Consider the following 72,089-nt stretch of genomic DNA (forward strand, 5'->3'; position numbering starts at 1 on the left):
CATACCAAAGGTGTTTCGCAGGGGGTACCTTTGAGGCGGGAAGCTGAGCCCGCGGCGGCTAGCCAAGAAAGGGCAGTACAGCCCCGCAGGCTAAAAATAAGTGCGGTCCGGATCGAAACGCCGCCACAACGGTATGGCGTGTCACCATATTCCCAGGATTAATACCTAGAAGGCGTACTAATGCTGGTGCTCTTTTTAGGAAAAAGAGTGCTCGCCGGACTGTGTCCGGAGAGGTTACCAATCGAGCCTCCGCCAGCCCGGCTCCAAAGCCGGGTCCAGAGGCGGAGGCGGGCACGAGGCATGCATCGGATGCTCCTCCGACAGAGGATGCCGATAGATTGTCCGCCACCAACTCCGAGGTGGAGAGTGCCATGAATCACAGGCGCCGCCGGACAGTTCTTCGTGACGCACGTTTCTCCCAAGAGGCATTGAATGCCTTCAATTCGGGAGATGCGCACCTTCGTGCCACTCAAGATGGTCTAGCCAGAGCCACGGAGCAGTATGTAAAGGACATACGAGTGAGGAAATTTTGACAGTTATATATGCCAGTAGCCCCCGAGACTTAAAATAGGTAGAATAACTGATTTAAGGATCAATTGTTATGTAGGATCTTACATAAAAGAATACCCCACTGTCCCAGGAGCTTGAAGAATGCAAGGCCCAACTTGAGGCCGCACTAGCCGCGTCAGGGGGAGCCGCAGAGACCCCCTCTGGTAATATATGCTTCAAAAGATAAGTAGTTTGTGAAGTGCGGCGTGTATATAAATCTGACAATAATATGGGAGATGGCGCCGGACTAGATCCGGACAAGCAATAGCTCTTGCGCCGGTTGAAGGCCGGCGAGAATGTGCTTACAAGGGTGAGGCAAGAGAAGAATAATCTCCAAGATGCCAACACCCAGCTGGGTGAGGAACTAAAGGATGGTCGCGCCCAGCTGTCTGACTCCATTAAGGAGAATCGGCGACTTCGTCGCGGCATTTATAGTAAGTGCTTGAGCGAACTTTGTAAAGGAGTTCGGCGAGGAAGTCGACTAACAGAGTTATGTCTGTAGGTATGCTCACGGGTCGTCCTGCAGAGGAAATGCCCGGTTCTACGGGTGACCTTCTTCCCGAGCTATTGCAACTGCACGAACGAGTTCGGCAGGTGATGAAAGGTGTCGCCCAGGCCTTGTGGCCATCTATCTCCCTGCCCGAAGGCCTTGGAGAGCTTGCAGAGAGGCTTCAGGGAGCACGACGGCGCTTCCGACTATGGAAGATATCGGCCTGCCGTCAAGGCGCCAGGGAGGCCTGGGCCATGGTGAAGACGCGTACACGAAGGCTGACCCAAACCACATGGCCAAGGTCGGACCTGTGGGGCTCGACGGGAAGGAGATCCCTGTGAGCTTAGTGTATGGCCAAGTAGAGTTGACCGCAAAGTATTCCCAACAGGACTGTAAACTAGACAGCCTATTAGATGGTATTGAAGAGGAATACAATCAGTCAATTTGACTACGTAATTTCAGATGACATGTAAAATGCCTTCTAGCCGGATTGTAGATCGTTTGTCATAGCGGACCTTTTGGCTTCAACCTCGGGACCCAATAGTCCGGAGTGTGTCCGAATACCCTCACGGTTATGTAAAAACCGGGGCATGCGTGGAGATCAGGCGTAGGGGTCATAAGTGCTTTATCAGACAAGTGCCCAACTAGTTATGTTATATTACATGGTTAGTAAGAAACATCTTCCAGGGAGAATAGTTCCATTAGGGGTTCCTTTCCCTGGGAGGCATGCCCTAAAGTGCATGTCTGGACTGTGAAAAAAGCAGAAAAAACATCTGGGGGCAGATAAATGAATAAGTAAGAGATCGTCTTTTAGTTCACCGACCGAATATTCCCTTAAGAACGCTAGCTTTCGGCTTCACCCAGTCTGAGGTACACGTCCGGCTGACCCGGCGGTAACAATCGCAGAGGTGCTCCCTTTACCACCTAGCCGAACAATCGGGAACGTAGGGGTAAGCACAGGAGCCAGGCAACCCAGCTTGGCCAAAACTTAAGTCATATCGATGCATATAATGGTGAATAAAAGGTACATGCGGAAGTGTGACACATGTGTTGGGCATAAAGCCCGTATTAATAAGCTTCTCTTAAAGAAGACCCCAGGTATAATGAGCGTGGAGAGCGCGTCAAGTGTGTGCGAACAATGCGCAAACGAGCCTTCAACGGCTTCGGAAAAAGGAGGGAGAAGTAGAGAAATAAAAGACAGCTTTAAAGTATAGTATATAGACGGAGGAAGGAGACGAACTCAGAATCCGGCGCTAGGCGTAGAATCTTCGGAGACGGGCTGCGTTCCATGGGTTCGGCTCGAGTCGGTTATCCGATGCTTTTTGGAGACGGTACGCTCCGCCAGTCAGGACTTGGTCGATGATTAAGGGACCATCCCATTTGGGCTTGAGTTTGTCCTTTTCTTGTCCGGCAGGCGCAGAACTAATTCGCCAACATTGTAAGCTTTGGCCCGTACTTCCCTGCTTTGGTATCTTCGAGCCTGCTGTTGATAAAATGCGGAACGAGCTTTTGCCACGTCGCGCTCCTCCTCCAAGGCGTCCAAACTGTCCTGCAGATCGAGCTCGGCTTCTCTTTCTTCGTACATGGGCACGCGAGGTGAGTCATGAATTATGTCGCAGGGCAAAACTGCCTCTGCGCCGTATACCATAAAAAATGGTGTGAATCTGGTAGTGCGATTCGGCGTGGTCTGCAGCCCCCAGAGTACGGAGTTGAGCTCCTCTACCCAATGCGTATTAGATTCCTTAAGGGACTGCACTAGTCTGGGTTTAATGCCGCTCATGATTAGACCATTTGCTCGCTCGACTTGACCGTTGGTTTGAGGGTGATAGACTGGAGCGTAGTCGAGCTTAATGCCCATGTTTTTGCACCAGAGTTTGACCTCGTCGGCCGTGAAGTTCGTGCCGTTATCAGTGATGATGCTATGGGGGATGCCGTACTGGTGTACTACCCCTGATATGAAGTCTATCACTGGTACGGATTTGGTCGTCTTAACAGGCTTGGCCTCTATCCATTTGGTGAATCTATCCACCATGACCAATAAGTATTTTTGCTTGTAGGTTCCTCCTTTAAGGGGTCCAACCATGTCAAGCCCCCAGACCGCGAACGGCCAGGTGATGGGTATAGTTTTGAGGGCGGTGGGTGGCATGTAGCTTTGATTAGCAAAGAGCTGGCAACCGACGCATCGTTGGACTAAGTCCTGAGCATCTGCCCGGGCTGTCGGCCAATAAAATCATGTACGGAAGGCCTTGCCTACAAGGGCCCGGGCTGCGGCATGGTGCCCACCGAGTCCGGCATGAATTTCAGCCAGGAGATTCCGCCCTTCCTCTTCGGAGATACACCTTTGAAGGACTCCGGTTGTGCTTTTCTTATAAAGCTCTCCCTCATGGACCTTATAGGCTTTAGATCGCCGCACTATGCAGCGGGCCTCGTTTTGGTCCTCGGGAAGTTCCTGCCTAGTTAGGTAGGCTAGGAATGGTTCTGTCCACGGGGCGATGACTGCCATTATTATGTGGGTTTATGGTGTTATTTCGTTGGCGGAACCGCCAACTATGTCAGAATGTTCGGTGTGGGGCAGTGTGGTTGGGTCTGGGTTGTTATTTCCGGACTCTCCCTACCATAATACGGATGGCTTCAAAAGCCTCTCTAGGAAGATGTTGGGAGGGATGGCATCGCGCTTTGCGCCAATGTGTGCCAACACATCTACTGCCTGGTTGTTATCCCGGGCTATATGGTGAAATTCGAGTGCCTCAAACCAAGCTGACATTTTTAGGACGTCATTGTGATAGGCTGCCATTTTCAGATCCTTGGCATCAAAGTCTCCATTTATTTGGGATATCGCGAGGTTCGAATCCCCGCGCACCTCTAGGCGTTGAATGCCCATGGAGACTTCCATCCGGAGACCATGTAGAAGGACCTCGTATTCGGCTGCGTTGTTGGAGTCCGTGTACATTATCTGAAGTACGTATTGGACTGTATCTCCGGTTGGGGACGTCAGAATGACGCCAGCCCCCAGGCCAGCCAACATTTTGGAGCCGTCGAAGTGCATGATCCAGTTGGAATATGTGTCGTACTCTTTAGGGAGTTCGGCTTCAGTCCATTCGGTGACGAAGTTGGCCAAAACTTGCGACTTAATAGCTCGCCGTGGCTTGTAGGTTATGTCGAACAGGAGGAGCTCAATGGCCCATTTGGCAATCCGGCCCGTTGCGTCGTGGTTGTTTATAATGTCATTAAGAGGTACTTCGGAGGCTACTGTTATCGAACACTCTTGGAAGTAGTGTCGCAGCTTCCAGGATGCCATGAACACCGCGTATGCTATCTTTTGATAATGCGGGTACCGTGACTTGCATGGATTTAGGACAGTGGACACGTAGTAAACCGGTTTTTGGAGAGGGAACTTGTGTCCGTCCATTTCTCGTTCGACAACGAGCACCGCGCTTACAACTTGATGGGTTGCCGCGATATATAATAGCATTGGTTTGCCCATGTTGGGCACGGCCAGGACCGGATTTGTTGCCAATATGGCTTTGATTTCTTCAAGTCCGGCCGTGGCGGCATCCGTCCACTCGAAGTGTTTGGTGCGCTAGAGGAGGCGATAAAGGGGTAATGCTTTTTCTCCTAAGCGGGAGATAAAGCGGCTTAGAGCTGCCACGCATCCCGTCAATTTTTGTATTTGTTTTAGGTCTTTTGGGATATCCAATTGTGACAGGGCTCGGATCTTGGCTGGGTTTGCTTCAATTCCTCTACCGAATACAATGAAGCCCAAGAGCTTTCCGGCTGGTACGCAAAAAACGCATTTTTTCGGGTTGAGCTTAATGTCATATTTTCGGAGATTATCGAATGTGAGCCTCAAGTCGTCTACTAGAGTTTCGACATGCTTGGATTTGACGACCACATCATCTATGTATGCCTCCACTGTTTTGCCGATCTGGTTTGCTAGACATGTCTGAATCATGCGCTGATATGTTGCGCCGGCGTTTTTGAGCCCGAAGGGCATTATGTTGAAGCAGAATGGGCCATATGGAGTGATGAACATCGTTGCGGCTTGGTCTGGCTTTGCCATCTTGATTTGGTGGTAGCCGGAGTATGCGTCGAGGAAACACAATGAATCGTGTCCTGCGGTAGCATCGATAATTTGATCGATGCGGGGGAGGGGGGAGGGATCTTTTGGGCAAGCCTTGTTAAGGTCCTTAAAATCGACACATAGGTGCCAGGATTTGTCCTTCTTTGGTACCATCACCAGGTTTGCTAGCCAGTCCGGATGTTTTATATCTCTAATGAATCCAGCCTCCAATAGTTTGGCTAGCTCCTCTCCCATGGCCTGTCTTTTGGGTTCGGAGAAACGCCGAAGAGCTTGTTTGACTGGCTTGAATCCTTTTAGGATATTTAGGCTGTGCTCAGCCAGCCGGCGTGGGATTCCTGGCATGTCTGAAGGGTGCCAGCCAAAAATGTCCCAATTTTCGCATAGGAATTCTCGCAATGCGGCGTCCACATCAGGGTTTAATTGTGCCCTGATGGAGGCCATTTTTGTAGGGTCCGTTGGATGGACTTGGAATTTGACTATTTCGTCTGCCGGTTTAAAAGAGGTGGACTTGGATCTCTTATCGAGTATCACATCGTCCATGTTCACCGCGGAGCGCAGCGCAGTGAGTTCCTCGGCCGCTAGGGCTTCGGATAGTGCCTCAAGGGCAAGTGCGGCTGTTTTATTTTTGGCGCGGAGTGCTATGTCCGGGTCACTAGCGAGAGTGATGATTCCGTTGGGTCCGGGCATTTTAAGCTTCATGTACCCGTAATGGGGTATAGCTTGAAAAATTGTGAATGCCTCTCGCCCTAATAGAGCGTGGTATCCGCTGCTGAACGGGGCCACTTGGAATGTGACCTCCTCGGACCTGTAATTGTCCGGCGTGCCGAACACCACATCTAGTGTGATCTTTCCTGTGCAGCATGCTTCCCGACTGGGGATTATTCCTCTAAAGGTTGTGCTGCTTCGCTCAATGCGGCTCCAGTCTATTTCCATTTTTCAAAGGGTTTCCTCGTAAATGAGGTTTAATCCGCTGCCGCCGTCCATGAGTACCTTGGTAAGGCGAAAGCCGTCCACTATTGGACTGAGGACCAATGCGGCTGGTGCTCGGGCTGTTCTGAATTGAGGTTCGTCACTGGCGTTAAAGGTAATTGTCGTGTCACTCCATGGATTTATTGTTGCTATCTGGTAGACTTTGGCAAGGCTGCGGAGTGTTCGTTTCCGCATATTATTTGATGCGAAAGTCTCGAAGACTGTTAATACCGTACTGGTATTGCTGGGCTGGTGCTCTGGAGCTAAAAGCTCTTCGCCACTTTTGGCCACCTGTCATAGTATCCAACATGCTCTAAGGCTATGGGTTGGAGTGGCGCCCTCTATGCTATGAATTTTGCAGGGTCCATTGAGCCACCCCTCCAGTACGGTTCCATGCCCTTTAGAGGGTTTTTGTTTTTTGGTATATAACCCAGGTGCCTGGTGAAGATGCACCCTTTTATTTTGGACTAGGGTCGTATTCAAGGCCGGATTATCCCAAAATTTGATTTCGGTTTTCCAGGCGCTCTCCATCGCACAGTACTTTCGTACTATGGTTGCCAAGTCAGCAAAGCGTGTAATTTCACGACGACTTATGGCGTTTAGGATTCCCTTGTCCGTGCAATTATTGCAGAAGAATGAGATTGCGTCCTCCTCGCGGAAATCCTTTATCCTGTCCATAACCAGGAGGAATCTGGCCCAGTAATGATGTACTGTTTCACCGGGCTGTTGCCGGATTTTGGATAGGTCTCTTATGTTTGGGTGGGCGGGTGGAATTAAATTCCGAACCCCATCCGATCTAAGACTCAGGGGCCAAGAAGTTTCCGAACTTGGAAGCTTGGGTTCTTGGACGTCGTCCAATGAATCTAGCCCGCTGCCTGACTTTAGGTTCAGGGCTTGAGCGGTGTCCTCCCCTCCGCGGGAATCCGGCATGGAGGGGTCAGGAATCCAGACATAGCTAGTCCTTAAGATAGAAGAAGAGTCACCCTGCTGTTCTTCTACCACAGCAACGTGGTGGGTAGCCTGGGGAGAGTTGATCTCTCTCAGATCGGTTTTATGCCCAATCTGATCGTAGTCTGTAGCGACTCCCAGGGCGGCGATGCGATCCAAGAGCTCGTTTAAGGAAGAGAGATCCATCGGATCTAACTGCTCGGCGAGTTCTGAGTTAACGTGAAGATTCCTTTCGATGACCCGAGAAGTCATCGTCAGCGCGGCGGCCGAACAGGCGGTCATAAGAAAGCCGCCTAGCCGAAGAGTTTGGCTGGTGGCCAAAGCTCCTTTAGCAACGGTGCCGTCTTTAAAGACGGAATGATGCATCCTTCCTGATGGCGACGGCACAGAGGAACTCCCAATGAAAGCATTAATGTCGGTGTCAAAACCGGCGGATCTCGGGTAGGGGGTCCCGAACTGTGCGTCTAGGCGGATGGTAACAGGAGACAAGGGACACGATGTTTTTACCCAGGTTCGGGCCCTCTCGATGGAGGTAAAACCCTACTCCTGCTTGATTAATATTGATGATATGGGTAGTACAAGAGTAGATCTACCACGAGATCAGAGAGGCTAAACCCTAGAAGCTAGCCTATGGTATGATTGTTGGTCGTCCTACGGACTAAAACCCTCCGGTTTATATAGACACCGGATAGGGTTAGGGTTACACAGAGTCGGTTACAATGGTAGGAGATCTACATATCCGTATCGCCAAGCTTGCCTTCCACACCAAGGAAAGTCCCATCCGGACACGGGACGAAGTCTTCAATCTTGTATCTTCATAGTCCAGGAGTCCGGCCAATGGTGATAGTTTGGCTATCCGGACACCCCCTAATCCGGGACTCCCTCAGGTGTGTTTAGGGTAAATGAGATTACCCTCTTCATCTTTTTTGGTGTGAATGTGGCATGGTAAATCCAACACATCATTTCCATCTTGATCTTTCACTTTCTTGGGGTTCCACGGCCCTTTGGGCTTCCCCTTGAACTTCCCTTGAGCCACAACTAAAGCTTCACCAAGAGCTGCTGGTTCGGCCTTGCGTTTCTGTTTCCGATTGGAATTCCCTCCTCCGGTTTCTTGGGCGACTGTTTTGTGCTTGCCACTCTGGAGTCGGTCTTCCTCTTCACCATTAGCGTACTTGGTGGTGATCTCCATCATCCGACTCAGGGACATATCCCCTGTCCGACCGAACTTCAGGTTCAATTCTTGTTATTTAACACCCTCTTTGAAGGCACAAACTGCTTGGTGATCTGGCACATTCTCCACTGTGTGGTGCAATGTGATCCATCTCTGGATATGATCTCTCAAGGTCTCATTCGGTTTCTGCACACAGGACTGCAACTCTGTTAACCCTGCTGGTTGTTTGCATGTACCTTCAAAGGTTCTAACAAACACTCGGGCAAGTTCCTCCCAACTATATATGCTGCCAGGTGCTAACTGATTCAACCACGCTCTGGCCGAGCCTTCCAACATCAGAGGAAGGTGCTCCATGGCCACTTCATCATTGCCGCCACCAATCTGTACCACCACTCGGTAGTCCTCAACCCAAGTGTCAGGCTTGGACTCACCAGTGAACTTGCTGACTCCAGTCGCCAACCTGAAGTTGGGAGGAATCACTGCTGCCCTGATGGCTCTGCTAAAACACTCTGGACCTGAAACATGCACTCTGCTGCCAGTCGGAAAATCTCTGTCATGGCCTTCCCTATGTGCTCTGTTCCTGTCAACCAAACCTTGAACGAGAATAGACCTCGCATCAAAGCCCGGCTCTCTGGGGTCAACTGGAATTCTTCGTCCGCCACTGTGATGGCGTCTGTCACCATGTTGCCGAGGCACATAGGACCCACTCCTCGGGGAAGGCATGGGGACTCGACGATGGTCATCGTGGTCGAGTCGGTGATCATACTGCTCTCGGTTTCTGTACTGATCTCGTCACTCTCCATGTCCCTCACGCCTCAGAGGTGATCTTGGGCTGTGAGCCGACTGAACTGTGTCTGCCATCACAGATCTACTATGAATCCTATTCCACGACTGAGATACTGTTGTGTTCTGCTCTCCCGCTGCCCGGAGTAAAGCCCGGATCTACATCAAACCTCTGCCAGCTTTCGACTGGGAAGGCTGAATCGACTCTGCTATTCGGGCTGCAGCTGTGAGATTCTGAATCGGAGTTCGGTATACCTGAGTTGGAGGCGGAAAAAGTTGTAATCGACTGGACTCAGGAATCCGTTGCCGAGCACGCTCGTCGAGTGCATTCTGGAGGTTCTCCAGTCGAGTGCGCTCAGCCAAGTTGGCCAGGCGTGCCTCCTCCAAGGCCCGGGCCTCGGGGGTTTCTCGAACGATAGGAGTGTGAAGTGTATCCATATTGCGGCGGCGAAGCTCTTCCCTCTGTTGCGAAGAAAGAGGCTTGGGGCGGTACTCTTCGTGAGCACGCGATGGATCGCCACCTCCATCACCACCATCGTCGCGGCGGAAGCCAGGAGGACTGCGTGGTCCATTGACCATCAAGAATTCCGCCGTGGGGTCACTGCTGTCGCACTCGGATGCAGTCTCGACGGAGCCAGTCGAACAGGCCATAGAGAGTTTCGTCAGGATCGATTGCCGCGACTTGTGGGGTGGCTGACTGACGGGCCACCGCGTGCCTCACCCACCGCTGGAGCTGCGACCGACCGAAACGCTTGCGCCGGCAAACATCGGGGAGCAAGGACACCACCGGAACCGACCGATACTAAGTGGACAGCTGCCGAAGAAGGACGCCGCGGACGCACGCGCGGAAGTGCATCTCCCCGCGGACGGGGAGCGCCTCGACATCGAGTGGAGCCTCTTGAAGCCAGGCGGAGTTGTGGCGACGAAAAAGAGCGCGCCGAGACGGATCTCACGGCCCTCAGCCATTCCTCCGCCGGAAACCATGACGATGGGAATCGGAAAAAGCTGCAACTTCACCAACAACTCGCTAAGACACCTGCCCCATGGTGGGCGCCAACTGTCGTGGATCTAAGACTGACAGTAGAATTGGGGGTAGGTATGTCGAGGCAAGATCCTAGCTACGGCAAAGTTGTACACACGATTTTTATGAGTCTAGGCCCTTCGCGGAGGAAGTAATAGCCCTACATCTCGGTGCCCAGAGGCGGTCGACTGAATTATGCGTGTGTGTGTGTGTGTGTGTGTTATAGGGGGTGCGAACCCTTGTCCCAGAGGAGGGGTGGCTTATATAGAGTGCGCCAGGACCCCAGCTCCCCTCCGTTACAAGGGTTCAATGTACATAAAGAGAGAGCGTTACAGGTAACGTCTGTAATAAAGTGCTATAAATGATCATTAAGTCTATGAGTAAACGTCTGACCGTTGATGTGCAGAGTGACTTTAGATCTTCTGCATGTCGAGTGGTTTCTGTTATGGTCGAGTGATAGTGATTCTTCCGAGTGGAATGTTTCTGGTCGAGTGGATGATGGTACCCTTCAAATGTTTCTGACTCTAGGGTGATGTCCTTGGGAAGGGTGTCTAGGTCAGGCCTATGACCCTACCCTAGGTACATAGCTTCATCAGCGGCCCCCTTTCCTTCCCTTCCCCCTCTCCCTTCCTTCTTCCCCCTTTCCACCAGGTGGAATCCTACTAGGACTTGGAGTCCTAGGACTTCGAGTCCTAGTAGGACTTCCTCCTCCTGGCATGCCCTACAGGGCCAGCCGGCCTCCCCCTCCCCTCCTTTATATACGGGGGCAGGGGGCACTCTAGAATACACAAGTTTCTCTTAACTGTGTGCGGTGCCCCCCTCCACATTTACACACTCGGTCATATCGTCGTAGTGCTTAGGCGAAGCCCTGCGCCGGTAATTTCATCATCACTGTCACCACGCTGTCGTGCTGACGGAACTCTCCCTCGTCCTCAACTGGATCAAGAGATCGAGGGACGTCATCGAGCTGAACGTGTGCTGAACGCGGAGGTGCCGTACGTTCGGTGCTTGGATCGGTTTGATCGTGAAGACGTTCGACTACATCAACCGCGTTATTAAACGCTTCCGCTTTCGGTCTACGAGGGTACGTAGACACACTCTCCCCGCCCGTTGCTATGCTTCTCCTAGATAGATCTTGCGTGATCGTAGGTAAATTTTTTGAAATACTACATTCCCCAACAGGGCATCCTTAAGGTGTTTGGTCAAGCTTCAGGCCTCAAGACTAACTTCGCGAAGTGCTCCGCGACACCTATTTGTTGCACGGACGAGTCAGCCACCAGGGACGGTGTGACGCTCTCTTGCTAGACCACACACTTCCCCATTCAATATCTTGGACTTCCACTTTCCACCAGGAAGGTTTCCACATCAGCGCTGCTACCCCTTGTGGAAAAGAAGGCCAAGCGCCTTGGTACCTGGCAGTCTTGCCTCCTGAGTGCCATGCCAGTACACCTGCTGCTGGCCATGGCCCTCTCGCCCTCCATCCTGAAGCTCGTCAACCGGCTAATCTGTGATTTCCTATGGCATGGGCGCAAGGAGGCCAGCTCAGGCAACTGGCTGGTAAACTGGCAGAAGGTGTGCCGCCCCCTCGAGCTTGTGGGCCTAGGCGTGCGTGACCCTCAACGCACTAGCATTTCCCTCCGAGCTAGGTGGCTTTGGTTGCACATCACCGACCCCATGCGGTCCTGGCATCATCTACACCTGCCAGACGACGCTGACGTACGAGACATCTTCCGTGCATCCACCTCCTGGACTATTGGAGACGGACTCACCTGCCAATTCTGGACTGATCATTGGCTGGATGGCAAGTCGATTGTCGAGATCACATCGAGCCTGACCGCTTTGGTACCTCGAAGACGCCGCAACAAGCGCCTGGTCCATGAGGGACTTCTCAACCGGGCCTGGATTCAGGACATTTGTGGCGCGCTTGGTGTCGAGGCCACTGTTGAGTATATCTATCTTTGGAGGCGTCTTCTACGGGTCACCCTCTCCTCTGACCCCGACCGCATACGCTGGCGATGGACTGCTAGCGGCACATACTCGGCCTCATCCTGCTACCTGGCTCTCTTCCAAGGCTCCATTGCGGTCATGGACTAGAGGCTGACATGGAAGGGTTGGGCCTCGACCAATGTCAAAATGTTCCAGTGGCTCGCCAAGCAAGACCGTTTTTGGACGATGGAGAGATTAGCCAAGCGGGGATTGGGTCACCCTCCTTGTTGTGTCCTATGCGACCAAGACTTTGAGGACATCCACCACCTCCTTGCCGCTTGCGTCTTCTCTAGGGAGATTTGGCACCGCACTCTAGCTTGGTGCAAACTCACCGTCAGCCCTCCCAATGGCGATCTCACCCTCTACGACTGGTGGAGAGACGCTACTGGCTCCATCCCATTATCGCTCCGGAAAGCCCTTGAGTCCCTAGTCCCACTGGTTACCTGGGCCATTTGGAAGCACCGCAACGCTTGCATCTTCGACCTTCAGCAACCCTCTGCTAGCCACTTGTTTGCTTCGATCCAAGACGATGTGCGCACCTGGGCCTCTGGCGGTGCCAAAGGACTCCAAGTTGTAATCGACACGATGTAAACCTACTCTAACTGGGCCGAGCAACCCACTTCTTCTGCTCACGAGGACCCCTCGCACGCCTAGTTGTGTACGAGCTAGGAGTCCTCAACCCTTGTACTCTTTCTACCTATGAATGCAATGATACACCAGCTTGGCGTATTGGTGAAAAAAACATGCACCCATGCCATCTTAGGAAAGGCTCACCTGTCACCTCAATATGCATATATTTTTTTCCATTATTAGTTGATCCCCACATATTATCTCAACATGTGCACACATCCTCCATTACCACATATGTCACCTTATCAATGACCACAACATGTATGCGAAAAAGATTTAATTATGTTTTGGTACTTATATTCAATTACTAATTTTCAATTATATAATAATCAAATACAATACGTAATACTCCCTCAGTTGTAGTAAAGTAGCGACAAGTAGTATGAATCATAGTGAGTACATACTTTCAATTTAATTTTAAATGTTACTCCCTCCGATCCAATATAAATGTAGTTTAAATTTAAACTAAAACCACGATACTTCTTTTTGAATCGGAGGGAGTATTAGTTTAAAATTTCATGTTTCATATCAATTTTTTATAAAATAAGTTGCAACCGAACCCCGTAGCAACGTGTAGCGTATCATCGATGTAACCGCATCTAATTGGTGTAGCTGTAAGTGGATTGACTTTCTAGGAGTGCAAATTTCTTGCATTGGCCTGTCCGTTGTGCAGACAAGACAATAGTATCATTTTACAAAATCTCTTGTTACCATTACTTGCATAAGAAGACCACTGACAATGATCGGCGACAAAGGGACGCAACACAAGAGAATAATCTATGACATTACACGTTGACACTTGCTTGCTTTTAGGCTTGAGTAATTAATTAAGTAGAGTTAGTGCGCCTCTATTCATTTCCACTAATCGGCGCCGCATCCTCTTGCTCGAATCAGGCCGGCGCGGCGCGCCTCATCCTCACCTTCCCTCGTCAAAAGCTGGCCTGCTCATTCGCCTCATTGCCTGCAGTGAGAAGAAAGATAATAAATACTACTGCTGCTGCAATTGATGGAAGTAATTAGGTCCAACAAGGGGACTGTATAAACAAGAGTCGATCCTGCAGACGCATGTATATGCACCCATCCCACCCATGTAAAGCATTGCTTTCGGTGGTTAGGTGAAAAGCTGTGGGATGATCGAGCCGCACATTAGCTCCTCTGTTAGCCAAGGTCAAAAACTCCTGGAGACACGAAGGCTTGGTGCTGCTAAATTAAATTTGCGGTGGTGGTGTCACCCGCACTGCGAGGTTGATAACGTTTTCGGCATCGACCCAGCGCCACACACCCGAGACGAACATCTCGGTGAAAATGCCGGCCCTTCTATCATTTGCATGTGCACGTGGTTTCCTGATAGGTCGGTGATCAACGCGCATTATACTTTGCTTAGTTGCGTCCTTTTTGTCTGGAGCAGTCGTTGTTAGCCGGCAGATGCATCGTTGACGCCTTGCTGTGAAAATAGTCAGCGCTCTTGTTGAATGGTCGGCAGCGTTGGCCTGTGAGCAACACGCTTGATCACACATCTGTCCGATGCGTGTGGTTCACTTCCCAATAGAATAGTAGTACAGCCACAATGGCTATATGGGTTGGCACATCTTTGTTCCTAAATGTAAGACGTTTTGAGAATTTAATTTAAATTATCAAAACATCTTATAATAGAGAGTGTATGTCATTAATATGTAGCCCTGTTTTCTTTTCTCTCTTAGAGAGGGTGTTGAAGCCGGCTACAAATCTATAACCCACTTTTCTTCTTTCCTCTTCTCACTCCTTCAACTAGGAAAAGAAATCTGACGTCTCACGAGGATGCCAATTCACTTTAGCAAGCATGATAAATCTCGACAAAAAAGTGAACATTGCAAGGATTTACCATGCTTGTCAAACGAAATTGCCACTATCGACAACTTAATTTACCATAAAAGTTATTTGATTTGCCATGCTAAAAAATATGCCGTTCTCTTCTAGCCCGTACATGTCATCCTGTTATACTTGCTTCAAAAATCTGTCATTGGATTTGTAGTGAATCCAAAATCTAATGTGCCATCTTTTGTAGCCCGTTCACGTCACCCTATTATACTTGCTCATACTACTGGCTAAAATCATGTTTTATTTTTGGGAAACGCTTCCTATTTGTAGTCTGATGTGAGGCCCTCGTCAGGCCATAGGTAAACTATTGATTCATGTTTCATCTCACGGACAAGAGATAAAAATTAAATCATCTTTTAACACCCTCTCCCTTTTTCTCGCAGGCACCTTTCCCCTAATCCCTCACCCTTTACCTTTCTCCCGAATCAATCACCTCCGCCGTGTATCTATGGTACCTCCGACCCTCCTCTCTATCATGGTAAGCATACACCTGCCGCCCCTATACTCTCCGCCAGAGGCGTACAGGTTGGATCCATGCCCCGTCTTACTTCTGGATGCCCCCCTCCCCCCCTCCCGACACACACAACAACTGTGCATGTTGTTCTCCATTGCGTCGCCGATGAGCTCACATACCCGTCATTCTCCAATGTTCATCTTTTCCTCCCCTAACCCAGGTAGCCATCTTGCCCGGATTATGCTTCGCCATCTCGTATTTTGCAAAATTTAAGTGGCCGCGAGGCACACCGGGGGTGAGATCTATGTTAATCTGTTTTGATTTCATGTACTTGCAGAATTTAAGTTGGTCTAAGATTACAAAACCTCCAATCAAGGTAGATGAGATACGTTTTTTTTAGAACGAAGGCTCGCGAGGAGCCCGGCTTTGAATTAACAAAGCCATCAACCGGCCAGGAGTTACAGCAAACAACCAAATTACAGCGGTCAGAAGGATACAATGGGAACACTGGACTGAAACGCTAACTACAACCTCCACAAGCAGCTAATGCAAAGGAAATTAAGATTACAGCTTGCAAAGGCCGAGCACTCCACACTAGGATCATATGAGGAAAAGCAGAGCAGCAAAGCAGGGCATATCCGACCTTCAAAGATGGCCATGTTCCAGGAACACCTAGAGAAGAAGGGGAACAACATCTTCCATCTCAATCACCGAAGAGGGACCCTACCCCCTCGCCATGGCTCGTAGGCGCCGCACCGTTGGGGTTTCGAGGAGCTCACCCTAGAGCTCGAAGAATGCCGCCCTCACATCGGAAGGTGGACATAGTGCGGCCACTTCAATTTGGGATATCCCTAGCCGACTGCTCCGCCACGGTCCATGCCCAGCTAGGTGGAAATACGCTTCGTGGAATCGGACGATGAAGAGGAGGCAGCTCCGTCCCTCACCTGCAGCGCCTCCCGACCGCATCCCGCCTCCCTAACGGCGCCTCCAGCAAGGTCACGGCGCGCAAGGCGCCGCCGCCGCCAAATCCGAGAGGATATAAGGTTTTCACCCGGGCAGGGTGGGTCGGGGTGGAAGCAGGGGACCTCGGCTGCGCCCCCATGGAGGAAAGCAGCGCCCTTGGGCGTTGCCGCCGCCGGACCGGCCGGACCGGCCAAGGTTTCCCCCGGTCCCCTAGCTGGCCACCAACTCGCACCAACGCCAGGGCCAGAGAGCAAATCACAAGCCACCGCCGACGGTGAGAGAGAGGTAGCCGGGAAGGGATTTCGAACCTCTAGATCTGACGAAGAATCTTCGCGCCGCGGCCGGATTCCACCAACCACCCGCCGCCCGCGCGGCCAGGCACACTGGCCAGCACCCCTGCGAACGCCGCCCACCGCCCGACGACGCCGCCTCTCCGGTTGGGGCCGCCGCCCCAGGAACCGCAGGCCTCCGAGAGGGGATGGAGCACCGAGATCCTCGCCGCCACCTTCACCGGCGCCCGTCTCCGGTAGCGGCGAGGGGAAGAAGGGAGTGGAGGGGGGTGGCGGCGGCCGCGGAACCCTAGTCGCCCCCGAGTCGCCCAGGGGGGCGACGCGAGGGCCGGGGGGGGGGGGGGGGGGAGGGCTGGCCCTCCGATGAGATACGTTTCAAGATAATAATTTTCTGCACCCGAATATTAGTGGCAAGCATGTTATTGTGCATCGTCAAATTTATGTGCTTCCAACACTTCCTACTTATGTGGTGATAGCAAAATATTTTTTTCTTCACAGTATTCATGCTTCCTATGTATGGACAGAATTTCAATCTATTTCCATGCTTCCAGGAAGGTTCCTATGTACTGATTTTTACCATATGCTTCTAATGTAGACATGTATTGCTGCAACAAAACAATATTTCAAGAACACTAAATTTGTGCACCCAAAATTTGCCCAGCAAGCATGTGGACTTATGAAATCAAATTTCTATGCTTCTAGTGCATGGTAGCATCAAATCATGGATTTCGTGTTAGCCATGATTCCTACCTTTTGATTTCTCACATAAGGTTCTATGCTGAGGGCGCGCCCGGATATCAAGACTGGACGTGTCTACTTCAGAGACGGTGAATCAAGTTCACAAAACGATCGCCATGACTCAAATGTTCAAGCTCTCGTGGTATACGACCTTAAACACTTCACATTGAAGAAGATCAAAGCTCAGGCAGGGGCACTGCAGCTTCTACCCACTGGTGTCGTGGATCACACCTTCCATCACATGATGGTTATGTCACACTTGAATTAGCGTAATCTGGAAAAATAATTTGTTCAGTCAAAAAAAATTGAATTAGCGTAGTCATGGAACCTTAAATTTTTTTAGGTTGTTCTATTTGATACGCGTCTGGAAAATAATATGTTTAGTCAAAATTTTCATGTTTTTATGCGTGTTTGCCTCTATGTATTTTCCTTTTTAGAGGTTTTTATTTTCCTTTATGTGTATATTTTGATGTTTATGTTTGTGTAAGTGCATGCATGCAAGTACTATACAAATACGTGTGTAAATTTTACTGGAAGGATTTTTTTTCACTATTATATGTTTATTCTTGCATATTTTAATAAGTGCATTTTTTGTGTAAATTGTGTGCAATTTTTTTCATTATTTGTTTTAAGTTTTTTATTCTTCTTTAAGGGTAATACCAATGCTACTAATTCATTTTATCTTAGAAAAATTCAAAAAAATGATTTTGTTTGTGTGGGTATACACACAAGTAGTATATAGTGTGCGCATAAATATACTAGAGTGCAAAAATTGCACTATCATTGCTTATTTTATTTTATTTTTAATTTTTATTTAAGGTTAATACCAATGCAAATAATTTTTTCATCCTTAGAAAACTTTATATTTTGATTTTGTTTTAATTTTCAAGGAACAAAATATGAATGGAGGAACAAGATGAATAATGACGTTTAATTTTCAATCTAATGTTCCAAATGAATTTGATTGAATGTCAAAAAATAAGACGCCTAATAGACAGTCGTCCTTTTTTTTGTTCTTGCCCATTTGTAGATTGTTCAGTTCACAAATGTGAATTGAAATCATTACTTTTGTTATTTAACTGACTACATGGTACTTTAATTTGCATACAGTATTTTGATCTACAACAATTTTGTTTAACCAACTTGTTGGGTTGATCACAAATCCACATCTTAAAGCGAATGGTGTAAAATGTTAGTGATTTTTTCTGTGAGAAATGCAATTTACTGTATGATTCTAATTAAAAGATTTAGCATGATGGTTGCTAAATATTATATAATAGAATTTGGGTTTTAATTCTCCCCCTTTCCCCCTCTATTATTATTTTTAATTATGATGTATGTGTGTGAAGCAAATATACCTGCCAAAGCAAAGTATGTGCACAAGTGCTTTGCATGTATAGTAACTAGTTTTAGCCACTAGATTAGATAGTACGTACTAATACCTAGTACTAGTGTCTAGCACTACTAGTACGTCAAGGTGGCGTTTTGGCATATGGGATGTGCACTCCTGGTTTTTAAAATATGTTTTAAATATATTTTGAAATGTCAAAAAAAATTCAAACAAAAACTTACCGCGTACATCTCGATATTGTACATGCTCACAAAATCGTTTCGCGAAAAAACGACAACTTATGTGTCGCGTGTGAAAAAAACAAACTCCGGTGTTAAAAAATGCTTTTTACAAGACAACCTTTTGTCTTTTTACACAAGCAAAAAAAATCGGTTTTCTCCGAAACTTAACGTGCACACATATAATGTCGAAATGTATGCGTCAATTTTTTGTTTGAAATTTTTTCACACTTCAAAATATATTTTTTGTGTGCAGGAGCACGCGCTCCGGGGAGCAACAACGGATTTCCGGTAACACCTGCCATCCAGTTATCTGTCGGCCTTCGACTGATTGGGCGTAAACATATATCACTTTTTCCTTGTCGGGCTTTGGGCTTTGATCGTCCTAGTATTGCTAATTGGAGCTCGCATTCGGCGCTTCAGGCGCCAGGGAAGCTCCCTGCCGCCCACACGCCAGCGCTGGTTGGCTGGCCCATGTTCACCTTCACATTTGAGAAAAAAAGGGGAAAAAAGCGCAACAAAAGGAAAAACAATTGTGAATTCATACAATTCCACGGACTTTCAAAACACGTTCATGAACTTGAAAGAAAGTTCATTGAATTTGAAAAAGTTCACCAACTTTTTTAAAAGAGCATTGAACTTGAAAAAAATATCATAAATTTTGAAAAAGTTCATCAATGTTCAAAAAAGTTTATGAATCTTGAAAAAAAGTTCATCTAATTTGAAAAAAGTTCATCAAATTTTATAAACTTTCTATAGAATTCGTTGATTTTAGAAAAAGTTCAGCGATTCTGAAAAAAGTTCATGAAATTCTGTAAAAAGTTAACAAATTTTAAAAAGTTCATCATTTTGTAAAAAAAACTTCACCGATTTTGGAAAAGGTCATGAATTTAAGTAAAGAAGAAAATAAAAAAGAAAAGGAAAAGGAAAAAAAATAAGAAAATGAAGAAGTTATCACAGCAAAGTGTTATGGTTGGGTGGTTACCGCAGTTTACCGGGGACTGTAGATCCCTAGTTTGACTCTCCACACGTTAGTTTTTTTCAATTTAAACAGAAAAAAATAAAATAAAGCTAAGCGGCAAATAGGATATGGCTTGCAAATCACTGAATCGTTCTGTGCGGAACTTTCTAAATGCAATGGTGAAAATCACTGAAAGTGATAAGATTTGCTGGCACCTGAGCCATAGGCGCTCCCAAAGAATTATCCATCTGCTTATGTACTGAATAATGTAATAAAACATTATGTTCTCATAAGGACTTTATGTATAGTATTGCCCTTTTTGATTGCGTTTATGGTGTTCTGTTTTAGGTTGGGCGCAGCCAAACGCGCATATAGCATGAAATCATCGAGCAACAGCACACGGAGAGCTCATCTGCGCTACAACACATCCACATATAGTAGCAACTAATTCTCCCTGTGCATTTGTATCAGCGGCGGCAAAGGCGGGCTCATGGCATCGCCATAGCCGTTGTACGTGGCCAACCTCCCCATCGCGATGTCGACCATCTGCTCATCCAGTGTGCCCGTGCCGGCGCCGCTCAGTGCTGCCATGGCGTCAATCTTGGGCGGGCACGACAGGCTCCGGGAGTGCGTCGACGTCGACGCCTCCCGCGGCAGTGGCACCAGCACGGCGCGGCCCTCCTCGTTGCGCGCCCCGTGGCCGACGAACCGATCGTCGTCGAAGTCGTAGAAGTTAGCCGTCCGGACCTCCTGCGCGAGCGCGCAGCTCCAGCAGAAGAGCCACTTGGCGCAGTCGCCCACCGCGGCCCGCCGCCCGCCACCTCCTGCCGGCAGCTTGTACCGCTTCCGCATCTGCGTCCGCCAGTAGCCGCCGTAGAGGAAGCCGCAGAAGCAGAGGAGCACGCCCACGGCCACGACGGTGTCGCGGATGTCGTCGTCGTAGACGTTGAGCGCCGTGACGCTGAAGATGAGGAGCGGCGCGACGCAGAGCAGGATGAAGGTGAAGGCGTGCACGTACATGTTGCCGAATCCGAGGCGCTCCATGTTCCACCCGAAGACGCAGAAGGTGCAGGTCGCCGACAGCGCGCACACCGTCCCGTCGTCGCAGCAGTCGCACAGCCCGCCGCTCCACTCCGGCCTGCTCACCACCACGGACCGGTTGTATATCCTGATCTCCACGTCGCGGCCGCCGTTCTCCGGCGCCCCGCCGTGACCGTTCGCCCCCTCGCCCGACGACGACGGCTCCGCGTCGGGGTCGCGTGCCTGCTTCCGGCCCAGCGGGCTGTAGGCCAAGTAGAGGGCGGCGATGACGGGGAGCCCCGTGCCGAAGCCGTAGCCGATGTTGAGAGCCCAGTTCGGCCGGTCGGTGCGCGAGTAGCTCCAGAACAGAGCGCAGCAGAAGTACTGGGCCAGACAGGTGATGTGCAGCAGCGCCACCACCACCAGCATGTGGGCGCGGTCGCGGGGCGGCACCGGCGCTCCCTCCTTGCAGTACACCTTGCGGATGGCCTCGCGGTCGCCGTCGGGGCGCCACCGGAGGAGCAGCACGAGGTGGTGGAAGATCCTGGGGTGCTGGTACAGGCACATGATGGTGAAGAGCGCGTTGAGGATCTGGTTGATCACCTCCGACCACTTCTTGCGCCAGTCGTCCCCCGGGATGGCGTCGTCGAGCAACCCCGTCATGAGCAGGAACAGCAGCAGCAGCCCCGCCGCGACGAACGCCAGCCAGATGATCATCGCGAAGTTGGCCGGCCGCCTGCACCAGCTCACCACGTGAGTCCACAGCTTGCCCCACCTGATCTTCCGCACGAACGGCACGCGGAACCGCCTCCGCCTCCTCCGCGGCCGGCACCCACCAGCGTTACCGTCGGAGTCCCGGCCGTCTTCCTCGTCCCCGGCCGTGACCTGGCTCCTGCGGCGGAGGCGTCCCACGAAGGTGGACCGGAGGAACCACTTCTTGGACGGGCGCGCGCGGAGGAAGTCCAGGAACCGCGTCTTGCGCGCGCCCCTGCTCAGCGCTCCCTTCTCCACGGTGGGAATGTAGATGGGGATGAAGTCCATGAGCCGCATTGCGGCCGACGGCGAGGCCGGCTCGCCTACGACGACCTCCACGATCTCGCCGCCGCGGCTCGCGTCGTTGGGAACCATCTGTCTCTGCCCCTGCCCAGATAGTAGGACTGTTTGGTCAGTAGCGGAGTGGCCCTTCGGGACTTCAGAACAGCATGCCGTATGTTTACAAATCTGCAGCTGCGATGGCTCATCGTTGGACACGTCGAAGTGTCATCTTACATGTCACGACTTGACAAAGTCTGGAAAGTGTAAAAATATTTTCAACACGCTGCAGCACAACCAGAAGGACCGGATCAGAGTGATGCCGACTGGCCATTTCTGTGAGCTTTCTTAATTGCAACTGACCAATGAAAATAGATGGCTGGCCTACAAAAATTCAATGATCCCTGCGAGGAATATACTGTCACTACTTAGATACTAGTAGTACAGTGGAACAGTGTAGGGATGCAGTCAAGTAAATGGGGTTGAATTGCTGTCTACACTAGCTAGACACTTCGCTTGTACGAATCGACAGCAATGCACTGGAAGTCAACACCAACAAGCATCGAGTAAATAGCATAAAACTACCATAATACAAGCTAGGGTTTCAAAAACCTACCACTCGCTAACATTTTCACATCTCCTTCAATCCATATTAATTGTCACAACTTCAGTACTACAACCTTTTTGCGACAATTAATATGAAAAAGAGGGATTTATTTTTTTCGAATCCTAATCTGAATTGTGATAGTTCTATGTTATTTACTAAGAAGCATTAGAGTTTCACAACCTTGCCAGGCATTGATGCATAAGGTGACCATTTAACCTACTATCTCCGTTGACAAATATAAGATGCTTTAAATATTTTAATATGGATTACGTACAAACCGAAATGAGTGAACACACATAGTAAAATGTGTCTATGTACATCCGATTCAAGAAAGTTAGAACATAGCCTCCGGTTCAAAAATATTTGTGAACAGAGTGAGTACTTTCTGAGTTATTATTATATGGTAACAAAAGCAACTACTTTCCATTTCTCTGTTGGTGGAAATAGGGTACTCAATTTGGATGAACTAGTCTCTATGGAAGCAAGCATAGAAATAAGCAACTGAAGGCAAGATGGTTCGGTGTCATCCATGTGATTTTGTCCTGCGCAGGGAATTTCCACCGGCTCGAGACGGCTGGATTTAAGTAGTGACCATGGGGGCATCGCTATCAGTACTCCGTAGCAAACATACCGTGTGATGAATTCTTAGGAAATGGTGGAGAGAAAAGAACGTGTAAAGGGAAAGAGGAAAGCTGAATCCATCAGTGCAAGCACCCACAGAGCTCTAAAGGGACCAGGCAAGGCATGGCCGTCGCTGTTCCACTCCACACATAGAGCATGGATGGAGTCGCTAGAAAACACGGTCGAGGCTAAGCAAACGCAAGCATTGCTTAAGTTAAGACGAAAATGTGCGGAAATTATGAATGTTGTTCAGACTCTCTTGTTCTCAGGTATTCATTCATGGCCGAAACGGAAGGCGAACTGAGCAGGCGAGGTTTTTTTTTTTGCGATGAAGAGCAGGGGAGGGGGTTAACGGAGAACGACTTCGAGAAGTGGCTTAGCGCAAACCTGGGCTTGAAGACGCCTGCAAATCTTGCCTTGATCCGCCGCTCTTCTCTGCCTGATCGGCGGTGACGGAGAGAAAAGATCGCCGCCGCCGCTGCGGTGGTGGCCCCGGACCCGGATCGTGGCTTGCACCGGCAGACGAACAGTGACTGATGTGTGGAGGTCGATCAGATTTTCAGACAGAGGGGCTCACAAGTCTATGTTCTTATTTATCCCTGGAAGAAAGTCTCTCTTCTGCCAAGCGAGGTGAGTATGGGATTATTGACTGCAGGAGAGGTCTCGTCTTCTTGCTGTCCTTGTTCTTGTTTAGAAGGGAAGGGAGAGAGGAGTCAGAGATGGCGGGTGGGGGGAGGGAGATTTAGAAATGGAGAATAGTTTCTTGAAACAAGAAATGGAGAATAGTGAAGTGCCTCGCAACTTTCGGTACGGTGGAGCGGGTGCCGGCTGGAAAAGCCTTCCATTCCATGCTCCATTATCAAGGGCGTGGTCTTTTACCCCGGCCGAATTCCTCTCCTTTATTTGCCAGTTTTCTTTCTTCCTATAGTTCCCACGAATCCAAATGATAATTTTTTTTCAGTATTGCTAAAAAAAGAGTTGGATGAATAAAGTGATCCTATCCATTCGACCACCTATCTCTAGCGTCTCATGCCGCTGCAATTATGGAGCATCACATGAAATCTAGAACACAATTAATCTTGGAAAAACATTAAATTCATTCATTGCGATTAATTTTGCAATTATTTTACTTATAAAAAGGATGATTTTGGTGTATATGAACGATATCAGCCATAAACCACCTATATCCAATGTCTCACTCCACTTTGATGATGTGGCATCACATCCAATAATCTGAAAAGAACATTAATTGCACTAATCAAAATTAATTTAAAAAATATTTGGTTATATTAATTATAATTAATCTTGGAAACAACGTAATTCTGTAAATAATAATCAAAGTGTGATGTGAGGAAGCGGACTACGTGACTACCAAAGCCACCTGGTCCAACTGGCAACTGCAGTGCACGGTCGAGCCATCCAACTAGAACTAGTGCATGCGGAAGAAGCACATGCAACTCGACCGGAGCAGCTGAGAGGCAGAATGACCCATGATGGTGACCCTATGCCGTGAGCCAGGAGCTTGCCGCGCTAAGTTGAGATTGAATGGCGCATCACATCCTTTGATAAAGAAATTAGGGTGGTCTGTAGTCGATGCAAAAGACTACAACCATATTGGTACACGACATGGCTTAGATTTCTAGAAGGCTAATCCTAAGACAGCATTCGTGCAGTGAGATAAGATAGTCGTGAGAGTGAAAAAACACAAAGTTGTAAAGGTTATCAAGAAAATATCAAATTAGATGTGCATTACTCATGCATGATTACTACTCCCTCCGTTCCTAAATATAAGTATTTTTAGACATTTCAAATGGATTAATTGTAACATACGAATGTATGTAGACATATTTTAGAGTGTAGATTCACTCATTTTGTTCTGTATGTAGTCACTTGTTAAAATATCTAGAAAGACTTATATTTAAGAACGGAGGGAGTAGTTTCTCAAAAAGTGGCCGAGCGAATCCTACATTTTACACAGCGTGCTCACATCACACAAAGATCACAGTATAAAACAGTGGGACGAACAACACAAGATCGCACCAGGCCAATCATATTTTTTCAGAATCAGAAAAAATAGACACCACAGTACGTCCAATAGACCAATAGACTTGATCAAAGAAGGCCGGCTGCTTGTGCTGGTCGACATTGAAGCTAATGCGTGTTATCAAAAGTGTTGAATCCAATGGATGGATAGTGGAGGAGGTGTGATTGAATTGTGATTGGGACCTGCACTATCTCACTGCCATTCTACAATTCAGCCCACACCGATTGACGTGTTCGCACCGCCCTTCTTCCTTGCCAGCCTAATACTCAAGCATCTATTCCAGACAAGGTTTTTGCTCCAAGAATCAGCCACTTGTATGAAAATAATGTTTGGGTAAATTTGCATGTGGCACGTAGTATTAATTTGGTACCTGGCGGGGTAGAAACGCCTTGTGGATACAGGTTTTTGATTCAAATTTTTTGAACGGGTGTGGCGATCGCCTTGGTTCGTCTAGCGATTTTTTTGCTCTACGTGGGCCAGTTCGTTTCCTCTGTGGATCGGTGCTTCCGTGGGCTTCCAATTCTCCTCGGTCTGCGCACGTGTTCTCAGTGGCCTAATCGGTGTTGTTTCCCTGAGCGGTGCCGTCTTACTTCCAGGGGAGCAATGCTAGACGTACAGGAAGTTACAGGGGGTTTACGGGGCTGTTGGGGTGTGATTGGCAGAGATCTAATTAGAAGGGCAGGCCCACCAGTGAAAATCAGGGGGGCGCCAGTTAGATGAAGCCACGTTCTCTCCCTGTAAAGTTTTGTATCAATCACCCTGTATGTCTAGTATTATTGCTTCCAGGGACAGCGATGCTGCTTTGATCGCCTAGATGCCTCGCCGCCACCCTCGACCGTGCCCTCTCGAACGCTCCCGTTAGATCTTCCACCGCCGTATGCATCTATAAAAGGGTCTTGTCCCTCCATCGGACCATTCACTACAGCCTCCGTTGCCCCTCCCATCTTCCTCAATTCTTCGCGCTCTGCCAGCTCGATCTACTTCCCACCCCACACCACATCGACCAGGCCACCACCTCCACCAGCGGTGGATCGTCGGGAGCAAGAACGGGATGGACTCTAGAAGCCTTGCGTCACACCATGCGCCCTCATCGGCTGGCCATGGTCGGAGCGTTGGGCGGATCCGATTGCTACTTGCTACGGCGGCGCAGGCGCAGGTGGTCGACGGGAGATCCCTGTGACAGGTGCTTGCTGCCCCTGCGTCGGTCGTCGTCTGCCTCTCCTATGAAGATGATGATTTTTTGTGTCCTTTGTAGATGAACTGCGTTCCCATGCAATGGATGGCGGGCCTAGCTCGAGCTCATCTTTTGAGTGGTGGCCTGATACTCTACGGCGACAGTCATTGGTACATGGTTGTGCGGTTGCTGTTACACATGAAGCATCCGTGGATTCACTGCCAGGATGGAAGGAACGGGCGGCAGTGGAACATGATCTGGGTATTTGGAACGTCTACATGAAGGGGGTTCACCTTTTCTCTCTTGGTTCTTTTCTTCTTTCATGTTTGCTGCAGTTTCATGCGTGCAAGCAGCCCGGAGAACGTGGATCAAGTACAAGTAGTATTGGTAATTATGTGTGCAAGCAACGTTCTTTTCCTAAATTAGACATATATTGTTCTATATATGTAGCTAGCGCTTATAGAGCATGATAGGATATATTTCTTTATTCTATAGTTTTTCCAAGATGAAATTTGAAGTTTGCGTGTGACCAAACTGAAGACTAATTACGAGTTCTTCACTATTTATGTTTCTCCACCCACCACTGCCTCTACTATCAATGTAAAAGTGTTGTGAGTGTCCTAATTGGTGGCAAGGAAAGAACAGAAAAAAGCCCCTGTGGGCATTGGATGTGCAAACTGCTGTCATATTTTTGTCGATTTATGTGCACTCTAAATAAAAATCAGTTTTGCAACACATCCATTAATTTCTGCTCCTTTCCGAATGCTTATCTGCTGAAATCTTTCTAATCCTGTTTATATGGTGTTGTAGAATAGATGCATTTGTCATTCGCATCAATGAAAGAAATATTTACAGGCTACTGGAGAGAGGTGGATGAATTGTATTTAGTTTTCTTTGCTAAGATTTCAGGCTAACAAGCTTAAGGGTCAGATAGTGTTAATTAGCACACTAGGAGGTATAATTTTCTCTTTTTTGTCTTACACGACTTATGCTATTTTGTTCTGTTAGTTTTAAACAGGTATAAAACATAAGCTGCAGCTTAGATGATTAATTGATTATTATTTTTGCGAATTAGATAATTAATTGATGTTGGTCAAGAACTCTCATTCCTCGAAGACGAGGCGAAATTTTTACAAGAATAGGTGAGATGCTTGCAGCTAGAGCGGGGAGCCAAATGGACTAAATCCATATGAGGTATCCACACATTGCTTTTAGGAAAAAATACCTATAGTGTGCATAATTGATCTGTACCTTTCCTATTCTTTGTTAATAGGTTGTGTTGTTTCTGGTTAGTTGCAGATCAAGTGGAGCCGTTGTGTGCACTCAACCCTTTACTACTTTGTGTGTACTATTTTGTATTACAGGTTATCAGGCTTAGCTCTGCTTGCATATTCCTTAACTGTTTTGTGTCAGTTTGATATGAATACATAGCTTACCTTATGTATTGGGAACTGATGTTGAAACCGTTGCTGGGTGATGTCCAGTTCGAGGAATGGATGCATTTGTGTTTTCATTCATGTGTATATAGATCAATGTTAGTACTAACATATTGAGTGACATCACATAATCTTGGCGATTTTCAACCTTATCTCAGGCAGCACACATGGCATAATAAAACATATCCAGTGAGCATTGCATCCGTACCTTGTTCGTTCGTGTCCATTATTTATTTCCATGATTTTCATTCATCATGGATTGCTTATTTGATATCCTATTTGTTCGGGCGATGTTTTTGCCTTTTTTTTGTAGGCTCAACTATTGATGGACATGTTCATAGTGTGGAGGAGACCTTTCTAAACGTTTTAGGTCCGGTGTTTAGTCTTGGTGGAAAGAAATAACATATACATACGTAAGGTATTGACGAGGCGCGGCGTGCCGCCGCGCGGGTATGGCTAGTAAGTAATGACTAATGACTTTGCATCTCCGTGATCAAATGTTCAGAGGTGCCAAACGAGACTACGGTCTAATTTGCCAAACTGTGGGGAAAAAATACTTCATTATATGAACCGGCGCCATTTCTGTAGTGACGTCTTCCGAAGCTGTATGCTCCAACTAGATGAAACTCTTCATCATCAACACTAGAGGGAAATGCGCGCTTTCTTGTGCCGTTCTTCTGTTGTGAAATTAGTTCTATTTTTTCTCCTACTAAGGATTATTGTGGCAATTTGTATTCCGCTCATATAGCTGAGGAGGTAGAGCAAACACCCCCCGCCCCCACGGGTGTAGGGCAGTCCTTGAGTTTTCGAAATGTTCCATTCGGTTTTTTCTTTTTCCTTTTTTCTACAATTTTTTCTTTTCCTGTTTGCTTTTATATTTGGTTTCCTTTTTATTTTATTGTATTTGTTAACTCGTTAATATTTTTAAAATTGACGAATATGTTTTGAAATACAGGAACACACATTAAATTCGTCGAGATTTTTTCAAATTCATACATTTTTTCAAATTTATGAAAAGATTTATAGAATTCATGAACATTTTCTAAAATTGGTGGAGATATTTTTCATATCCATGAATTTTTTTTCAATTCATAAACATTTTAAAAATCTGCAATCGTTTCTAAAATTATTGAACATTTAAAAAATCATGAACACTTTTAAAACTCGTGAATGTGTTCTAAAATGAAACACCTGAACTATGAAAACAAACTTCAAAGGTTTGAAATCGGTCAATGTTCCTCATCATCCATTTAAAATAGAGCGAGTTCCAGTTTTTGCCATATACTTTGATATTTTTGACAAAAAAATGATTTAACATTTTTTTCCGTTCCAATTACCCCATTTAGCAAAAGATTTGCCAGTTGCTACCAAAGTGTTACTAGATTTTATCCCATTTAGTGATCTATCAGGTGAGCCCTGATAATCATGTACACATGATGCGCCGCATTGCAATTTTCTTCTGGTGTTTTTCCCTGAGCTCAAACCAGTTGAATGGCGCAGTCAAACACAACTCTTTTTCCCATAGTCATTAGGTGTACCTATGCACCACTTCACCTTGATGAGACACTACTTCACATCACACGACTCTATTCGTTTTTTAAGGAGGATTTAGTTGTTTACACTTCTTCTACACGACATTTGTGTCTAGTTGCTGCATCATATTAAACTTAACTTCATCAACACATTGTGTGCCAAAAAAACCACTAGAGAAAGTATCATTGACCTAAAAACTCAGAGGGTAAAAATTGGCGAAACTTTCGCTAAATGGGGTAATTCAAATGAAAAGTTATTAATTAAGGTAATTGACGTAAAAAAATGTCATAGTATGGGGTAAAAAACTAGAATTCGCTCTTTAAAATATCACGGTTGTCCAGAGGCCATCTTGTGCCTCCAAGTCTTTAACAACAGTATTCTTCAGAATAAAGACCATTTAAAACTGCAAAGCATCTACGCTTGACTGGAGATGCTAGCTACAACTCAATTGGAAATGAAGCACTTGTAAGGAACCAGTAATAACTTTTTCAATTTGTTGCTGACAAACAAAATTAGCACAAGGCATCAGACAAAATAGGCTATGTTGAACCAACATCAAAGTAATTGTTTCCTAGTATATAAAGAGCATACCACATATAATTGTTCTTTCTTGCCTTCTTTAAACCATTTCTTGTGTTATATATCAATCCAAGATAGCCTTTGCTTCATACTTCTTTCCAATGAGATTTTTTCTTAAGGCCTTCAACACTGAAAATTGCATTTAATTGCCAGTGTCACCGACACCAGGGTTACTTTCAAATGGATTACTCATCCGTTGTGAACTTCCTTAATGAGGCTATCACGGGTATTACCCATCAAAATAAAATATTCTTCTGACTTGGTGTCGATGCTAAAACCGATAGATCTTGGGTAGGGGGTCCCAAGCTTGGTGATCTGAGCTAGATGGTAACAGGAAGAGTAGGGACACATCATTTTACCCAGGTTCGGGCCCTCTTGATGAGGTAAAACCCTATGTCCTGCTTCTTATATATTTATTGTAATGGGGTACAAAGCACAGATTGATCTACCTTGAGATCGTATGAGTTTGTCTCTATGCTCTAAATCTTGCTAAGGTGCATGTGTATGAGCATGCGTGCCACTACAGACTAAACCCACGACTTATATAGATGCCGAGGTACCTAGGTGTTGGGAACGTAGTAATTTCAAAAAAAATCCTATGCACAAGCACGATCATGGTGATGCATAGCAACGAGAGGGGAGAGTGTAGTCCACGTACCCTCGTAGACCGAAAGCGGAAGCGTTATGACAACGCGGTTGATGTAGTCGTACGTCTTCATGATCGAACGATCCTAGTACCGAACGTACGACACCTCCGCGATCTGCACACGTTCAGCTCGGTGACGTCCCACGAACTCACGATCCAGCAGAGTATCGAGGGAGAGTTTCGTCAGCATGACGGCGTGATGACGGTGATGATGAAGCTACCGGCGCAGGGCTTCGCCTAAGCACTACGACGATATGACCGAGGTGAATTATGGTGAAGGGGGGCACCGCAAACGGCTGGAAACAATCAACTTGTGTGTCTATGGGATGCCCCCTGGCCACGTATATAAAGGATGGAGGGAGGAGGAGGCCGGCCATCATAGGGCACGCCCAAAGTGTGGAGTCCTACTAGGACTCCCTAGTCCTAGTAGGATTCCACCTCCCACATGGAATAGGAAAAAGGGAAGGGAGAAGAAGAAGGAAGGAAGGGGGCGCCCCCTTTCCCTAGTCCAATTCGGAACAGTCCATGGGGAAGGGGCGCGGCCACCCTTGAGGCCTTTCTCTCCTTTTCTATATGGCCCATTAAGGCCCATACGAATTCCCGTAACTCTTCGGTACTTTGAAAAATATCCGAATCACTCGGAACCTTTCCAATGTCCGAATATAGCCTTCCAATATATTGATCTTTACGTGTCGACCATTTCGAGACTCCTCGTCATGTCCCCGATCTCATCCGGGATTTCGAACAAACTTCAGTCATCAAATCACATAACTCATAATACAAATCGTCACTGAACATTAAGCGTGCGGGTCCGAGAACTATGTAGACATGATCGAGACTTCATCTCTGGTCAATAACCAATAGCGTAACCTGGATGCTCATATTGGTTCCTACATATTCTACGAAGATCTTTATCGGTCAAACCGGATAACAACATACGTTGTTCCCTTTGTCATCGGTAGGTTACTTGCCCGAGATTCGATCGTCGGTATCTCAATACCTAGTTCAATCTCGTTATCGGCAAGTCTCTTTAATCGTTCCGTAATGCATCATCCCGCAACTAACTCATTAGTCACATTGCTTGCAAGGCTTATAGTGATGTGCATTACCGAGAGGGCCCAGAGATACCTCTCCAATACATGGAGTGATAAATCCTAATCTCAATCTATGCCAACTCAACAAACATCATCGGAGACACCTGTAGAGCATCTTTATAATCACCCAGTTACGTTGTGACGTTTGATAGCACACAAGGTGTTCCTCCGGTATTCGGGAGTTGCATAACCTCATAGTCTGAGGAACATGCATAAGTTATGAAGAAAGCAGTAGCAAATGAAACTATAACGATCATAATGCTAAGCTAACAAATGGGTCTTTTCCATCACATCATTCTCCTAATGATGTGATCTCGTTCATCAAATGACAACACATGTCCATGGCTAGGAGACTTAACCATCTTTGATCAACGAGCTAGTCAAGTAGAGGCATACTAGGGACACTTTGTTTGTCTATGTATTCATACATGTACTAAGTTTCCGGTTAATAAAATTCTAGCATGAATAATAAACATTTATCATGACATAAGGAAGTATAAATAACAACTTTATTATTGCCTCTAGGGCATATTTCCTTCACTAGGGTTTAGACATGGCCGGTTACAATGCAGGGATAAGCATGTCAACTAGTCAAATATGCTTGAAGCGTACGCCAAACCTCCAGAAGATCTTCATATTGATTACGCCGAGGGTCAGGGCTGGCACATCCCATTTTCTAGGGCATATTTCTCCCTTAGTGATTTTGGTGATTGATGAAAATGCATTTGCGGACTAATCTGCATTGAGCATTTCTGAGAATCTATCATATGGCACAAGATGATTCATGCCCATCGGAGCTATTGTGAAGACAATGTTTTTCTTGCGTTTCATTTTCGGTGGATTTGAGTCGTAGGATCACCGTACTATTAAGAGGGCATCCGCTTCAGAAAGGTTTGGGTAGAATCAACACGTACATAGTATTTTGCACCTTCTTTCTTTCCCGACAATTGAGCTTGTCCTTCCTCTATGAATGGGCTTCCAGAGCAACTTAAGCGGTAGTACCACTCTGCTCAGCGGTAGTACCGCTCCAATCCTACTGCCACAGTTCAGTGCTACCAACACTTCAGCTTGTTTTTAGCTCCCTGGATATGAGCGGTAGTTCAGCGCGATAGTACAGCTCGCACGGTACTACGCCCCTGACTAGCATCCACTACTGCGGATCTCCTGAGTCCTATCTCTACAACGGAAGTACTGCTCCGGCGGAACTACCACTGTTCCACTACCGCACGGAGTATGCTTATATTTTGCTCTCTAGATAGCTCTGTCCCTCGAGCGGATGTAGAGCAGTTGCCAGTTGTAGTACCGCCCTGCCTTTATCTAGTACAACTGGTTTCGGGTGTTGTTCACTAAGCGGAAGTACCGCTTCAGCGGCACTACCGCCTCCCTGACCTACTCAGTTGAACGCAATGCTTGGATCTTCCGTGCCAGCTGAATGAGCTACTTCTTCTTGTGCACGGGCTGTGGGTGCATAACGGTTGGATTTCATTCCCCACTATAAAAGGGAGTCATCACTGGTACAACGAGTTGCTATACAAACAGTTTTTAACCCCTTTCCGTGACGGCATTTTAAACCGCCGTCAGGTGAGTGTGTGCGATAGGGTGGTCCTTCCCACACGACCAGAAACCGCGGGGATAGGGAGCCATGATGCATATGTTTTGTATAACTAAGTGTATGCGATGTCGGCATCTATCATAGACGCGAGTCTTTAGAAAATTGTTTCTGATATCTCCAATATTCCAAACGCTCCATCCTTGCTACTCGTTTGTGCTCGCATTAGCATCGCAGTCGGTATTTTATGGTGCTAAGTTTACGATGCGCGACCCATCACAAACATACGATTATAGAACATGTACGATAAGCAGACAATCACGCACATTTACTTTTCCTTGGCTGTACTAGTAAATGGCACATGATGCACGTGTAACGATAGTTATTAACACACATACATGTGAAAAAATGTGGGTAATTTTAAATAGTACTGTCATATTTTGAACTACCATAGGTGGAGTCACGCAACTCATCAGTTAATTAATTGTTAATTGTTAAATTATAAACAATTTAATATGTTTCTATGTAATACTAAATTTACACAATTTAGAATACCATGAGAAAAAGCATACCCACTTCATCCCTAAACCTTTGTCGTAATAAAATTTAATACGTATTAGATTGAGCAATGGAAAGAGTGCTATTTGCAAGTTATTTATTGTTAGAAAGAAAATAATAATATAAACATTAATTATGCCTGGTTTGTTGATCTGAATTTTTCACATAATTTATTGGTAAGAAAAACAATGGTAATAATATTTGTAAAACAACTTTATAAGAGAAAGTAAAAACTATTTAGCTGTAACATGTATTACATTTTTTTTACTTTGTTTGCATTTACCCAAACTTATAAAAGAATTGGTTTCGGCTTGTGCGCCTATACCCAGGCTGCACCATCACATGCTTTATCTCTCTCATCATGATGTGTGCTTGCTAGTAGTTGCTAGTACTCCTAGTCCTACTATACTCTACTGCTACATGTATCACGAGAGTGCTGAAAATTTCTTAACAGTAGCATGCTACAAAGGAAGCAGGGAGAATCACGTGCACATTCTAGAAACTACTACTACTACAACTATGAGTTGCAGGCTGGCAACATAGGGTAAGGGGCAGCGAATCCCTGCAATGCAGACCGTCAGATTGACATATCCAACGGTCCATATGCAGCCACGTAGACTTGTACCACAAGCCATTAAATTTGAGCCGTCCGATTAGAAAGATCCAACGGTCCATATGACTTGCTATTGGTATACTATATAGGAAGTATAGATATAGATATGTGAATCGATGTAAGAGTGCATACAGTTGTGCCTATAAAACTATATGCGAAGTTTGAATATATCCCACATGATTCATCCGTCATACCCGCGTCGGATGAAGACCTATCGCACGCGTTCTTCTATGAGCAAAAGTTTGCGATGCACACGACATCATAAACAGTTCATAATTGCCAAGCGTGTGTGATAAGGTGATTTTCGCAAACATTTAATAAGAAGAAATTGTGTGCGATGTTGTTGCTAATCTTGCACGTTTTTTTCTTTGCTGAACGTGTGTGCAGTAGAGATTGATCGCACATGCAGTGGATCCGAGAAACGTGTCTGATCTCCATGTTTATTGCAGCTTTCGCAAACCGTGTCGGTGTAATCCCTAATTTAATCCATGCATTTAAAAATCACATATTTTGAATTTGAAAGTAGGCAATCATTTATTTCATATCAAAACATATTTATTACAAATATAGGTTCAAGCATGAATGCATAATTCGATGCACATATACATATACTGAAGAACTACAGAAGCACCAAGTAAAGAATAATGAACCACAGTTGTACTAAAGACTGTAAAGAGAGAGGCGAAAGACATTCTGGTTGCTGGAGAAGGTGAAGCGGAATGCCCATATTGTGCCCTCCTCCATGCATAATGCACACACGACTCTAAGCCAACCCGTTGTGATGGCTGCCAGCCCATCCTTCACTGTCTTCATTAGGACTTCACCATGCTCACAGTAGTGTAGATGAAATACTTTAACCTTCATTGCGTGTCCACCAATCTTGTACTTTATGAGGTAATCTTGAGCAAACTTCTTTGGGAACCACTGCAAACCAAAAAGATTCAGACATTGTTGTCTAACAACTCATTATGGGCAGTAAAAAGAGAAGGCTATGGAGTTTGTAGTTACCATCGTACAACTCATTGTTGTGTTGGATAGAGCGTAAACAAATAATAGCTCACTATTGTGTTGGATAGAGCGTAAACAAATAATTTGATTGTCACCGTTCGTATTTTTTGCTATATCCTTATTAGCAACCTTAACATCAAACAAATATAGCCAAGGTAAACAACATAATCTCCAAATGATATCTTGAATGTGTTGGTTTCAGCATGCTGTTAAAGTGGATATAAAATGGAAGGGAATGTTACCTACAACAGGCTTAACAGCCACCAAATATTGCAATTCAAACTGGTATTGTTAAAAATGAATAGAACGTGGGTCATGCTTAAACATCACACTGGATGAATGTGTAAGAGAAAAGTATGTTTTTCGTCCCTAAAGTTTCCAAAAAGTACAGACTTCGTCCTTCAACTTGTTTTGGTCTACTTTTGGTCCCTCAAGTTTCAAAACTGGTCAACTTTCGTCTGAAATCCGGTTTCGCTAGAAAACAGGACACATGGTGTGGTATTCTCCCTCCCCCACTTGCCACGTCAGACCCGCCGTTCGGTCAAACAGACCGCTCGCGCGACGCCGTCAGCTCACTCTCCCCTCGCGCTCTTCTCTTCCTCTTCTCCCTCTCTCTGTGCCGACCTCACCGTCACCTTGCCCGGCGCCGTCGCCTTGCTCGCCGCCAGTGCCTTATTCGCTGCCGGCGCCATGCGAACTCGCGAGGAGATCCTTGGGTGGATGAGTGATGACAGAGCAGTTGTGCTCCTACACAGGTAGGTGCAAATTTGTGATCCAGGGTTAGTGATTTGGGGATTTAGGGTTCTTCCTTGGTGATTTAGGGTTCTTCCTGTGTTTCGTTGAATAGGTCTATATGCCTACCGAACTGATATCTGGCAAAGTGCCACTCGCAATCGAAGATCCAGAGTTCTGTGGCCTAGAAACCGAGAGCAATTTTAGTTGTTTTTGTGGATTTTTGCCGGTGAGAAAGGTTGCTTATGAAGGTGTCAACACTGGCAGAAGGTTCATTTGTTGCATGCGGCAGGTGAATTTAGTTGTCGCATTCATTTATTTTACCAAATCTATATGAGAATGTTCAAATGAACTGATGCAATTTATTTGAGTTTTAGGATGAACAAGCATGCGATTTTCTGATGTGGTATGATCCTGAATGGTCTGCACCAATGCAGAGATCTATCAATGCACTTTATGCCGATAAGCTGAAGGCTGAAGATTGTAAGATGGAATTGGAGATCATGTTGGCCGATAAGTTATCTGACATGGAAGAAAAAGAGAAGAAAAGCCAGCACAAGATGTTATCAAAGATGAAGGCAATGAAGATGGAGCTAAGCAAGAAGGATCTGTTTATCTGTGTGTTACTTGGTGGCAATATAGCTTTATTTGCAGTTCGAGTTGTGCTTATTGGACTGAAAATGTAACGTTTTAGTAAGTAGCAGTGCTAGCTGTTGCCAAGAACTAAACGTAATAGGTTAAGATGATATCTATGTTAGTTTGTTGTGCTTAATATAAGCACTGACCAGTTGTACCTATTTCAGTTGACATTATAAGCACTAAATTATTCTGTACTAAATTGTGCTCTATGCTCTGCTACATATTGGCTTGATCTCTCTTTAGCAGTTGGAAAACAAGTAGGCACACATATTCAATAGGAAAGGAGAGCAAGCACACAAGTTTCAGTGCTTGAAACACAACCCAGGTTCAACTTAAGAAACATAGCCCAGGTTCATCTTGTTCAGTACTAAATGGGACACACATGTTCAACAAGAAATGAGAGCAAGTACACAAATAACAGTGTTCAAATTTAACTGGACATATGAGGTAAGAAGGAAACAAACACACAAGTTTCCTGAACATACACACTGGACTCACTCAAGCAGCTTGTTGGGCACTTTTTTTGCTCTTTTATTTGGTCCACTGAAGTTGGTGTTAGCTGCTCCAGAACTGAAACTCATAGTAACTCCTGAGCTGCTGCTAACATTGACATGAACATTCTTCACAGTGGCCTTTGAGGTAGCAGTGACCTTGCTCTGAGGTGGTTTGAAAGGCTTGAATCTGCTAACATTTGAAGGTGGCCTTCTTGAAGTAGATGGAATGTCTGATGGAGCTTTTCTCATGCCGCTCACATTAGTGCTTTCCTATGAGGGTTGCACAGGACCCTGCAAGCATTTTCATTAAGCTATGTTTCACATAAAGGAGTGTTATTACACTGAAAATAAGCTAGGAACATAGCTAAACACTCACCTTTGTAGTTGGCCTAGAACTAGCCTTTGTAGCTGGCCTAGAACTGCCCTTTGTAGTTGGCTTTGCACTAGAATTTCTAGCAGTTGGGGCACTGCTAGCAGATGGGGCACTGCTAGCAGATGGTTTAGGAGCAGTACACTTTGTTTTTGTTGTGACCTGTGCATTTGCAAATAGAGCATCTACTGATTGTGCCAACTTTACCCATCCTGTGCTTAGGCGTAGTGGGTTTCTCTCCCTTCCCTTTCTTCCTCTTAGTCATTGGCCTTCATGGCATTTTCACATATCCTGGAGCTGCTGGCCTAGGTCTGTTGGATTCAGGCCAAGTTGCCATACCATCTACCGGCTGTAGGAAGTGTGAGTATGTTGCCTTGAAATTCTCCACTGAAAAGCAGCTAGCAACATAGAAATGTCATTTGTGACAATGTGTATAGCACACACATCATGTGCACATGGTAAACCAGAAAGTTGCCAGTACCTACAGCTAAATGTCCAGTTAGTCAAATCAACTTTGAATCTATACTGCACTCATTGTGTCACTTTATAGCATTTGCAATTTGCAAAAAGTAGCAATAAATTATGAAGATCTCTAAATTATGAGATGGGCAGATTAATGCAGCACTCACTTTCTGCTGGTCAGATATGAACACCCAGCCTTGACCATCCTCCACTCCCAAATCTCTAAATAGTACATCGTAGAACCAATCCCATGAGTCATTATTCTCCTTCTCAACTACTGCCCATGCAATTGGGTACATTAGGTTATTTGCATCCCTTTCTATAGTACAGAGAAGCTCTCCATTTGTTGTGCTTTGAAAAAACATACATCCATTCCTACTACTTTTCTACAACCTGCCTTGAAACCTTCTTTCAGAGCAGCCAAGCACACATACATTCTCAAAAATCTTGGTACTCTTTCCTTTGGATCAAGTTTGACAACAATAGTGCTTATTGCATTGCTCCTCAGCAATTCCAACTGATAATCAAATACTTTTGAGTATTGGAACTTGGTGGAATCATACACTCTCTGCTTCACAATTTGTTTTGCTCTCTTAATTTGTGTTATGCTCACATTTGCAAACATGTCCTCTTGCACATGTGCTTTCAAGCTGTCAATCTTCCATCCTGGGTGGCCTCTAATGAGCTTATCATATTTTTATGCAATCCTAACTGAAGTGACCAGCTTATTATCCTTCCTTTTTGGGCAACAATGCTTATCTCTGAAAGATGTCACGTGCCAACTATTGCACCTACTTGTCCTACTAAGTAAACAGAACCAGGGGCATGTCCCCCAATCACACTCTGCTCTGCACCTTACAGAATCATTTTTCTTAAACCTAATTAACCTTCTGTGATGCAGTCCATAAGTAATTATTGCTTTTCTGAACTCTTCCTTTGATTCAAATTTCATACCAAGACAGAACTCTGGTACTTCTCCTCTGTCTTTGTACACATGAATTTTTTTAGGTTTAGTGACAACCTCTCCATCACTGTTTTCTTTGAAAGAGTCATTAGAATCTGAGCTGTTTGAGTTGCTTTCAACAGCTACATCCTCTCCAACATTTTCCCTTGAACCTATTGCTGCATTTGTAATGAACACTTCATCTAAAATGTCTATGTTGTCAGCCCTGAGTTTCTTCTTGTACTCCACATAGTAAACATTGATCTTTCTTGCTTCTTTATCATCCTCAGATGCTGACTCATCATCAAGGAAGTAATCATTGTCCTCTTCATCAGACTCTTCACCTTGTACATCACTATTCCCCTCTAATCTGGGCAATTGCTCTTCTGGCATGACTACACTTCAGGGGGTGTACTGTTCCTCTTCCTCCCCATCAGTGCCTGTTGTTGCAACTGATTCTTCCTCATATATAATCACTATCAGCCCCATCAGTAGGAGCATGCTTCTCAACATACACATCTGCAACTCCTCCATCACAAACAAACTCAGCCATCTTAAGAACTGTGTTGTCATCATGCAGAAAAACAAGTCCATCATTCATCTCTTTTCCTGTAACTAACCAATAAAACTAACATTGTATCCCCTCCACATCAGTGCAATGATCTCTTAAATGCCCCAAAAGCTCGGGCAAAGAAAGCTTATCTATGTCAATGTCTGACATAGCTTCACTTCCTCCCAAATACATCATGTGGTTCCCATTTTTCACAAATTCGCCATTGGAATGGAACATGAAATGAATTAAATCCAGAGGCTCCATTACTCCCTACAATAGATGGAGACAAATTTCAGATTCGGTACAACCTAAATGGATGGCATCTACCTACAAATCCTAAAGAATATATGCAAAAAACATACATGAAGGTCTGCCGGTGGTCGCTGTCCTGATAGTTCTCGTCGTCGCCGATGTATACTGGATCGGCGCCGCCGCAGCCGCAGCACTACACCCGCCCGTGCCGCCATGTAGATCTGCGCCTAGGTATACTCGATCGGCATCGCCATACTTGCACCGCCATCCCTGGCTCCGACCCAACGCCGACCACCATGCCAAATCGGGATCCGCCGCCGCCAAGTCTAGGGTTTGGGAGAGAGGTCACAGAGGAAAGGGAAAGGGGGAGAGAGTGAAGACAACGTCGCGCGAGCGATCTGTTTGACCCAATAGCAGGTCCTACGTGGCAAGTGGGGGAGGGAGAATACCATGCCAAGTGTCCTGTTTTCTAGCGAAACCGGATTTTGGATGAAACTTGACCGGTGTTTAAACTTGAGGGACCAAAAGTAGACCAAAACAAGTTGAAGGATGAATTCTGTACTTTTTGGGAACTTGAGGGACAAAAAACATACTTTTTGGGAAATGAAATAAAGGGCATGTGTTAACTACACCAGGCATAACTGGAATCAAATATAGCAGTTCAAACTGGTACTGATGAAATCGAGCTGCACAGTTCTGACTTGCACATAATGAACATCACATTGTGAATGACTGAAATAAACAAGGCTTAAATGATCAGTATAACAACCAAATATAGCCATTGAAAACTGGACAGGGTCTCACTACAACCAACCTAACAAGCAAATACAGATAAACAAGGCATATGCTTGAAAACTGGACAAATGCTCACTACAACCAACCTAACAAGCAAATATAGATAAACAAGACATATGCTTGAAAACTGGACAAATGCTCACTACAACCAACCTAACAACCAAATATAGATAAACAAGGCATCTGCTTGATAACTGGACAACTGCTCACTTCAACATACCTAACAACCAAATACAGATAAACAAGGCCTCTACTCACTATAAACAACCAAATATAGCCATTCATGGAACTGAAGTGGACAATTCATACTTAAACACCACGTAGCCCTATTGAACATTACATTTTTGCATAACTGATAACCAACAAGTATAGGGGATCATTTGTAGCCTTTTTCAATAAATAAGTGTGTCGAACCCAACGTGGAGCTAAAGGCAGAACAAATATTCCCTCAAGTTCTATCGACCACTGATACAACTCTACGCACGCTTAACGTTTGCTCTACCTAGAACAAGAATTAAACTAGAAGTAATTTTTAGGTGTGGATAGGTATGCAAGATAATAAAGAACATGAAACTAAAAGTTAGGTGCTGTTTAAATAAAGAAACAATTAACTTAGTAAAACGAGATTTAGTTGTGGTAGGATTTGCGGAGTTGTCCCTTAGCAATTGACTATGTTACTAGACCGATAGCAAGCTTTTTTGTGGGAGAGGCCACCCTTACATGGAATTCTATGCACTTGCAATTGGAACTATTAGAAAGCATCTGCAACTACTAACCTTCATTAAAGTAAAACCCAACCATAGCATTAAGATATATATTGGTCCCACTTCAATCCCGTACGTATCAATTTCTATGTTTAGGTTGAAGCTGCTGTCACCCTTGCCCTCGAATGCATAGTCCTATCAACGTACAACTAACCCTATGGTGTGATCCACACATGCGCTCATATGATGGGCACCAAAGGTCAACAACATAACCACAAGCAAATTAAACCAACCATAGCAATTCACAAATTACCGATAGGACAAAAAAAATCTACTCAGACATCATAGGATGGCAACATATCATTGGATAATAGTATGAAGCATAAAGCACCATGTTCAAGTAGAGGGTATAGAGGGTTGCAGGAGAGTGGACTGCTGAATATAGATGGGGGAAGGTGATGAGGATGTTGGTGAAGATGTCAGAGTTGTTGGAGTATATCATCGTCAGACGATGATTCCCCCAGCGGTGTTCCAGCACCACCGGGAGAGAGGGGGAGAGAGCCCCCACCTTCTTCTTCTTCCTTGGCATCCCCCCTAGATGGGAGGAGGGTTCCCCCTCTGGTCCATGGTTGGCATGGCAGCGGAGGGGTGAGAGCCCCTCCGAGATTGGATCTGTCTCTCTGTTCTCTTCTGTTTTTCGTTTTTTGTTTTCTGGCCGAAAATTATTTCCTATATTCCAGGAGATTCGTAACTCCGATTGCGCTGAGATTTTAACACGCTTTTTTCTGGATATAAGCTTCCTTGCGCCCGAATTAGAGCTCCAACCGACTTACGAGGAGTTCACAACCCACCACCATGTGCCTGGGCTACCTGGCGCGCCTAGGTGTCTTGTAGTGGCTGTGGGCCCCCGTTTGCGATGATTCCACCTTCCAAAAATCCCAAATATTCCAAAATAATTCTGTGTAAATTTTTATCGCATTTGGACTTTGTTTGATATGGATATTCTGTGAAACAAAAAACATGCAACAAAGAGGAACTGGCACTGGGCACTTGATCAATTGGTTAGTCCAATAAATCATATAAAATGTTGCCAAAAATATGTGAAAGTTTTTATAATATTGGCATGAACAATAAAAAATTATAGATACGGTAGAGATGTATCAGCATCCCCAAGCTTAATTCCTGCTCGTCCTCGAGTAGGTAAACGATAAAAAAGATAATTTTTGATGTGGAATGCTACCTAGCATAATCTTGATCATACATCTAATCATGACATGAATATTAAGACACGAATGATTCAAAGCAATAGTCTATAATTTTACATAAAGACATCAATACTAAGGCATCCCAACAAACAACCGTGTCTTTCAAAAAATCAATGCTAAAGAAAGCTATCCCTACAAAATCATATAGTCTTGTCATGCTCTGTCTTCTTGACACAAAGTATTTATCACGTACTACCCCTGTGTCAGCCAAGAAATTGGTTCATACTTCTTAACGTGCTTCAGCTTTTTCAACCCTCACGGAATACATGAGCGCAAGCCATGGATATAGATGGGTGGAATAGAGTATGATGATAGGGGTAAATATAAAGAAGACAAAAAGGTAAGAAAGTCTCACATCGACGCGTAACCAACGGGCTATGGAGATGCCCATCAATTGATATCAATGTGAGGAGTAGGGATCGCCATGCAACGAACGCACAAAGAGTTATAAGTGTATGAAAGCTCAACATGAAAACTAAGTGGGTGTGCATCTAACTCTATAATGAAAAATTCCCACTAGTATATGAAAGTGACAACATAGGAGACTCTCTATATGAAAAACATGGTGCTACTTTGAGGCACAAGTGTGGTATTTGCATGCCCCTTCTCTCCTTTTCTCTCTTTTTTCCTTTTTCTTTCTTGGGCTCTTTTTGGCCTTTTCATTTTTTCTATTTTCATTTTATATTTGTCCGAAGCCTCATCCCTACTTGTGGGGGGAATCATAGTCTCCATCATCCTTTCCTTACCGGGACATGCTCTTGTTGGGAAACGTAGTAATTTCAAAAATTTCCTACGCACACGCAAGATCATGGTGGTGCATAGCAACGAGAGGGGAGAGTGTAATCTACATACCCTTGTAGACCGAAAGCGGAAGCGTTAGAACAACGCGGTTGATGTAGTCGTACGTCTTCACGGCCCGACCGATCAAGCACCGAAACTACGGCACCTCCGAGTTCTAGCACACGTTCAGCTCGATGACGTCCCTCGAACTCCGATCCAGCCGAGTGTCGAGGGAGAGTTCCGTCAGCACGACGGCATGGTGACGATCTTGATGTTCTACCATCGCAGGGCTTCGCCTAAGCACCGCTACAATATTATCAAGGAGGACTATGGTGGAGGGGGGCACCGCACACGGCTAATAGATCTCAAGGATCAATTGTTGTTGTGCCTTTGGGGTGCCCCCCTGCCCCCATATATATAGGAGCAAGGGGGGAGGTGGCCGGCCTATGGAGGAGGCGCACCAAGGGGGGAGTCCTACTCCCACCGGGAGTAGGACTCCTCCTTTCCTTGTTGGAGAAGGAAAGAGGAGGAGTAGGACTCCTCCTTTCCTTGTTGGAGAAGGAAAGAGGAGGAGAGGGAGAAGGAAAAATGGGCTGCCCCCCTTGTCCAATTTGGACCAGAGGGGGTGCGCAGGCCTCCTTCCTTTTGGCCTCTCTCCTCTATTCCCGTATGGCCCAATAAGGCCCATATACTCCCCGGTGAATTCGGGAGGTCCTAGTCGGCGCCTTAAGCGCCCCGAAGCGAAACTGGCGCTCACAGGAGAACCTTCTGGGCCGGCCCACACCGAAATACTGTAAGGCAAAAACATACAGAAAAAGCAGGCATCACCAGGGCTCGATCTCAGGCCATGACGGTAATGCAAGAGACTAGCTACCATTGTATCACTGGAGTGCTAGTGATCGATAGCAGCGCGCATTTTTAAACAACTATCGCGCACAAAAAGTTCACCGATTAAAAAAAAGGTGACGAATTTAAATGGAAAAAGTTCATCGTTTTGAAAAAAAGTTCGTCGATTTTGAAAAAAGTTCATCAATTTTGAAAAAAAGTTCATTGTTTTGGAAAAAAAATCATAGATTTTGGGAAAAAGTTCATCGAATCTGAAAAAAGTCCAGCGTTTTCGAAAAAAGTTCATCAAATTTGAAAAAAGTCCATCAGATTTGAAAAAAGGTTCATTGATTTCGAAAATAGTTCATCGATTTTGAAAATAGTTCACCGGATCTGAAAAAAGTTCATTGGATTTGAAAAAAAGTTCATCGGATTTCAAAAAAAAGTTCATCGAAATTGAAAAGGAAATTATTGATTTCGAAAAAGGTTCACCGAATTTGAAAAAGGATGAGGAGAAAAGAAAAAGAAAAAACTGAACTTACGTAGATAATAAATAAGAGGACTAAAAAAGGATTTGAGAGAAGCTGTCACGGCCGGGTGGCTCGAGCGTAGCGCTCGCAGCGGCGAGCTACTGGGTTCGATCCCTCGGTCATGCACTTTTTTTGATGTTTCTCTAGAAATAGAAGAAGAAAAAAAGCAAAACGGGCCGAGCCCAGCTAACTCGGCTGCAGGCGCCCGTTTGCAAATTGCACTATAACGGGCACCTGCAGCGCCAAATAGGAAATCCCGGTGAATTCCCGTAACTCTCCGGTACTCCGAAAAATACCCGAATCACTCGAAACCTTTTCGAAGTCCGAATATAGTGGTCCAATATATCGATCTTTACGTCTCGACAATTTCGAGACTCCTCGTCATGTCCCCGATCTCATCTGGGACTGCGAACTCCTTCGGTACATCAAAACTCATAAACTCATAATATAACTGTCATCGAAACCTTAAGCGTGCGGACCCTATGGGTTCGAGAACAATGTAGACATGACCTAGAACTATTCTCGGTCAATAACCAATAGCGGAACCTGGATGCTCATATTGGCTCCCACACATATTCTATGAAGATCTTTATCGGTCAAACCGCATAACAAAATACGTTGTTCCCTTTGTCATCAGTATGTTACTTGCCCGAGATTTGATCGTCGGTATCCAATACCTAGTTCAATCTCGTTACTGGCAAGTCTCTTTACTCGTTACGTAATGCATCATTCCGTAACTAACTCATTAGTTACATTGCTTGCAAGGCTTATAGTGATGTGCATTATCGAGAGGGCCCAGATATACCTCTCCGACAATCGGAGTGACAAAACCTAATCGCAAAATACGCCAACCCAAACTGTACCTTTGGAGACACCTGTAATACTCCTTTATAATCACCCAGTTACGTTGTGACGTTTGGTAGCACCCAAAGTGTTCCTCCGGTAAATGGGAGTTGCGTAATCTCATAGTTACAGGAACATGTATAAGTCATGAAGAAAGCAATAGCAATATACTAAACGATCAAGTGCTAGGCTAACGGAATGGGTCATGTCAATCACATCATTCTCCTAATGATGTGATCCAATTAATCAAATGACAACACATGTCTATGGTTAGGAAACATAACCATCTTTGATTAATGTTTGTCTATGTATTCACACATGTATCATGTTTCCGGTTAATACAATTCTAGCATGAATAATACACATTTATCATGATATGAGGAAATAAATAATAACTTTATTATTGCCTCTAGGGCATATTTCCTTCAGTCTCCCACTTGCACTAGAGTCAATAATCTAGATTACACAGTAATGATTCTAACACCCATGGAGTCTTGGTGCTGATCATGTTTTGCTCGTGGAAGAGGCTTAGTCAATGGGTCTGCAACATTCAGATCCGTATGTATCTTGCAAATCTCTATGTCTCGCACCTAGACTTGGTCCCGGATGGAATTGAAGCGTCTCTTGATGTGCTTGGTCCTCTTGTGAAATCTGGATTCCTTTGCCAAGGCAATTGCACCAGTATTGTCACAGAAGATCTTCATTGGTCCCGATGCACTAGGTATGACACCTAGATCGGAAATGAACTCCTTCATCCAGACTCTTTCATTTGCTGCTTCCGAAGCAGCTATGTATTCCGCTTCACTTGTAGATCCCGCCATGACGCTTTGTTTAGAACTGCACCAACTAACAACTCCACCTTTTAATAAAAACACGTATCCGGTTTGCGATTTAGAATCGTCAGGATCAGTGTCAAAGCTTGCATCGACGTAACCATTTACGACTAGCTCTTTGTCACCTCCATATACGAGAAACATATCCTTAGTCCTTTTCAGGTATTTCAGGATGTTCTTGACCGCTATCCACTCCTGGATTACTTTGGTACCTTCCTGCCAAGCTTATTGCTAAGCACACGTCAGGTCTGGTACACAGCATTGCATACATGATAGAGCCTATGGCTGAAGCATAGGGAACATCTTTCATTTTCTCTCTATCTTCTGCTGTGGTCGGGCATTGAGTTTGACTCAACTTCACACCTTGTAGTACGGGCAAGAACCCTTTCTTTGCCTGATCCATTTTGAACTTTTTCAAAACTTTATCAAGGTATGTGCTTTGTGAAAGTCCAATTAAGCGTCTTGATCTATCTCTATAAATCTTGATGCCCAATATATAAGCAGCTTCACCGAGGTCTTTCATAGAAAAACTTTTATTTAAGTATCCCTTCATGCTATCCAGAAATTCTATATCATTTCCAATTAATAATATGTCATCTACATATAATATCAGAAATGCTACAGAGCTCCCACTCACTTTCTTGTAAATACATGCTTCTCCAAAAGTCTGTATAAAACCATATGCTTTGATCACACTATCAAAGCGTTTATTCCAACTCCGAGATGCTTGCACCAATCCATAAATGGATCGCTGGAGCTTGCACACTTTGTTAGCACCTTTTGGATCAACAAAACCTTCTGGCTGCATCATATACAACTCTTCTTCCAGAAATCCATTCAAGAATGCAGTTTTGACATCCATTTGCCAAATTTCATAATCATAAAATGCAGCAATTGCTAACATGATTCGGACAGACTTAAGCATCGCTACGGGTGAGAAAGTCTCATCGTAGTCAACTCCTTGAACTTGTCGAAAACCTTTTGCAACAAGTCGAGCTTTATAGACAGTTATATTACCATCAGCGTCAGTATTCTTGTTAAAAATCCATTTATTCTCAATGGCTTGCCGATCATCGGGCAAGTCAACCAAAGTCCATACTTTGTTCTTATACATGGATCCCACCTCAGATTTCATGGCCTCTAGCCATTTTGCGGAATCTGGGCTCATCATCGCTTCCTCATAGTTTGTAGGTTCGCCGTGGTCAAGTAACATGACTTTCAAAATAGGATTACCATACCACTCTGGTGCGGATCTTACTCTGGTAGACCTACGAGGTTCAGTAGAAACTTGATCTGAAGATTCATGATCAATATCATTAGCTTCATCACTAATTGGTGTAGTTGTCATAGGAACCGGTTCATGTGATGTACTACTTTCCAATAAGGGAGCAGGTACAGTTACCTCATCAAGTTCTACTTTCCTCCCACTCACTTCTTTCGAGAGAAACTCCTTCTCTAGAAAGGATCCGAATTTAGCAACGAAAATCTTGCCCTCAGATCTGTGATAGAAGGTGTACCCAATTGTCTCTTTTGGGTATCCTATCAAGACATATTTCTCCAATTTGGCTTCGAGCTTATGTGGTTGAAGTTTCTTCACATAAGCATCGCAGCCCCAAACTTTAAGAAACGACAACTTTGGTTTCTTTCCAAACCACAGTTCATAAGGCGTCGTCTCAACGGATTTTGATGGTGCCCTATTTAACGTGAATGCGGCCGTCTCTAAAGCATAACCCCAAAACGATAGCGGTAAATCAGTAAGAGACATCATAGATCGCACCATATCTAGTAAAGTACGATTACGACGTTCGGACACACCATTTCGTTGTGGTGTTCCAGGTGGCGTGAGTTGCAAAACTATTCCGCATTGTTTCAAATGTAAACCAAACTCGTAACTCAAATATTCTCCTCCACGATCAGATCGTAGAAATTTTATTTTCTTGTTATGATGATTTTCTACTTCACTCTGAAACTCTTTGAACTTTTCAAATGTTTCAGACTTGTGTTTCATCAAGTAGATATACCCATATCTGCTCAAATCATCCGTGAAGGTGAGAAAATAACGATACCCGCCGCGAGCTTCAACATTCATTGGACTGCATACATCGGTATGTATGATTTCTAAAAAATCAGTTGCTCGCTCCATAGTTCCGGAGAACGGCGTTTTAGTCATCTTGCCCATGAGGCACGGTTCGCAAGTACCAAGTGATTCATAATCAAGTGATTCCAAAAGTACATCAGTATGGAGTTTCTTCATGCGCTTTACACCGATATGACCTAAACGGCAGTGCCATAAATAAGTTGCACTATCATTATTAACTCTGCATCTTTTGGCTTCAACATTATGAATATGTGTATCACTACTATCGAGATTTAAAAAAAATAGACCACTTTGTAAGTGTGCATGACCATAAAAGATATTACTCATATAAATAGAACAACCATTATTATCTGATTTAAATGAATAACCGTCCCGCATCAAACAAGATCCAGATATAATGTTCATGCTCAACGCTGGCACAAAATAACAATTATTTAGGTCTAAAACTAATCCCGATGGTAGATGTAGAGGTAGCGTGCCGACCGCGATCGCATTGACTTTGGAACCATTTCCCATGCGCATCATCACCTCGTCCTTAGCCAATCTTCGCCTATTCCGTAGTCCCTGTTTCAAGTTGCAAATATTAGCAACAGAACCAGTATCAAATACCCAGGTGCTACTGCGAGCATTAGTAAGGTACACATCAATAATATGTATATCACATATACCTTTGTTCACTTTGCCATCCTTCTTATCCGCCAAATACTTGGGGCAGTTCTGCTTCCAGTGTCCAGTCTGCTTGCAGTAGAAGCACTCAGTCTCAGGCTTAGGTCCAGACTTGGGTTTCTTCTCTTGAGCAACAACTTGTTTGATGTTCTTCTTGAAGTTCCCCTTCTTCTTCCCTTTGCCCTTTTTCTTAAAACTGGTGGTCTTATTGACCATCAACACTGTCACATCCCTAACTTCTGGTAATGCTCTAGGCTAGCTTCATGTGTGCATCATGTCTATATTTTTGAAACTTGAATTGAGGATTATTGGAAGCCTCAAAACCCTAAATAAAAGAGGGGCAAAAACCCTAGAAATATCATTCATTGCTCCAAAAGGCTCTTCTTAAATGTTTGATAATTTTTGGTAAGGGTTCTGGTCCCAACCTAAATATTGAACATTTTTGAGGAATTATTTTTTGGGATTTTGGATTTAATTCATTAGCTATTTGAATTTTAATTATATTCATATAATTAGAATATAATTTCAAATACCCCCTGAAATATTTTATAAGCTTTTGGAAAAGTCCATCTAGCAATATAAAATATTCAGAGGAGCTTTGGCATTGTTTGAATTATTATTTTAATTCAAAACAGTGGCAAAATAAATTAAATAAAACAAACAGAACAAAAAAAATAAAAAAGAGAAAGCCTACCTGGCCTTACCCGCGCAGCCACCAGAGCCGGCCCAGTTCCCCCCCCCCCAGCCGGCCCAGCCCACCTCCCCCCCTTGTCCTCTTCTTCCTCTGCCAGTAGGCAGAGGCGAGACGCACGCGCGCCGACGCCGACCACCTCCTGCTTCGCCGTGGCAGCCTCCCCGACCCCCTCGCGACGCCACGAAGACGGCCTCGACCCCCCTCGATCGTCTCTCTCTCTCTGGACCCCCTCCTCCTCCTCTGTTCTCCCTCCCTCTCGTCACCGAACGCACCTGGGAGCGCCGCTCGCCGTAGCCATGACCACGGCCACCCCTCCCCTCTCCGACGTGCTCCCGAGCTCCTGCACCTCGTCGCCAACCCCCTCACCGAGCCACGTGACCGGAAGGGCCCCGAGTAGCCGCCATCGTCATCATCTCCGAGCTTCGGCCCCGGTGCCGTCTCCGTCGAATTCGGCCACTCCGGCGCGCCCCCGAGCCCACTGACCCTCCCTACAGCTCCGCGGTGAGCCTCCGTGCAGAACCCCTCTCTCTCCCCTCGCGTTTGCGAGCTCTAGGCCATAGCCCGTCGCGGCTGAACTCCGGCCGCCGCTGACCATGTCGCCGCCGTGGCCTGAGCTCGAACGGGTCGCGCCCGTGCATCTCACCGAGCTCGTGGTGACTCCAGGAGGCTGCGCAATGCTTTACCTCACTCGCCCGTGCTCCACAACGCCGTTTTCGCCGAGGCCCGAACTCCGGCGCCGCCTCGGGCTCCATTCCGGCGAACCCCGGCCACCCCCGCACCTTCCGTTGGCCCCCCTAGATGCGCACGGGCACGGGCTACCTTCTGGTGCCCTTCGCGCGTCCAGCCGCCGCCCGTAGCGCAACCCCAGTGAACTTCCGCCGCGTTTCGGGTCGCCGCCGGCCGAACTCCGGTGGCCAGTGACGTGGCGCTGTCATTAGCACTAATGACCCTGTTAAACTAACCCCGTGACGCTGACAGTGGGCCCCGTAGCGGGTCAAAGCCCGGGTCAACGCGGGATTAGCCCCTGTGTCACTAACGTGTGGACCCCACACGTCAGGTTTGATCTGGACCGCCCCTTGACCTGCTGAGGTCAGCATGAGGTCATGCTGACGCCATAATTCATTTTCTGGAATTATTTTAATTTTAAATATTCAGGAAATTTCAGAAAATGCCTAAAACTTCCAAAATTCATAGAAAATTAACCGTAACTCCAAATTAAATAATTTATATATGAAAAATTATCATAAAAATTCAAGGAATCCATCTGTACCATTTTCATGCATGTTAGAACAACTTATCACTACTGTTTAGAGCAAATGAAGTGAATGACATTTAAATAATCACATATGGAGTTTGAATTTGAATCTTGTATTCAAACCAACTTCATTTAATCTGTTGCTAGTTGCATTAGCTCAAAACACATTCATATTGCCATGTCATGAGCATGCATCATATTGTGCATTGCATTGATTGTATTTCTTCTTTGTTGCCGGTATTTGTCCCCTCTCGATAGACGTGATACCGATGATGTGATCGTTGACACTGATGAAGACTCAATGTTATCTTCAGAAGTGCCAGGCAAGCAAAACCCCCTTGTTCATTCCGATACAATCCCACTCTCTCGCTCCCGCTCTCTTCTACTGCATTAGGACAACATCGATTCATCTGTTACTTGCTGCGGTAGCTGAACCCTTTATCCTATGCATGACCTGTCATTCCACAGTAATTAGATGAAACCCACTAGCATGAGTAGGAGTTGTTTGAGCCCTGTTGTGCCTACTCATTCATTTTTGTTTGTCATGCCTGCTACTGCTTAGAGTTGAGTCAGGTCTGATTCATCGGGGATGAATCAGAGGCGTGTGAACATGTCCTACTGTGTGTGAGCTAAGTGTGTGAACACGATTTGGTAAAGGTAGCGGTGAGAGGCCATGTAGGAGTACATGGTGGGTTGTCTCATTGCAGCCGTCCTCAGGAACTGAGCTCTGTGTTTGTGATCCATGATTCAGCTACTACCACGCATTGGGCCCGAAACCAATGGACCCTCTCGGCTTCTTAATCACCCTTGTCCTTTGTCCAGGAGTTGCAAGTAGTTTCTGGTGTTTGTAGTATGCTGGAGGCCGTGCGCAGCGCTGACCGTAGGGGTGGGCTGTGATGCGGTAGGCACGTGGCACGGTGTACCGGGCGCCCGTTTGGTGTCTCGGGAACCCTGTTCACATCGTTTGGGGCTGTGAGCGAAACTCCGGCCGGATCTCCTCATGGATGGAACCCGAATAGGCGATAAACCTGGACTAGAGACTTAGGTGATTAGGTAGGTCGTGGCCGACACCCACGTTGGGCTTCCGCTTGAAGGTTGCCGAGTACATGTCGTGTAAACGGCGGTAAGTGGTGAGAGCGTGTGTGAAGAAGTACACCCCTGCAGGGTTAACATCATCTATTCGAATAGCCGTGTCCGCGGAAAAGGACTTCTGGGTTGCTTATATCAGTTCATAGACAAGTGAAAGTGGATACTCTAAAATACGCAAGATAAGCGTGAGTGCTATGGATGGCGTTCTCGTAGGGAGACGGGAGCGATTCCATAGTGGTGTATTGATATGGTGAATATGTGGACTCGTGTGCGCCACCTCAAAAGAATCACTTGCAGTCGTAGTTTAGGATAGCCACCGAGTCAAAGCTGGCTTGCTGCAGTTAAACCCCACCATCCCCTTTGTTGATAATGAAGCATATGTAGTTAGTTCTGATGTAAGTCTTGCTGGGTACATTTGTACTCACGTTTGCCTATTTATGTTTTTGCAGAGAGACTTCGGTCTCGCTAGTAGTTCCGCGTGGACTTCGACGTTTAGCTTGTTACCTCAGCTACGATCTTGTGCCCTCGGCAGGATCTGGTAGATAGTCAGGCTTCTCAGCCTTTTTCATTTATAGATGTCTGTACTCAGACATGATAGCTTCCGCTTGTGCTTTGACTTGTATGCTCTGAGTGTTGGGTCATGAGACCCATGTTTGTAATATCTCGCTCCTCGGAGCCTATTGAATAAACTACTTGAGTCGTAGAGTCATTTTGTGATGCCATGTTGTATTGCACATATCGAGCATATTGTGTGTATGTTATTGAAATGCTTGGTATGTGTGGGATCTGACCATCTAGTTGTTTATCTTTAGTAGCCTCTCTTACCGGGAAATGTCTCCTAGTGTTTCCACTGAGCCATGGTAGCTTGCTACTGCTCCGGAACACTTAGGCTGGCCGGCATGTGTCCTTCTTCGTTCCTGTGTCTGTCCCTTCGGGGAAATGTCACGCGATGAATACCGGAGTCCTGTTAGCCTGCTACAGCCCGGTTCACCGGAGTCCTGCTAGCCCAGTGCTACAGCCTGGATTCACTCGCTGATGACCGACACGTTCGATGCTGGGTCATGGATGCCTGTCCCTGTAAGTTTGTGCCACTTTGAGTTTACGACTAGCCATGTCAGCCCGGGCTCCTTATCATATGGATGCTAGCGACACTGTCATATACGTGTGCCAAAAGGCGCAAACGGTCCCGGGCAAAGGTAAGGCGACACGCGTGGGAATACCGTGCGTGAGGCCGCAAAGTGATATGAGGTGTTACATGCTAGATCGATGTGGCATTGAGTCGGGGTCCTGACAAACACTTTATGCTCCTTCTTGATTTCTACCTCCGCAGCTTTTAGCATTGCGAAGAGCTCGGGTATAGTCTTGTCCATCCCTTGCATATTATAGTTCATCACGAAGCTCTTGTAGCTTGGTGGCAGTGATTGAAGAATTCTGTCAATGACACTATCATCAGGAAGATTAACTCCCAGTTGAATCAAGTGATTATTATACCCAGACATTCTGAGTATATGTTCACTGACAGAACTATTCTCCTCCATCTTACAGCTATAGAACTTATTGGAGACTTCATATCTCTCAATCCGAGCATTTGCTTGAAATATTAACTTCAACTCCTGGAACATCTCATATGCTCCATGACGTTCAAAACGTCGTTGAAGACCCGGTTCCAAGCCGTAAAGCATGGCACACTGAATTATCGAGTAGTCATCAGCTTTGCTCTGCCAGACGTTCTTAACATCGTCAGTTGCATCTACAGCAGGCCTGGCACCCAGCGGTGCTTCCAGGACGTAATTCTTCTGTGCAGCAATGAGGATAATCCTCAGGTTACGGACCCAATCCGTGTAATTTCTACCATCATCTTTCAACTTAGCTTTCTCAAGGAACGCATTAAAATTCAACGGAACAACAACACGAGCCATCTATCTACAACAAACATAGACAAGTAAAATACTATCAGGTACTAAGTTCATGATAAATTTAAGTTCAATTAATCATATTACTTAAGAACTCCCACTTAGACATACATCTCTCTAGTCATCTAAGTGATCACGTGATCCAAATCAACTAAACCATGTCCGATCATCACGTGAGATGGAGTAGTTTCCAATGGTGAACATCACTATGTCGATCATATCTACTATATGATTCCCGTTTGACCTTTTAGTCTCCGTGTTCCGAGGCCATATCTGTATATGCTAGGCTCGTCAAGTTTTAACCTGAGTATTTCGCGTGTGCAACTGTTTTGCACCTGTTGTATTTGAACGTAGAGCCTATCACACCCGATCATCACGTGGTGTCTCAGCATGAAGAACTTTCACAACGGTGCATACTCAGGGAGAACACTTCTTGAAAATTTTAGTGAGAGATCATCTTAAAATGCTACCGTCAATCAAAGCAAGATAAGATGCATAAAGGATAAACATCACATGCAATCAATATAAGTGATATGATATGGCCATTATCATCTTGTGCTTGTGATCTCCATCTTCGAAGCACCGTCGTGATCACCATTGTCACTGGCGCGACACCTTGATCTCCATCGTAGCATCGTTGTCGTTACGCCATTTATTGCTTTTACGACTATCGCTACCGCTTAGTGATAAGGTAAAGCAATTACAGGGCGTTTGCATTTCATACAATAAAGCGACAACCATATGGCTCCTGCCAGTTGCCGATAACTTCGGTTACAAAACATGATCATCTCATACAATAAATATAGCATTACGTCTTGACCATATCACATCACAACATGCCCTGCAAAAACAAGTTAGACGTCCTCTACTTTGTTGTTGCAAATTTTACGTGGCTGCTACGGGCTGCGCAAGAACCGTTCTTACCTACGCATCAAAACCACAACGATAGTTCGTCAAGTTAGTGCTGTTTTAACCTTCGCAAGGACCGGGCGTAGCCACACTCAGTTCAACTAAAGTTGGAAAAACAGACCCGCTAGTCACCTGTGTGCAAAGCACGTCGGTAAAACCAGTCTCGCGTAAGCGTACGCGTAATGTCGGTCCGGGCCACTTCATCCAACAATACCGCCGAACCAAAGTAAGACATGCTGGTAAGCAGTATGACTTGTATCACCCACAACTCACTTGTGTTCTACTCGTTCAAATAACATCAACGCATAAAACCTAGGCTCGGATGCCACTGTTGGGAAACGTAGTAATTTCAAAAATTTCCTACGCACACGCAAGATCATGGTGATGCATAGCAACGAGAGGGGAGAGTGTAATCTACATACCCTTGTAGACCGAAAGCGGAAGCGTTAGAACAACGCGGTTGATGTAGTCGTACGTCTTCACGGCCCGACCGATCAAGCACCGAAACTACGGCACCTCCGAGTTCTAGCACACGTTCAGCTCGATGACGTCCCTCGAACTCCGATCCAGCCGAGTGTCGATGGAGAGTTCCGTCAGCACGACGGCATGGTGACGATCTTGATGTTCTACCGTCGCAGGGCTTCGCCTAAGCACCACTACAATATTATCGAGGAGGACTATGGTGGAGGGGGGCACCGCACATGGCTAATAGATCTCAAGGATCAATTGTTGTTGTGTCTTTGGGGTGCCCCCCTGCCCCCATATATATAGGAGCAAGGGGGGAGGTGGCCGTCCTATGGAGGAGGTGCACCAAGGGGGGAGTCCTACTCCCACCGAGAGTAGGACTCCTCCTTTCCTTGTTGGAGAAGGAAAGAGGAGGAGTAGGACTCCTCCTTTCCTTCTTGGAGAAGGAAAGAGGAGGAGAGGGAGAAGGAAAAATGAGCTGCCCCCCTTGTCCAATTCGGACCAGAGGGGGTGCGCAGGCCTCCTTCCTTTTGGCCTCTCTCCTCTATTCCCGTATGGCCCAATAAGGCCCATATACTCCCCGGTGAATTCCCGCAACTCTCCGGTACTCCGAAAAATACCCGAATCACTCGGAACCTTTCCGAAGTCCGAATATAGTCGTCCAATATATCGATCTTTACGTCTCGACCATTTCGAGACTCCTCGTCATGTCCCCGATCTCATCAGGGACTCCGAACTCCTTCGGTACATCAAAACTCATAAACCCATAATATAACTGTCATCGAAACCTTAAGCGTGCGGACCCTACGGGTTCGAGAACAATGTAGACATGACCTAGAACTATTCTCGGTCAAAAACCAATAGCGGAACTTGGATGCTCATATTGGCTCCCACACATATTCTATGAAGATCTTTATGGGTCAAACCGCATAACAAAATACGTTGTTCCCTTTGTCATCGGTATGTTACCTTCCCGAGATTTGATCGTCGGTATCCAATACCTGGTTCAATCTCGTTACTGGCAAGTATCTTTACTCGTTACGTAATGCATCGTTCCGTAACTAACTCATTAGTTACATTGCATGCAAGGCTTATAGTGATGTGCATTACCGAGAGGGCCCAGAGATACCTCTCCGACAATCGGAGTGACAAAACCTAATCTCAAAATACGCCAACCCAAATTGTACCTTTGGAGACACCTGTAGTACTCCTTTATAATCACCCAGTTACATTGTGACGTTTGGTAGCACCCAAAGTGTTCCTCCGGTAAATGGGAGTTGCATAATCTCATAGTTACAGGAACATGTATAAGTCATGAAGAAAGGAATAGCAATATACTAAACGATCAAGTGCTAGGCTAACGAAATGGGTCATGTCAATCACATCATTCTCCTAATGATGTGATCCCATTAATCAAATGACAACACATGTCTATGGTTAGGAAACATAACCATCTTTGATTAATGAGCTAGTCAAGTAGAGGCATACTAGTGACTATATGTTTGTCTATGTATTCACACATGTATCATGTTTCCGGTTAATACAATTCTAGCATGAATAATAAACATTTATCATGATATGAGGAAATAAATAATAACTTTATTATTGCCTCTAGGGCATATTTCCTTCAGCTCTAATAATGAGTAATGATGATCATCACACTTCTATTTACTTACAACTCAAAAGAAATAAAAATTACAACTCGGTACCTAGAACAGAGTATGACTCTATATGAATGCCTCTGGCAGTGTGCCAGGATGTGCAATGATCTAGCATAGCAGAGATATCAAAAAATGGACAAGCCATGGAAGTATCATACTGGCTATCTTAGGATCATGCAAAGCAATATGACAATGAATGCTCAAGTCATCAAAACATAAGCGGTGGAAGTTGCATGGCAATATATCTCGGAATGACTATGGAAAGGCCATAACAGGTATGTATGGTGGCTGTTTTGGGGAAGATATAATAAGGCTTATGTGTGATAGAGCGTATCATATCACGGGGTTTGGATGCACCGGCAAAGTTTGCACCACGTCTTGAGGTGAGAAAGGGCAATGCACGGTACCGTAGAGGCTAGCAAATTGCGGGAAGGTAAGAGTGCGTATAATCCATGGACTCACATTAGTCATAATGAACTCATAAACTTATTGCAAAAGTTTATTAGCCCTCGAAGAAAAGTATTACTACGCATGCCCCTAGGGGGGAGGTTGGTAGGAGTTAACCATCGCGCGCCCCCGACCTCTACATAAAGGAAGACAATCAATAATAAATCATGCTCCAACTTCATAGCATAATGGGAGACTATACGTGCATGCTTCGGGAATCACAAGCCTAACACCAATATTCCTACTAAACACAACCATTTACTAGTACTTTCCACATATTATCATCTCTATATGGCAAAACTATTGCAAGGAATCAAACACATCATATTCAGTGATCCACAAGTTTTATGTAGGATTTCATTACTAACCATGAAAATGACCAATCCCTTTTGACTCTCTAAATAGATATAAGTGAAGCATGAGAGTTTAATTATTTCTACAAAAGACCATGCTCTAACAAATATAAGTGAAGCAAAAGATCATTCAACAAATAATGGTTTTCCATGCGAAGAGAAACAGGCAATCCAAACTTCAAATGATATAAGTGAAGCACATGAAGCATTCTATAAAGCCATACTCAAAAGATATAAGTGAAGTGCAATGAGCATTCTAAAAATCAACCATGGAATATCTCATACCAGCATGGTGCATAAAAGAAAAATAAAAACTAAACACAAAAGACGCTCCAAGATTTACGCATATCACGTGAAGGAAACGAAAACGAAAACATACCGATACTTGTTGAAGAAAGATGGGATGCCTTCCGGGGCATCCCCAAGCTTAGACACTTGAGTCTCCTTGGATATTTACTCGGGTTGCCTTGGGAATCCCCAAGCTTGAACTCTTGCCTCTCCTCCTTCTCCTCATATCGAGACGCCCTCGATCTTTGAACACTTCATCCACACAAAACTTAACAGAAAACTTGGTGAGATCCATTAGTACAATAATGCAAATCGCTACGTTAAGTACTGTTGCCAACCCATTCATATTTTGTTTTTGCATTGTAGCTGCTGTATTATTACTTTTCCATGGCTTATACCACCGATAAAATCGATAGTTCCATCAAAACAAGCAAAACAATGATTCAAAAACAGAATCTATCTTAAACAGGACAGTTTGTAGCAATCTAGATATTCAACATACTTACGTAACACCAAAAATTCTGAAAATTTAGGAAAAAATAGAAAAATTACATAGAAATATTGTGTAAAATTTCAGAATTTTTGCATGCTCCAGTAAAAAATTTAAATTCATGCACTGCATGAAAAGTTTCTGTTTTTGCACCGCACATACCAACAAGCAATCTAATCATCCTAAAGGTAAACCATGGCACATTATTTTTATAGTACAATGGATTTGTACAAGTGGATAATTATTTTTGTGAGAAGCTTCCATGAAAAATTTACATTGTTTCCATGAGCATGAACACAAGTGTTCAAGGTCGACCCTCACTTTTCCAATGCATTACCTTTCAATCGCTTCTCTTTTTGAAGAATTTTTTAAGTTCCCCTCTATATTTTTTGTTTTTAAACTTTATCAAAGCACTCAACAGGAAATAAATGACTCTGTAAAACTTCTGGGTTGTCTCCCTGGTAGCGCTTTCTTTAAAGCCATTAAGCTAGGCATAAAGTGCTCTAGTAACCGATCCACCCGGATCCCAAGGTATATCAAAGCCAATTTTAATTAGCAATGCTTAATATTTAGTAGTGAGCACAAAGCAACATATATCATGCAATGACGAAATCTCACTAGTGCAGAACCGGGCAATAGCACCGGTTCGTAAGGCCCTTTAGTGTCGGTTCCATAACCAGCACTAAAGTGTGGGCACTAAAGGGCCCCCCCTTTAGTACCGGTTCAGCACGAACCGGTGCTAAAGGGAAACCACGTGGCACGAGCCAGCTCCAGGGGCCTGGAGTCCTTTAGTACCGGTTGGTAAGACCAACCGGTACTATAAGGTTTGGGGGGTTATTAGTTTTATGATTTCTTTTTCATTTAATTTTGTGTTTCCATTTTAATTCTTTTTTGTTTGCTGGTATTTTATGATACTACACATTGTACACGTTATGCATATATATATATATATATATATATATATATATATATAGAATTTCTAGTAGAACCAATCATGCATATATATATCATCAATGTCTCACAAACCATCATATTAATTAATTCACACATACACACATGTATAGCTATATACAATTTCTCCTACATATGCATGTTGCCTTCGGAAGCCAGTGGCATTAGCCTAATTGGTGCCTTCGGAGCACGATGACAATTGGAAGTGGTTTTCATGGGGGCGGTAGCGGGTAATAGTATTCTCCCTTCGGATTTATGACCTGGTCGAGCAAAAATCCCGCTATTTCCTCTTGAAGTGCTTCTACGCGCTCCGTTTCTAGGAGCTTCTCCCGCACCTCTCTGAACTGTTAAGAAGGAGATCAATATGCATGTGTATTAGTTGTGTGACTAGATATCGATAATGGTGTAAAAATTGTGAATAGTGTTTTGACAAGCGTACCCATTCCTGTCTTTGAGATCTGCTCCTTTCGGACGCCATCATGCGAATGTTCTCGCAAACGCAGAATGCACACAGATCAGTCCCCTGCGCCTGCTTCAGGGCCTTTACGAGAATGGAATTTGATCAGATAATAATTAATCAAGCATGATAATTAAAGAGATGGCAGCTAGCTAGCTAGCTAGTACTACTTAATTACTTACCTTGGGTCTTCCCCATTTAAGCTTTTCTTTCCATTCGCCTTCCGTGACGCTGATGAACCTTGCCCAAGCCCTGCCCGCCGACAAAGAAAATGAATAAAGGGGTTATTAAATAGTTCATATCATGAAATGACGAACTAAATAGGCCGAGATATATAGTTAATAATGATTGAAATTACCTGTTGACTATCCCAAACAAGATGTTATAGTCAGTTTTTTCTTGAGTAGTGAGTCCAGTATTTCAACTGTTCCGGCGTCAACTTTAATGATACACAAGACCCAGTGAAATCTGCATGCACACACGTTTGCATGTCTTAATTAAGCGGGCATATGTAAGCAAAAACATGTAGCTAGCTAGTAGGCAAAAACAGAGAATTTGTAGTACAAGACAGTGTGACTCACTGGAAGTTGTAAGGAAGTAGTATATCTTCATTGTATTTGAGGCGCTTCAAGAACTCTAGCATGCTGTCCTCTACGGCCTTTTGATGACGTGGATCTATTTTCCATGTGTATTCATTAACGGTGTTTGGGTCAATGAACCCAATGCCAAAGCGTCCACCTTTTCTCATTTCATACATCTTCATCCTGCATATAATACCACAGAAAAGAATATAGTGAGGATAATTACAGGTAATGATTGATCAAAAGGATCACTACAGCTAGCTTGAGACTTAAATTACAGAAAGAAATCACTTACAGACAATAGCAACTGACGATAGATTTGTCGAGTGCGTCTTGATTGTATAACTGAAACAGTTCAGAATACTCAACGGACACAGCTTTCTCATGGTAGTAATGCTCCTCCTTGACATTCACCATGAGGGACAATCGATCGGAAATCTTGGTAATGTTCATGTACCATTGATGCAATTCATACATTCTCGTTGGGAGGTTCTTGACCTTGTCTGGCTCGACCAAAGGTTGGCCCCGGACATATTTCCGTTTTATTTCATCCTCTCTAAGCACAGGCATGGGCTCGATCTCGAGGAGTTGTCCAACAGTGATTTTGAGAACTTCAGCCTGCATTATATGCTCCTCCGTTATTACCACATTGCCCACCTCAGGAACGTAAACTGTTTGCCCACAATAATATTGGGCGCGCGTACTGTCACGTGTTGTTGGCACAACAAGCGAGGGGATCGATTGCGCCGCCTGTTCTCCCAGCTGGGGAATGGTTTTCCCGCATTTTTTGACAGCTGCTTCTTGTTTGCTCGATCCCGAGCTCGCCTCCTTACGTAGACGTGCTCGATTTAACTTCCTGATGTGGCGCTCATAGTCTGTGTCAACAGGCTTGGGAGCTGGTGGTTGAGCCATACGAATGAAGTGGTCAATCGTTTCCTCAGGCACTTTCTCCCTTGGCGGCGGTGGCAGTTTCGGTGCAAAATGGGCTTCCACCTCGGACTTCGATATGGCTGCGATTTCCTCCTCGGACCTGTCATAAGCCCTCTGCGGAAGAGGCGTGAGGCTTGGACCATATTTATATCGCTTGCCTCCGCCTGTACTTCCTGTACTACCTCGACTCGTACCGCTACGCACCATAGCTGTGGGGTGTCTCTTCTGCGATTGCTGAGGCGGCGGAGACGGCTGACGGGGCTGAGTTGGACGAGGAGGAGTGGCCGCCTGAAGCTGTGCCGGACTTGGAGGAGGAGTGGCCTGAGGTTGTGCCGGACTTGGAGGAGGAGTGGACGTCTGACGCTGTGGCGGACTTGGAGGAGGAGGAGTGGCCTGACACTTTGCCGGACTTGGAGGAGGAGTGGCCTGACACTTTGCCGGACTTGGTGGACTTGCAGGAGCGGGAGACTGCTGACTCGGTGGCGGACTTCGACGAGGAGTCGGCTGACGCGGTGTCGGTGGCCTTCGAAAGATGATGCAATCCTTTTTCCATAGGATGATACGATGGTTGGCGTCTCCGAGAAAGCGCTCGTCGTCACCTCCAGGAATGTCAAGCTCTAGCTCCGAATATGGGTCCACCACCTCATCAACCAAGACACGAGCATAGCCCGCTGGAATCGGGTTGCAATGGAAGGTTGCCTCGGGGGGATTTGTAAAAGCAACGGCGTCCGCCACCTTCATGGATATGTTCTTCATTTTGACGTGTAGCTCGCAGCTAGTGTTCTCCGTGATGTCATCCACGGGGTATCTACCCAGCATTGCGTCGTCCGGGGCGGAACCCACGCTGCTTCTCGGCATGGATGGGGCGGTGCTATCCAATGCTGGATCATTTGCTGGCTGCTGCAGCTGCTGAGACCCCTTTGCTGGGTAAGTGAGTCGATCTGCTCCTGCTGCCGCTGGAATTTGACTACCAATTCCGCTTGACTTGCTTCTAGACCTTGAAGGCGTTCATAGTCCTGCTTCCTCTGCTCCTCCTCCATCTTCCTCTTCTTCTCCTCCGCAATCTTCTTTCTCGCACGGGTTCTGTAGTCGGTGTTCTAGTCTGAAAACCCCTCATACCACGGAATAGCGCCCTTGCCTCGTGTTCTTCCCGGGTGTTCAGGATTTCCCAGGGCACGCGTAAGCTCGTCGTTCTCTCTGTTGGGCTGGAACACCCCCGATCGTGCCTCTTCTATTGCAACAAGTATCGCATCGTCGGCTCCCTTCAGACTTGCCCTCATCGAAACATTGCCTGTCTTCGGGTCCAACTCCCCCCCATGCGCATAGAACCAAGTCCTAACCCTGGGGGGCCAGCTCTTAGTAACCGGAGTGGCACCTGCATCCTCCATCTCTTTCTCAGACTTATCCCACTTAGGCATTGCCACCGCATAGCCACCTGGCCCCAGCTTATGGAACTTATCCTTTTTTTGGGCATTCTTCTTGTTTATTCTCGACCGTTCCTTAGCTAATTCCGAATCCTTGAATTTCACGAAATCGTCCCAATGAGCACGTTGGTTCTCTAGTGTTCCCTCGAATACTGGAGTCTTCCTTCCTCCCTTGACGTACTTGTCCCATTCACGATTCTTGTGGTTCTTGAATGCAACCGCCATCTTCCTAAGAGCAGTGTCCTTGACTTTCTGCACATCTGCTTCTGTGAAATGATCTTGTAGGGTGAAATGTTCCATGAGAGTATCCCAAAGCAGATATTTTTGATTCTTGTCGACAAAAGTAACATCTGGACATGGAGCAGCGTCCTCTTTGCCTTTTTGTCTTTTGTCTTTTGCTGGCTCTCTCCATTCTTGAAGGGAGATCGGGAGTTGGTCCTTCACAAGAACTCCGCACTGACGAATGAACTTGTCCGCAATCTTCTTAGGCGCTAATGGTTCGCCATTAGGTCTGACTGCCTCGATATTGTACTTTACGCCCTCCTTCAACTTTTTGTTCGGGCCTCGTTTCGTCCTTTTGCCTGAAGATTTGCTCAATCCGGATGGCTGAAAGAACAAAGATCGATTTGTTAATATATCTTCAAGTCATTTAAAACATGTGATGATCACTAGATACCTTCTTATATAAATATATATACCTCGCCGGTCTTTGTTGTTTCAGGATCAACATGTTCTTCGTCATCGTCATAATCGTAGTTCATGACTTCATCAATTCGGTCGTCGCGATCGAATATCATATCACCCTCTCCGGTGTTGTTTAGAAATTCGGAGCCGTCATAATCTTCTTCATTCTGATCATCATCTGGCCCGCGTATCATATCGAACATGGTCTGTTCTCCCTCTCTATCGGTATTGTCTGCCATAGCTTTTATTTAACTAATTCAAAAGAAATATAAAACAATTTAGTATTCAAATTACATCGTATCGAATAATAGATATAATCCCTAATACTTCGTCTAGAATAATAGATATAATCTCGAATACATCGTCTCGAATAATATATAATATTGAATAGTATTCAAATTTCCATACAAATTAAACACTAATTATATACTAATAATAATAATATAAATTATATACTAATTAAACATAAAAAATTTCCATACTAATTAAACACTAATTTCCATATAAATTTTTTTGATAACTAAAACAATAATAATCTAAATAATCTAAATTATATACTAATTCATGCTTGTGTGTGTGTGTGTGTTTTGATAACTAAAACAATAATAATCTAAATAATCTAAATTATATACTAATTCATGCTTGTGTGTGTGTGTGTGCTCGGGGCCGGGAGGGGCGGCGCCCATGGTGGCCGCCGGGGGCGAGGGAGAGAGGTTAGAGGGGGAGAGCTCACAGCGGGGCGACGACGATGGCGAGGCGACGACGGCGACGGGGACGGGGGTGGCAATGGGGACGGGGGCAGCGACGGAGACGAGGGCGGCGACAGGGACGGGGGTGGCGACGGGGACGGGGGCGGGCCCGGGGCGGCGACGGAGACGTAGCTTGCATGACCCTGATGTATGCCGTCTTCTCCGTGCATACGTTGCTGGTCCTCCTGTGCCTCAGGTGTATCTTTTGTCTTCCCATATACGCCCAAGAAGCCAAGAAGGGTCACGCAAAGATTCTTCCTCACGTGCATCACGTCGATTGCGGAACGGACCTCTAGGTCTTTCCAATATGGCAGGTCCCAAAATATAGATTTCTTCTTCCACATGGGTGCGCGTCCGTCAGCGTCCTTTGGAACAGGTTGTCCGCCAGGACCCTTTCCAAATATCACCTTCAAATCCTTGACCATATCATGTACATTAGCACCAGTACGGTGGCAAGGCTTCGTCTGGTGATCCGCCTCACCTTTGAAATGCTTGCCTTTCTTTCTTACGGGATGCCTGCTCGGAAAAAATCGACGATGTCCCAGGTACACATTCTTCTTACAACTATTCAAATATATACTGTCGGTATCATCCAAACAGTGCGTGCATCCACGGTATCCCTTGTTTGTCTGTCCTGAAAGGTTACTGAGAGTAGGCCAATCATTGATGGTCACGAACAGCAACGCCTTTAGGTCAAATTCTTCCCCCATGTGCTCATCCCACGCACGTACACCTGTTCCATTCCACAGTTGTAAGAGTTCTTCAACTAATGGCCTTAGGTACACATCAATGTCGTTGCCGGGTTGCTTAGGGCCTTGGATGAGCACTGGCATAATAATGAACTTCCGCTTCATGCACAACCAAGGAGGAAGGTTATACAAACATAGAGTCACAGGCCAGGTGCTATGTTTACTGCTCTGCTCCCCAAAAGGATTAATGCCATCTGCGCTTAGACCAAACCATACGCTCCTTGCGTCATCTGCAAACTCCTTCCCGTACTTTCTTTCGATTTTTCTCCACTGCGACCCGTCAGCTGGTACTCTCAACTTTCTGTCTTTCTTACGGTCTTCTCTGTGCCATCGCATCGCCTTGGCATGCTCTTTGTTTTGGAACAAACGTTTCAACCGTGGTATTATAGGAGAATACCACATCACCTTGGCAGGAATCTTCTTCCTGGGGCGCTCGCCCTCGACATCACCATGCTCATCGCGGCTGATCTTATAGCGCAATGCACCACATACCGGGCAAGCGTTCAAATCCTCGTACTCATCGCGGTAGAGGATGCAATCATTAGGGAATGCATGTATCTTCTGCACCTCTAACCCTAGAGGGCAGACAACCTTCTTTGCTTCGTACGTACTCTCGGGCAATTCATTGTCCTTTGGAAGCATATCCTTTATCATTACCAGCAACTTTCCAAATCCCTTGTCAGATACACCATTCTCTACCTTCCATTGCAGCAATTCCAGTGTGGTGCCCAGCTTTTTCTTGTCACCTACGCAATTCGGGTACAACAATTTTTTGTGATCCTCTAACATGCGCTGCAACTTCTTCTTCTCCAAATCACTTGCACAGTTTTTCTTTGCATCGGGAATGGCCCAACCTAGATCATCAACGGGCTCATCTGATGCCTCTTCTTCAGCTTCTTCCCGCATTGCCGGCTCAGCTTCTTCCCGCATTACCGGCTCAGCTTCTTCCCCCATTGTTGTATCATCGTATTCAGGGAGCCCATGGCCAGGATAGCTGTCGTCGTCCTCTTCTTCTTCATTGTCTTCCATCATAACCCCTCTTTCTCCGTGCTTGGTCCAAACATTATAGTGGGGCATGAAACCGGACTCAAACAGGTGGACGTGAATGGTTCTTGACGTAGAGTAATTGCGACCATTCTTACAGCCAGCACATGGACAAGGCATAAAACCATCTGCCCGCTTGTTTGCCTCAGCCACAAGCAGAAAAGTATGCACGCCCTCAACGAACTGGGGAGAGCATCGGTCATCGTACATCCATTGCCGGCTCATCTTCATTACACAACACCGAATCGACCAAATTAATACAAGTTCATACATAAAGTTCATACAACACTTAAATGCAACAAACAAATAACTCTCTAGCTAAAGCATTTAAATGCAACAACAAATGCGATCAAGATCGCAACTAAGGTAACAATTGATCCAACAGAATAATGATACCAAGCCTCACTATCGATGGCATATTTTCTAATCTTTCTAATCTTCAAGCGCATTTTCTCCATCTTGATCTTGTGATCATCGACGACATCGGCAACATGCAACTCCAATTCCATCTTCTCCCCCTCAATTCTTTTCAATTTTTCTTTCAAGTACTCGTTTTCTCTTTCAACTAAATTTAACCTCTCGACAATAGGGTTGGTTGGAATTTCCGGTTCACATACCTCCTAGATAAAAATATCTATGTCAACTTGATGGGCATAATTTGTCATAAACACGAAATGCAACAAATAGTTTTAAAAGAGAATATACCACATCCGAATCATAACAAGGAGAGGGCCGACGGGGACGGATATCAAAACCATGGCACTATGTATAACAAACAACGTACGGGTAAGATAATTATTATATGAGTAACTATATATCCAAATCACACAAACATCAATTTTTTATATAAAATTTCATGAACAAGAGGCTCACCACAAGGTGGTGCCGGCGACAGGACGGTGCGGGCGATCGACGGTGGTTACGACAGAGATTTAGAAGGCACTAAGTAAACCACACCTACATATGCAAACTAAGTGTTATTTTAACCTCAAATTGCATATAAATCAAATACTAGCACATATATATATTTCCTCCCAAATTACTAAACTCACAAATTAATAACTATATAAAGCATTGCAAGGGCTAATCTATCAATGAGAGATGAAAGGACAAAGTTGCTAACCTTTGTGATCATTTGAATGGATGGGGGCCTTCAAATCTTGACAAATTTTGGGCAAAATGTGTGATGAGCTCAAGAGGAAGAGGGGAAGAACAGAGAGGAGAGGGGAAAGGGGAAGAACAGAGCGAGCTCGGGTGGACGAAGGGTTTATGTAGGACGACCTTTAGTACCGGTTCGTGCCAAGAACCGGTACTAAAGGTGCTGGAGGGGGCCCAGACTGACAACATCCTTCCACCACTCTCATTAGTACCGGTTCGTGGAATGAACCGGTGCTAAAGGTTAGCCACGAACCGGTACTAATGAGAGCGGCCCGGCTAGCCGTTGGAACCGGCACTAATGTATACATTTGTGTCGGCTCAAATACAAACCGGCACTAATGTGCTTCACGTTTGACCCTTTTTCTACTAGTGTCTAACTCTCTTCCTATGCATCGGCATGTCATAAAATAACAATTCATGCACATCAAGTAAAAGACAATACATAGCATAAGCAGTTTCTTGCAATTTTATCGTGTTCGAAACATAGAGAGGCGGAGATGTAGTTCCTCTATCATAATAATTGCAAGTAGGAGCAGCAAGCATATGCATATTATATTCATCAAAATCATCATGTGCAACGGTAAAAGGCAACCCATCAATATAATCCTTAACAAGAGCAAGCTTCTCCGATATAGTGTAGTTTGGAGAATTCAAAAAGATAATAGGACTATCATGTGTGGGTGCAATAGTAAAAAATTCATTATTAACATAAGGAACTATAGCAAGTTCATCTCCATAAGCATAATTCATATTGGCATCATGGCCACAAGCATTTATCAAAAAGGGATATTTAAAATGAATCAATGGGATCATAGCAATTATCATAGCATTCATCCTTCGGTAAGAACGAAGGGACATTAAAGAATGTATGAGTCGAAGAGTTACTCTCATTAGAAGGTGGGCATGTGTAGCTAATCCGCTCTTCCTCCTTTTGTTCTTCGCTCTCCTCATCATCTTTTTCATCCAATGAGCTCACAGTTTCATCAATTCCTTCTTCCATAGACTGCAAAATATTAGTCTCTTCTTGGACAGCGAAGACTTTCTCAATAAGTACATCAATATCGGAATTGTATTTATAATTCTCATAGCAATATTTAAGTATAGCAATCTTTTTAGGTCTATAAACATCATCATCAAAAGTTTCATTCTTTTCAAACAAAGATTCAAATTTCATAAGCACCCCTAAAATCAACAAATTCTTCTATTCGTTCCAGATCATAATAATCATATCTACCATTAGCATAAGAAGCCAAGGTTTCATTATCAATAAATTTGCATGAAAAGGGATGGTGTGGAGCCTTCATCGTAGAGCAACAAGTATAATCAGATACCAAGCATAGTTCTCGAGCATACCAATGCAACATATGAATTTGATCCCATTACAATTTCCCTTTTTGAGTCAAGCAATAATCCCTAAAGTATTCACATTGATCCAACATGTCTACCATTATAAAGTTGAATGGGGTTTTCTCGGAATTATCAAAATAGTGTTTAATATTTTTCACATAACGAGCATCGAGGGTTTTAGGAGGTTCCCCATCCCATGAGTAGCAAGTACAACTAATTTTTTTGTATTTCGTGTTCCATATCTATAACTAAAGATAGAGAACTAGTTAGAACAAAAAAATAAAAACTACTTAGTGATAAAGAAAACAAGCACACACGAGAATATTCACCCCATGATATTGCTCCCTGGCAACGGCGCCAGAAAAAGGTCTTGATAACCCCCAACTATAGGGGATCATTTGTAGACTTTTTTGATAAATAAGAGTGTCGAACCCAATGAGGAGCTAAAGGCGGAACAAATATTCCCTCAAGTTCTATCGACCACCGTTACAACTATATGCACACTTAACGTTTGCTTTACCTAGAACAAGAATAAAAATAGAAGTACTTTGTAGGTGGATAGGTTTGCAAGATAATAAAGAACGTGAAAATAAAAGTCAGGTGCTGTTTAAATAAAGAAAGAATTAACTTAATAAAATGAGTGTGATTTAGTGGTGGTAGGATTTGCGGAGTTGTCACTTAACAATTGACTACGTTACTAGACCGATAGCAAGTTTTTATGTGGGAGAAGCCACTGCTAGCATGTCGTCCCTTACTTGGAATTCTATGCACTTATGATTGGAACTATTAGCAAGCATCCTCAACTACTAACATTCATTAAGGTAAAATCCAACCATGGCATTAAGATATATATTGGTCCTCCTTCAATCCCGTAGGTATCAATTCCTATGTTTAGGCTGAAGCTACTGTCACCCTTGCCCTCCAATGCATAGTACTATCAACGTACAACTCACCCTATGGTGTGATCCACACGCGCGCCCATATGATGGGCACCAACACTACAAAAAAAGACACATCCGTGACATTTTGGGCCGAACGAATTTTTTCTGTCATGCTTATGACACTTCTATGACAACAACTGTGACAAAACCCGGTATCATCATAGATGTGGCGGGCTCCTACTTCTATGACAAAAATCATGACAGGAAATGGGATTTTTGTCCTGGGCGGGCCGGAGACGCAGCTGCATGACATTCTTTGGGCCGTCCATGACGGAAAAAACCATGGTAGAAGCGAGGGCGATGAAAATATCGAGGAGTTCCCGGTTACGATGGGTGGTCGGGGGCCGAGCGATGCGCGTTTCTCTCGTACACGTACGCGCGTGGGTGCAAGGCGTTGGGCTCTAACTGAACCCGAGCAATGCGTTCGCCTACTGAATCCGAGTGATTGCACTGCAGGCTACGCGATACTGAACCTGAGCAATCGATTGATCTGGCTGTTAACTGAACCCGATCGAGCAATTAGTTCACCACTGCTACTAACTGAAGCCGATCGAACCCTGCTGCCTCCTTCCCTTGATGAACAGTGAGCGTTGTTGGGGGGGTGGATGAACAGTTCCCGGTGGGGGGTTGGATGAACAGGACCCCGTGGTAGTAAAGGTCGTTGCCGCTGGATGAACAGGACCCCGATCGAGCCGGTTGGGGGGTGGATGAACAGGACCCCGTGGAGGGCTGGATGAACAAGACCCCGTGGAGGGCTGGTTGAACAGTCCCGTGGAGGGGTGGTTGAACATGACCCCGTGGAGAGGGCTGGTTGAACAGTAGCCAGTGGAGGAGCGGTGGAGGCTGGATGAACATGAGCCCGTGGATGAACAGTCGCAGGTGGAGGCTCGAGGAGGTCGATGGTGGATGAACAGTAGCACGTGGAGGCAGTCGATGGTGGAGATGAACAATATCCTGTGGAGTCCCGTTTAGCGGTACACCACACCCCTCCCGATGAATAGGACCCACGTTTCGACCGCAGCGCTCCAACACAAGTCCGCTTCCTCCGTTTTGCAGTACGCCACACCCCTGCCGATCAACAGGACCCCATTTCGACTGTCGGAGGTCCAAGAGAATTCCGTTTTCTCCGTTTTGCGGTACGCCTCCCGATGAACAGGATCCCGTTTTGACCGTGGCCGTTCGAACACAAGGCCATTTCCTCCGTTCTGCGGTACGCCAGGCCTCGTTTCGATCGGCTGTTCGGTCCAAGCCGGTTGGCTCCCGATGAACATGACGCATTTCGACCCAGTCGGTTGCCTCCCGATGAACAAGACGTTGTTTGTCTGTTCTGACCCAGCTGGTTTGCTGCCTGATGAACAGGACGCCGTTGCTACCGTCTGTTGCCTCTCCATGTACACAAGCCCTGGCCATCCGTATATATATGCGCGAGTACGCGCTCAAGACCCCGCGCGTATGTACATATGTGGCTGTATTTTTTGCCCTGTGGCTGTACGTACGTGTACATGACTTAGACAGGACTGTGTGAACTGCTATGTCAGGTGCTCTACAACGACACATGCCACTACTTACTCGGCCATGGTTCATACTTGCAGAGAGACCGATCGACCAGTATGTACGTACACGTTTGCGACCAGACAGACAACGCTACGTACGCTTTGACCGGGTGGGTCCAAGCGGTCAGGGAGAATAAGGACCCACTTCCTTGCGTGCAAAGATATAGCTGCTCGGTCCCAGTTGTCAGGGGGATGAATCATTTTTATTTTGCGAGTAATAAGAAGGCACTTCCTTGTGTTCGAAGATGTAGCTGGTGGGTCCAGCTGTCAGCCTCACCGCCTAAAGTCCTCTTCTGATGGTTGTCCTCTGTTGACCACATTGACCATGCCGCGCCGAGAGCACCAAGGCGGTGGACGACGGAGAGGCCTAGGAAGGGAACAACATGGAGGCGGGGAAGATGCGGTAGTGGATGTCCACGCGGAAGGGAGTACATGGGTTGACTTCTTCGGTTTTGGTGTGAGGCTGCCGTCGCCGGAGAATAAGAGGAGGTGTGGGTGAGTATAGAGGGATGGCATGGCCAGCGGTGGTAGCACAACCGGACACGGGAGGCAGGAGCAGGCGGCACGGTCGGCGCTGGTTTGGGCGGCTGGAGCAAGAAGACCAGAGGTTGAAGAAGCACGACGGCCATTGGATGGACATCGTACGGTCACTGCGTCTAGAATCGTTTATATTGACTAAGCTGACAAAGCCCATGGTACACGTCAACTTAGTAGGCCCATAGGTCAGCCTCCGAAAGGTGCGCCCCATATGTCAGGGGGAGGAATTATATTTTGGGTGGCTGAAGCAAGAATATTTGAGATTGAAGAAAAAGCACGACATCCGTTGGACGGACATCCAACGGTCATAGCTGCTAGAACCGTGTGTTGACTATAAGTTGACAAAGCCTTGCATACACATCAACTTAGTTATTCTTAGGGGACGCGTCAACTTTGTAGGCCCACAAGTGTGTGGCAGAGAACATATAGCCCATTTGTGATTTGTAAGAATGTTTAACCCATTTTTGAATTCTAATGAAATTTACTACAGCCCATTTACAGTTTGTGAAAAGTACAACCCATTTTCTAGCTAGGACAACGATTAATAATTTCAACCAACCGCTCAAAACAGAATTCAATAAAATTTCCCACATTTTGACGGGATCCGAAATATTGTTATCCTGAAATTTCTAGTCAGATTACAAATAATTTCAAAATAAATT

General features: G+C 45.4%; 1 protein-coding gene and 1 long non-coding RNA gene across 2 annotated transcripts; one reads left to right on the forward strand and one right to left on the reverse strand.

Moving 5' to 3' along the window:
* Positions 1 to 19,752: 19,752 nt before the first annotated feature.
* On the reverse strand, positions 19,753 to 23,482 carry LOC123088328 (uncharacterized). The gene is made up of 2 exons (XM_044510523.1): positions 23,128 to 23,482; positions 19,753 to 21,620 (listed from the first exon to the last, which is right to left on the reverse strand). The coding sequence occupies exon 2, from the start codon at positions 21,606 to 21,608 to the stop codon at positions 19,905 to 19,907; it is 1,704 nt and encodes a 567-aa protein (XP_044366458.1). The 5' UTR covers positions 21,609 to 21,620; positions 23,128 to 23,482; the 3' UTR covers positions 19,753 to 19,904.
* Positions 23,483 to 25,720: 2,238 nt separating this feature from the next.
* On the forward strand, positions 25,721 to 28,285 carry LOC123088338 (uncharacterized). The gene is made up of 3 exons (XR_006441848.1): positions 25,721 to 25,967; positions 26,040 to 26,913; positions 27,034 to 28,285. It is a non-coding gene; the product is annotated as an uncharacterized lncRNA (long non-coding RNA).
* The last annotated feature ends 43,804 nt before the right edge of the window (positions 28,286 to 72,089 follow it).

The sequence above is a fragment of the Triticum aestivum genome, chromosome 1B (assembly GCF_018294505.1).
Source record: "Triticum aestivum cultivar Chinese Spring chromosome 1B, IWGSC CS RefSeq v2.1, whole genome shotgun sequence".
NCBI lineage: Eukaryota > Viridiplantae > Streptophyta > Magnoliopsida > Poales > Poaceae > Triticum > Triticum aestivum.

Coding starts and splice junctions, on each gene's coding strand:
- LOC123088328 (XM_044510523.1), bottom strand. CDS start 21,608: ATGGTTCCCAACGACGCGAGCCGCGGCGGCGAGATCGTGGAGGTCGTC.